Source organism: Papaver somniferum, unplaced genomic scaffold (assembly GCF_003573695.1).
Source record: "Papaver somniferum cultivar HN1 unplaced genomic scaffold, ASM357369v1 unplaced-scaffold_125, whole genome shotgun sequence".
NCBI classification, from domain to species: Eukaryota; Viridiplantae; Streptophyta; class Magnoliopsida; order Ranunculales; family Papaveraceae; genus Papaver; species Papaver somniferum.
Window position 1 is genome coordinate 1,200,540 of NW_020621603.1, and position 72,089 is coordinate 1,272,628.

The 72,089-nt window shown below is 38.5% G+C and overlaps 3 protein-coding genes and 1 pseudogene across 3 annotated transcripts; 1 reads left to right on the forward strand and 3 right to left on the reverse strand.

The window, feature by feature from the left end:
• Positions 1–34,178: 34,178 nt before the first annotated feature.
• Positions 34,179–34,706, reverse strand: LOC113331552. Its single transcript, XM_026578252.1, has one exon. It carries the CDS (start codon positions 34,704–34,706, stop codon positions 34,179–34,181), a length of 528 nt encoding a protein of 175 aa, XP_026434037.1.
• Positions 34,707–35,066: 360 nt separating this feature from the next.
• LOC113331553 lies at positions 35,067–35,927 on the reverse strand. The gene has a single exon (XM_026578253.1). The coding sequence runs from the start codon at positions 35,925–35,927 to the stop codon at positions 35,067–35,069; it is 861 nt and encodes a 286-aa protein (XP_026434038.1).
• A 2,772-nt stretch (positions 35,928–38,699) lies between these two features.
• LOC113331554 (YJU2 splicing factor homolog) lies at positions 38,700–39,194 on the forward strand. Its single transcript, XM_026578254.1, has one exon. The coding sequence runs from the start codon at positions 38,700–38,702 to the stop codon at positions 39,192–39,194; it is 495 nt and encodes a 164-aa protein (XP_026434039.1).
• A 1,117-nt stretch (positions 39,195–40,311) lies between these two features.
• On the reverse strand, positions 40,312–54,930 carry LOC113331555 (annotated as a pseudogene).
• Between the last annotated feature and the right edge of the window lie 17,159 nt (positions 54,931–72,089).

Here is a 72,089-nt window from a genome sequence, read left to right on the forward strand (position 1 = left end):
GGTTTTTGCATGAAAGTGCAAGGACGTCCTGCGATTTTGTCGCAATGACAAGAGGTGGCATAATAAGACCTTTAATTAGGAAGGCAAAATAAGACCACACATGAATGAGATTTTGAAAAGAATCAAAATTCACTTCGCATAAGATTGCGAAGTTATACATAATTAACCGCGAAATTGAGACATAAAATAAGATTTTTTTTATGAAATCTCTCATTTGGATTCAAATAACAGAGGCAAGTATGGGAATGTATGAAATTAGAAAATATTATTTGTCTCCATATAATAGATTTACTCAAAGATTCAAGAATTAATGATTATATTGATTAACTGTATTGCAAAGAAGAATTGTTTTAATGAATGCAGGTCAAAATGAAAGAAACACAAATATACAGAAAGAAGAAATAAATGTACAAGTATTACAAAGAATCAAAGAAAGAAATAAAGACTACTTCTTAGTTGATCCTTCATTATCTTCATCAGACTTGTTCCCTTCTTCGTCTGCGTCAGAATCTTCATCACCATCAGAACCTCCATCACTATCAGATTCTTGGTCGTCAGCTTCTCTATCAGAGATAATCAAACTGGGAGTATTCTGTGGGATTTCTTCAAAGAGACAAGGATAATCAGAATGTGGGATATTATGATCGTCACAAACCATTTGGATAGTTTGATTGCGAAAATGCATAGCATCATTCTTAAAATTCGTAACAGTGATCTTGATTTGATTCTTTAATCTAGAATACTTGTCGTTGCGAGAAGAAAGATTCTTTGCGAGTTCCTCCTTTTCAGCTTCGAGTTCTTCAATCTTTTCACGATATCTATTTTCAGATCTGCGAGCAAAAGACAATCAAATATTAACTTGATGAAAATTCATAAGAAACAAAAGATTAGTAAAGAAGAGCAGTTAGTAACCTTCTCTGTCAGAAATCATATCTCTAATCAAGGCTGTATGCTCAACTTGGAGACTAACATTTACACCTAAATCTTTTCTAGCATCATCTAAGATTTTCGCAGCCCAAACAAATTCATCCTCACTACTTATAAGAAGACGAGAACGAATTTGATTTTCCCTTTCGCAGAGTTCGATGTTCTTGCGGTTAGCTTCATCTCGTTCAAGTTGAACTTCAAGAAGAGCCTCTTGCAATTTCGCCAAAGCCTTGGTACCTTGATCAGAGATGCGATCCTTATCATCTATGAGACCGCTGATTTTGGTTCTTAACTCATTGATTTTCTCTTTAGAATAAAGAAGGAGATGCTTAAATCGGTTGGCTAAGCCTAAACTAGATCTATGGTCAATTTCTAAGAGGCGAAATTTAGATCTAAGCTCATTTAGAGAAAGAGATGAAATTCTATCATTTGAGAAGCTATCTAAGGAATTGTTAAGACGCTCAAGAAGGGTATCATTATCCAAGGCATTAGGAAATGAATGAAGAAGGGTAGCTTCATCAGAAAGACCATAAATGTCTGTAAAAAGGATCATTTAAATAAGATAAAACAACAGGATGAATGAATGAAGGGAAAAGAGAAAAGTAACATACCGTAAAGATGATTATTAGCTTGCTGAAGACTAGAGATTTTGTTCTTATACGAAGAAGAATCAATTTCTAATTGTCTATTTTTCTCGCGAAGACCTTTAACTTCAGCTTCTAATTCTTTATTTTTTGTGCGAAATTGAAGATTCTTCTTTTCAAGATTTTCGCGTCTTCTCTTTAGATCTGAGGCAACAACAAAAGAAGCTTTTCCAGCCTGCGAGAAAATATAAAAAATATTAATATAGAAAGAAATTTTGAGTTATGACAATGAAGAAGTAAAAGGATAAAAGTATACCAGACTATTGAGAGAATGCAAGAAGTCGGGAGTCACTGATCTAGAAACTCCACGAAGAGAGCTATCACCATCCAATAAGGGGACATCACAAAGGGTAGCGAGACCTTTGCAGATATTTGCGAATTGGCTATCTCTCATTCCTTGTAGAGAATCAGAAAAGAGGACAGAGAGCTTAGCCATAGAAGATTCAGGTGGAGAATCTTCACTTGCGTCAAGATCATTATTGTCCTCATCACCCTTGTCACTTTCGGAATTTTCGTGAGGAGGAATATTTGAAGGAGAAGAAGAACGAACTTTCCTTTTCTTTGAAGGATGACCTGTTGATTTTTCCCTGCGAAGAGCACCTTTACCTTTATCACCAATCTTCGCAACATCGACAGGTTCTTCTACTTCAGCAATAATCTTCACACACAGATATAAATAAGAAATGGAAGCAACAGTATACTATTTAAAATCATAAGAGAAAATTGAATAAAATTTAAAATCATAAGAGAAAATTTCTTACCTCATCTGTGTATGAGCGAAGAGCTAACAGAGTACTAGCTTTCCCAGTCCTGTTATAACTATCTTTCAGTTGTTGGATCTGCGGAATGTCGCAAGAGTTAGCGAACAGAATAATAAAAATCAATAAAGAAATATAAAGTGAGTTAAATGGGAAGAAACATACCTCTTTCTCCTTCTCGGGCCAAGAGAAAACCCAAGGTTGATAAGCAGCGAGATTCGCAGGAAGAACATTTGACCCAGCAATGTAGGGTCCTTTTAGCATTAAAGGAAAAACACACCATTTATCATCTTTGGATTGGCGAGGAGTTGTGTTCTTACCAGAATGCCAGTCAATGTCTTGCATGAGAATTTTAGCTTCATCAATGTTATCTTTCCTTTTTAAGCGAATACCCAAGCGAGTATTCTCTTTCTTCATGGAGATCAGTTCATAGTTCTCAAAGAAACTCGCTACTGTGTATTTCTCAGCAATTATCTCTAAGTCTGAGAATTTAGGATCCCTAAGTTCTTTGGAGTACAGAGATCCTCTACCAGCACCACGGTTAGCGAACTCTAGCATTAGAGGATGCAGTCCCCACTCAGTTGGAAAATAGCTCGCGAAAATCCCGAGTGAGCGAGAATTTCATAAAATAAAGGAAGATCTGGGTCATAAAGAGGAATAGGGAGACCTGCGATAATTTGACCTAGCAAAATTATGATTGATTGATCATCACAATACTGATCAGAGAAAAGTTTGACAGAAAGAATTGATTTGGCATTTTCACCAGGAATGGTAGAGAGTGTGAAACCTTTATCAGCAAGATTTTTTTGGACATCTTTTAAAATTCTTCTCATGTCTATGACCACTTGGAGCCATATTTGAATATAGAGTATGGGAATGAATAAAAAGTAAGAGGATTGAAAGGGGAAAAAATTACAGCAGCAGAACTTGCTGAAGAATAACAGAGTTGCAGAGATGAGAGAATAAAAATAGAAGAGAAAGTAAAAAAGAAAAGTGGAAAGAAGAGTAAGAAGAGTATATAAAGGATATTTTTTTACTCGAAGAAATAAAAACCATTAAGACGAAAAGACGTGAGCGGTTGAAAAGCAGCGGTTACATAGAACGTGTCAAGAAACAAATGGAAGAAAGAATACGTGTGATAAATCCAGAATATGAAAAGATGAACAGCTGCGGCATTTCTCATATCATTCTCTACTTTGCAGAGAAGATATGAGAAGAGGCAAGATGTAGGATCAAAATCTCGCAACGACAATATTTCAGCGAAATTATCAACAACACAATACAATAGCTTCGCAGAATAATTTCAGGAAGAATATAATAAATGATGTCAGCTAAGATCACGAGAAAGATGTGATAGTCCTGCGAAAATTATAGAGCTTGCGAAATTAATATTTATAAGGTTGCGAGAATGTCGCGGACCATACCCGAAAATAAAGGACATATTAGCTGTCAACCACTATGTATTTCCTTATAAATAGTCGTTCAAGTTGTAAAGAGGGGGAGAGATCTATTTTGAGTAAGAAACAAGTAAATAGGAGAGAGAAAGTTTAGAGCAGGGGTCATTCTTGATTTCTTTATCTTTTCTTGTAAGAACATTCAAAGATTGATCAATAAAATTAAGAGTGTAAATCTAAAAATGAGTTGATTAATAATGAAATCATATGAGGGGTGTAGTGTAGGATTTCCTTCAACTACATAATGGCGCTAGAAACAGGAAAGTATTGAAGGTTATTCTAGAAAAAGCTGAAAATTAATATTGAGATTTGTGAAAATTTAGAGTGATTGATTAATAATTTTTCATAATTTCTTGCAATATTGTTAACATTGAAGAAATGGCTAGAAGAAGAAATATATCCGAACAACCGACTATTGTTAGAAGAAGCAAGAGAATTGCTGGGAGAGAAAGAAGTGAAATGAGAGAATCTACTAGAATGAGAAGTAATAGAGAAAATCAAATTCAACCACCAATTCAACAAACACTAGTTCAAGGGAGGAATACAGATTATGATAGGGTGAGTATACACACTTGGCAATCAAATTCGGCAGAAGAAGTAGAAGAAGAGTATACACACTTGAGTAGGAAAAAAGTAAATAGGAGAGAGAAAGTCTAGAGAAGAGGTCGTTCTTGATTTCTTTATCTTTTCTTGTAAGAACATTCAAAGATTGATCAATAAAATTAAGAGTGTAAACCTAAAAATGAGTTGATTAATAATGAAATCATATGAGGGGTGTAGTGTAGGATTTCCTGCAACTACAATATGCAAACGAAGGAATACAGTAACTCGCTAGCAGGGGATTCGCGAGTGTTTCGACAAGCTTACCTCCCGTTCCAGACGGGGGATGAACCGCTGAAGTCGACTCGGGCCACGACTCCTATGTCATGTGCGAACCCGAGGGGCCGAGGCGATATCGTAATCGCCGTCCTTCTCTGCAAACAATTTAATATTTCAAATACTACCCTTCCTTAGGGTTAAAAAAAAATAAAAGAAAGTCCAATTGTCCAAAGTCCAAAAGAAAGTCCAAAAATAAAGTGCAAAAGAAAAAGAAAATTACAAAAATAAAAGATTCCTAATACAATCTAATAAAATTCTCTCTCTTTCTCTTTTTTTATTGTTCTTTTCGCTTCGTCTTTTGATTCCAAATATTTAAGTAATCACCAACAGCTTTGACAACTTCTTTTTGTTTCGCTCCAAATTCCAAAAATTTGTATTGAAAAGACAAATACCAAAGAAACGTAAAATAGAACAAAGTAAAAAATAAAATAATAATAATAAAAACCTAAAAAAAAAAATCTAAAAACTCTAGCCTAAAGACAAGTCCGCGTCGGCGGCGCCAAAAATTTGATGTGTCTTCAAGTTGTTGTAGTAAAAAGGTTCGTTGAGACTTGTGAAGGAAGATTTTTTTAGACTTAATTTTTATAAATAAAAAAAATATAACAAACTCGAATAAAAAGTGTTGTGAGAATTATGGAGAGACTGGGGCTAGGATTCCGCTATTTACCAATTCCAAAGTGATACTAATTATAATCATGCAATTTCACACGTTCAAATTGATTCTCAACTATTGCAAAAGTAGATTTTTAGAAACAACAAATGTTAATCCAAAGCATGAGACATCAAAACCCTAGGCTAAGCATGTTCCATCAAAAGAAAATACAATTGTTTAACAAAAACCATAAAATCTATTTTCAATCTAGGCAAATAATCATAAATAAAAATTGCACAAATTAAATAATTAAGAATTACCACTTTTTCATTGGAAAGATAGCATCCTCCGTCGCCCCAAGGATTGGGTTTAGCTCATCATTGTGGAAACGCGCTTAAAAGTTGATTAAGTGTTTACAAATGATGAATTGGAGAAAAACTATTAAAAATCGGGTGTTTGCAACGTTTTTAATTGTTGCAAAACACTGTTACATAAAACGATTAAAGCCAACAGTCGCTGTTAAGCTTCTACGACCCCCGCCACTGTGTCGTTATCACTGTTGATAAACGACTGTCTCCGCGAGTCTGTTCTTCGTGTTCTTGGTGTTCTTCATCATCGACAGCAGCAGAAACAGAGTGTGATCAACTCGTGATTTCTTGCTCCTGAGCTATCCTCTCAACCTCCAACTCTCGACACCCCACTCTCGACCTACCAGAAACCTATTTATACACCTACAACCCGTTGAATCTCGCTCAATTACTCCCAATATTCTCTCATATTCAGAAATATTTTCTTTCCTTTTTTTCTTCAATCACGTGTCTGCAGCTGGATTAATCTCCAAATATAAGTTATATACGCTCCAAACTGTTGCTCTAGTCATCATACACGTTCAGAACACGTTCAAATTCTCCAAAACTCATGCAATCCCAAGAAATGTTTCTCTCATGCACGTGCTGCCCTGTTTCGCTCCATGACATGATTAAGCCAAACGAATACCCATAACAGCTTCCTATGGTCATATCAAGTCTACCCACTAAGTTTCAGGGATTGAATCTCACTAAATCACGTCCAAACATCCGATTGAAAATCTTCAAGTTCTCTTCACCATTTTCCCTCCAAAACAAAATTTTGAATTTGTTAAAGAAAGTCACCCCTTATCCAGTGGTCGCCCCTTATCCGTTGATGGAGTCCGAATAACATATGTCCTCCGGGGTGCCTTTAACAACTTTTTGAGCCAAATTTTCCATCAATATTTATTTCCAAAAAATACCTACAAACACACAAAATACCATAATAAGGACGAAAACAAGTACTAACAATACGAAACATTGAGGACAAATTAGACACATAAATGCGTCTATCAGGTATGCGTACTTAAGTAACCGGATTTGAGTTTGTTTTGGTATTCAAACTCAGCAGAAACTCACGGACGTGAACTTTCCGCTAGTATGCGTACGGGTACGCATACTTAGTTAACCGGGTTGAGTTGGTTTTGATTTCCAAACTCAGCAGAAATTCACGGTCGTGAACTTCCGCCAGTATGCGTTCGGGTACGCATACTTACCCAGTCTCCATCAATCATTTAGTACACAAACAAGTATGCATGCATTTGGTTCCCCGTTTTGGACTTATACACTAATGTGCGAACACACTATATGCTTATATCCAAAGATGGTTACATATTCTAAACTCTTTATTTCAATCATTGAAAATTCTTAGAGGATGTTATATAGAGGTTATTCACACTCCATTTTTCATCAAAGCGATTTTCAAGAGATTGAAACAATCAACATGACTTTCGTCACTTGCAAAGATGAACTTGGCCAAAGCGAAAGTTTACCAACACATATTTCGAGAAATAGATAAGCGAGATAAACTCGACTCGAAATAGCAAATGTGTATAATCGAAGTCTATATAACAATACGACTTTTGTCTCAAGATAGGAGATACAGTAGATATATTTTTGAGTGATAGATAAGTTCGAGTCTCCACATACCTTTTAGTCGATGAAGATCCACCAGTTCCTTGAGTAGTTCTTCGTCTTTGCATGATGAACGCCGTGGAGTCTAGAGCTCAACTACACTTTCTATCCTAGTCCGAGACTTATCTATAAGTAGACTAGAAATCAAGACTTATAGTTTTGGAAACTAAACTTGACAAACAAGCTTGAGATAGCAACGCTTGCGAGTTCGACCGAGCAGTGCTCTAACAATCTCCCCATTTGTCAATTTTAGTGACAAAACTATCAACACATATGGAATACAAAATAAATAAACTTTGCAGCTTCTCTTCCACATGCATGATGTCTTTGGTTCTTCAACCTTACTCGAAATCTTCTTCACTTCCAAGTACTCCAATGATTCCAAAGATATTCAATGCATCATCATCGTTGTTGAAGATCCGTAGCCATAACAATGAGAAAACAAAATCTCCCAATCATTGTTACACAATGTCATAGTATTATTACACAACATCAAAGTTCAATTGTATCACAACTTCGACAACAATACTATGGTGATATGTATCACTCCCCCGTAGTCAATACATCATCTCACATGAAAACACTCCCCCTTACATAGTGATCCGAAAACCATATGTATTTGTAGCCTGAACTACATATTAATTCTCCCCCCTTTTGTCAATAAAATTGGCAAAGGCAGGAAAACTAGTGGGATCCTAATAAAATTTCCATAAAGACACTTCATGACCAAAACAAAACACATATCAACTTTTTAGATGCAATCATATAGCCGAAACTAAATGCATTCATCAAGGGGTTTATAAAGATACAAGATAACCCCTATAATATTCCACAGACGCACTCCCAACAAAGATTTGGCAATTAAGAACTCTCCCCCATAAAATGTCATTCCCGAAAGAACAACAAGAGCTACCTTACTTTCACAAGAAAAAAAGGATTTCTTTGGACATTACAAATCACATGAAACATGAATTTGTATCCAAAGTACTCAATTAAAATAATCACAAGAGAACCCATGATTAATTTAATCGGAAATGCTCAACATAAGAAAACTTACGGAGCCGCACAATATATACATAAAATATGGATCATGGAAGATCAATATTGCGGAATAAACAAAGATTTATTCTATCCTTCATCATTATTTTCACAATGACATACAATAGATTTAATCTTTGTAAACAAAAGTTCATCCTATCTTCCATCAATATTTGCATAATGACATATAAGGCTTAACTTTTGTTTGTCAAAAGTTCATTCAATCTTTTATCAATACTTGCATATTGACATACGACAGACTTAACTTTTGACCATGTATGGGACAATCATAGTTCACGGATGCAAACACACATATCCCATAAAAATTTGCAATATATAAAACCATAAAGATTAATACTGCAAAAATCATCTTCTAAACAAACTTTAGACTTTAAACAAACAAATCTAAAAACATTGAAGATGAAAATTGTTGGACATAGCTATGTGTAATCACAATAATGGCTATTCCAAACTCTAGTTATTCTTCCTAAAAACACAAGAATAAAATTCTCATAAGAAGATTTCCTAGACAAGATAAAAACAGAATCTAAAGCCTAAATAAAAACGATAAAACACGAAAAACTAATCATCATCTTCATCATCGGAGACCATAAGAGTGGCTTGAATCTTATCCATGTCATCATTGATTTCTGGGAACTTAGTAGCAATCACAAGTAATTGTTCTTTCACACACCTTACCTTGGCACTAATTTTATCAACACCTTTAAGAATTTGATAAAGAAGATTCATGGAGGAAGTATCACATGGTCATCAAGGTTGTCACATCTTTGTCTCTTGCAAGCATTCTCCTTCATAGTTTGAAGGTACATGGACGAACAAGCTTGGGAGTTCCAATGGAGTTGTCAATCGGAGCAATGGAGAAGGTGCGACAAATTTGCTCAATCAAGCATGGATAACCTAACTTCTTGTTGGGAGATGTCATTGACAACATTTGATAAATGATAAACCCATAAATGTCAAGACTTTGAGTTCCCAACTCAAGGAAATAGACCAACTCCGCAAACTCACGACTCCAACGAGAATTTTCAATCGTGGAGGGACAAAGGTTAAATATACCAAGTTTTCCAAAGGACATCAAAGGAAGACTAAGACTATTGGTAGGAAAGTTTCCCATATTCCAATCAATACTCTTGCCACAAAGACCATGTGAGATGGTTTCATATGTTGGTCTTTCATCACTTGGTCTACGGAGGCGAAAATTACCCAAAGAAATTTTGGTAATCCTTGAAATTAACTCTCTATTAACAAGAATCCTTTTTTCTATTTATCATGGTTTTGAATTCCATGTCATCAAGATTAACGTCATGGATGTTAGCATAGAAGATTCTTGTGAGAGTATCAAAACCTTCACCATGACCATTAAAGATGTTACCATGATTGAATTTTTCAAAACAAATCAAATCCTCTTTATGCCCACTAGTAAAAACCAACTTCTTTTCTAAAATAAACCCATTAGAAGAAATTCTTTCAAAAAACTTCCCACAAAAATCATTGACAAATCTAATCCTAATGGAATTTTGATCTATTGGTAAGTTCATGCTAGAAGAAGATGAAGAACCTAAGTTTTTTGAACCTTCTTTTGAAACCTTGAAATTCTTAATGAGATCTTAAAAATCAAGAGATTAGTGGAAGAGATGACTTACTTGATATGCTTCTTGAAAAACCCTTATACCTTTTGATCTTCAAGGATGTTTAATGGAGAAACCACAAAAACCCTGAAAACGTTCACGAACGCGGACAAGGTGGGGGAAGAAGAAGGTACGCGTACCGCTTCTTTTATATACCCAAGAATGGGCTTGAACCCATTCATGAACAACGACCTACAAAAGGAATGTAGGATATCTTAGGTGTTCAAACACCAAGATTATGCAACTCGCGAAAGCACATAATCGTGTGAAAAGACGATGCAGTAGAAAGCTATTTGGAATTATCCTGAGGAGGATAAAATAAAACATTAACCCAAGTACAAACAAATCAAACCGTTTCTTGCCCCATCTCAAGACATATACAAATGGGGTAGTGCCAAGCAAGTTACCAAGTGGCAAGATGTGCAGAGAGACCCTCATGCACCATATCCGGTTGATATTTGTGAACTGTACCAGTGGTATAATCATAGTAATGATGATAATCAGGGTTAATAGAGGTTTTTAACTTTCTTTTCATATGACCAGAAAGGAGATACCTTAAACCTGTATCAACAACACGAGAGCCCGTTTTATTGAACTCACTTGTGTTGACAACATGTTTAGTTCGTACATCATGATTGCATGATTTTATGTATACCGAACTTTTATCAGAGCGATTCTTATCTTTAGCTGAATTAACCTTTTTTAAGAATCTAAAAACTTTATCAAATGCTCTAAACAGATCTTTGTCAATTGATCCATCACGATAGTATTCCTCAAGGATAAAGAACGTTTTAGTGAGATTCCATATCTTTGAGCATAAAGAAGGTTTTCTCAATCTTCATTTCTTAAAGGATCTTTTAATTTTTCCTCTAGATTGTTTCTCATCATCTAAGTTTTCCAAGATCTTTGATGGGATGAGATTATCATGAGAAGCCAAACGACTAGACCATAATAATCTCTGAACAATCTTTAAGGAATTCTGGTGTGGGTTATAGATGCCAAGAGCAAGTTTCCCAAAGAAATTTCCCATGAGGAGAGACTTTAGGGATCAGTCAAACACAAATTTATTAGGTTTATAGTGTTTTCCTGCTATGATACCAATTGCAAAAGTGGGGGTCTAACAACCTCACCGAATATTTCACTTAGCAATCTGTATGGACTAACTCCAATATACATTCAAGAGAATCAACTAGACAGTTAGACTCAATCTTAAGAAAAGTATATCATGGAATTATATATCAATTTCTCGATATAATACTTACTCAAGAAAATAGCAATCTCCAGGTCTTAATTGAATACAAGAGAAATCACTTGAACGATACCAAATACCAATGTTCAAGGATCAATCAATTTCAATCAACAACCAAAGGTTGGATTTATTAATTGATCGATACAACGCACAACCTGTGATATTTCAATTATATAACAAAATATAATGCGGAAAAGAAATAACACAGACACCAGAAGTTTTGTTAACGAGGAAATCTCAAATGCAGAAAAACCCCGGGACTAGTCCATATTGAACACACACTGTATTAAGCCGCTACAGACACTAGCCTACTACAAACTAACTTCGGTTTGGACTGTAGTTGAACCCCAATCAATCTCACACTGATCTAAGGTACATTTGCACTCCTTACGTCTCTGATTCCAACATGATACTACGCACTTGATTCCCTTAGCTGATCTCACCCACAACTAAGTGTTGCTACGACCCAAAGTCGAAGACTTTAATAAACAAATATGTATCACACAGAAAAGTCTACAAGAATAGATAAATATGTATCCCACAGAAATACCTACGAGTTTTGTCCCTTATTTTGATAAATCAAGGTGAACATGAACCAATTGATATACCAGACTTATATTCCCGAAGAACAGCCTAGAAATATCAATCACCTCACAATAGTCTTAATCGACTAGCGAAACAAGATATTGTGGAATCACAAACGATGAGACGAAGATGTTTGCGACTACTTTTTTATCTTGCCTATCAGAGAAATTAATCTCGAGCCTATTTTACAATTGTACTAAATACGATAGAAACAACAAGATCGGATCACACAACTACAGAGAAAATAGTTGGGTCTGGCTTCACAATCCCAATGAAGTCTTCAAGTCGTTAACCTACAGGGTCTCGATAGAAACCTAAGGTTAAAGGAGAATATACTCTAGCTTATACAAATAGTATCACACATAAGGTGTGGGGATTAGGTTTCCCAGTTGCTAGAGTTCTCCTTTATATAGTCTTCAAATCAAGGTTTGCAATCAATCTACCTTGGTAACAAAGCATTCAATATTCACCGTTAGATGAAAACCTGATTAGATTCAAGATAATAGCTTTCAACCGTTAGATCAAATCTTAGCTTGTTATACACAAATGAAATGCACGTTCATTTAGGTTTGTGTAACCGTACCTAAACGTGTACACCTAGTTGGTTCAACAGTAGTTAACCAAATGGTTAGCCATATGAGCACTTTCATATCAACCTTATTCATCTTCACCTTAACTAGTCCAAATGACTCAACTGAACTAGTTCGAGAGTTATTCAATTGCTTAGATCTTATAAAAGTATACAAGACATAATAGAAGCAAAATTGGTTTTGATTCACTTGAATCGATTCATGAACATTATAACCACGGTTTGCAAATTGCATTCCTTATTATATAAATGCTTTAGTTCATGAATAAACCAATTTTAGAAAGTAACACACTTAAGTATGCGTACTTAAGTAACCGGATTTGTGTTTGTTTTGGTATTCAAACTCAGCAGAAATTCACGGACGTGAACTTTCCGCTTGTATGCGTACGAGTACGCATACTTAGGTAACCGGATTGAGTTGGTTTTGATTTCCAAACTCAGCGGAATTTCACGACCCAGTATCCATCAACCATTTAGTACACACACAAGTATGCATATATTTGGTTCCCGGTTTTGGACTTATACACTAATGTGTGAACACATTATATGCTTATATTCAAAAAATGGTTACATATTATAAACTCTTTATTTCAATCATTGAAACATTCTTAGAGGATGTTATATAGAGGTTATTCACACTCCATTTTTCATCAAAGCGATTTTCAAGAGATTGAAACAATCAACATGGATTTCGTCACTTGTAAAGATGAACCTGGCCAAAGCGAAAGCTTACCAACACATATTTCGAGAAATAGATAAGCGAGATAAACTCGGCTTGAAATAGCAAATGTGTATAATCAAAGCCTATATAGCAATACGACTTTTGTCTCAAGATAGGAGATAGAGTAGATAGACTTTTGAGTGATAGATAAGTTCAAGTCTCCACATACCTTTTAGTCGATGAATATCCACCAGTTCCTTGAGTAGTTCTTCGTATTTGCATGATGAACATCGTGGAGTCTACAGCTCAGCTACACTTTCTATCCTAGTTCGAGACTTAGCTATAAGTAGACTAGAAATCAAGACTTATAGTTTTGGAAACTAAACTTGACAAACAAGCTTGAGATATCAACGCTTGCGAGTTCGACTGAGCAGTGCTCTAACTACACTTTCTATCCTAGTTCGGTGATGACCACTGGTATTTGCATGTTTGATTTGACTCAATTGTTAAATTAGGGTTTATGATTGAAATTAATTTGGGAGTTTTCTTTTCTTTAAATAACTATGGGTTTATAATTGAAATTAATTGAATTAAAATGAAGTATGACTATGTTTAATTGAGTTTTGGTTGAAGGTTTGAATTAAATTGGGTTATTGGGATAATTCAGGTGAAATGGATATGGATGATGTAGTGGTACTGATGTTGGTGGTAATAATACTAGTGGTATCAATGGTTTGTCAATGATGGAAATCATGTTAAATCAACACTTAAAAACATCTCATGGACGAAACCAGTATTTAGGGACTTCTGTTCCTCATGCCATTTTTTTTCTTCTAACAACAACAACATCTCTCTCGCTCTATCTCTCTCTGTATCTCCCTCTCTTCAAAAAAGAAGAAAAAAGAGTTCATGGTATTTGTTCCATCACTTCAATCTCTTCTTTTTGTTAATTTTTCAATCTTATTCCATCAATCACTTCAATATTTTCATGGGTTTTTCTTTTTATAAAGAAATTTTCTTTCAAATTTTCAAAAATGTTCTTCATTTTATTGACCTCTATTTTATGTTCAGTACTGAAAACCCATAATTATTTTGATTGATTAATTTTTACAGGTTTGATTTTCGAATATAAATAAAGATTGAAGCAAGCGTATCAGTGATTAACAAAGGGGGAAAGGATCAACAGATGGATTTAGAACCTGGATTTCGGTTTCATCCGGCTGATGAAGAACTAATTACTAACTATTTTTCTCATAAAGTTTTTGATACTAATTTCAATGCTAGAGCTATTGGTGAAGTTGATTTAAATAAGTGCGAGCATGTTCTTCCCCATTTTTGGATGTAGCAACAGAGACTGCGATTTGAAGAAGACGAAGGTCAGAGTTGGGGATGTAATAGGAATATATTATTATTTTCGAGGGCCACGAAAAATTAATGATATTATTACTTCTACACGTCATCACTTAATGGAGTCAACGCGGGTCAACGTTAGTCTTTAGACCAAAGGAAAAGGATGGACAAATGTTAGACCAAACCCAGGTTTTGGTCAAAAACTGACTACCAAAAACCAAATAACCCTTACCAATATCCTTTGGAACGGTTACATCGCCTTCTGTAACTTCTAGAGGATCATATCCATTAACCACATAAACCCATGATTAAAGACCACGCGCTTGAAGAAAGGCACACATAACAATTTTCTACCATAAGTAATTTGAGCCATCGAAAACTGGTGGTACGTTTACAGAGATATCACTTCTGTCCGTATTCAGATAGCTAAAAACACAGACTTATGAGGTCTTAACGTGTTTGCCTGCTCTGATACCAATTGAAAAGGCGGGGGTATAACAACCACACCCAATATTTCGTTCGGAAATTTGAATAGACAAACTCGAATATACTTTCAAGAGAATAAACTACACAGTCAGACTCAATCAAGAGAAAAGTATATCAAAGAGTTTTATATCTTTATCTCTCAATTCAATCTTCAATCAACAAATAGGAATTTGCGAGCCCGATTGAATGTAAGAGAAATAACTTGAACGGTACCAAAGACCAATGTTCAAGGATCAATCAACAACCAAAGGTTGGATTTCCCAATTGATCGATTCAACGCACAACCTGTGATATTTCAATTATATAACAAAATATAATGCGAAAAAGAAATAACACAGACACCAGAATTTTATTAACGAGGAAAACCGCAAATGCAGAAAAACCCCGGGACCTAGTCCAGTTTTGAACGCCACACTGTATTAAGCCGCTACAGACACTAGCCTACGACCAATGAACATCGGAATGGACTGTAGTTGAACCCTAATCAATCTCACACTGATTCAAGGTACATTTGCGATCCTTACGTCTCTAATCCCAGCGGGATACTACACACTTGATTCCCTTAGATGATCTCACCCACAACCAAGAGTTGCTACGACCCAAAGTCGAAGACTTGATAAACAAATCTTTCTCACGTAGAAAAGTCTATTTAAATAGATAAATCTGTCTTCCTACAGAAATACCTACGGGTTTTGTTCCGTATTTTGATAAATAAAGGTGCACAGGAACCAATTGATAAACTGGACTTATATTCCCGAAGAAAATCCTAATATTATCAATCTCCTCACAATAATATTAATCGTATGGTATCGAAACAAGATATGGTGGAATCACAAACGATGAGACGAAGATATTTGTGACTACTTTTTATCTTGGCTATCGGAGATCAATCTCGAGAAAATCTTAGAGAAGATAGTACTCAATACGATAGAACATGGCAAGATCAGAACACGCAGCAACAGAGAAATAGTTGGGTCTGGCTTCACAATCCCAATAAAATCTTCAAGTCGTTAACCTACAGGGTTTCGTGAAAAACCTAAGGTTAAAGGAGAATCGACTCTAGCTTATACAACTAGTATCACACAGGAGGTGTGCGGATTAGGTTTCCCAGTTGTTAGAATTCTCCTTTATATAATTTTCAAATCAGGGTTTGTAATCTAAGTTACCTTGGTAACAAAGCATTCAGTATTCACCGTTAGATGAAAACCTGATTAGATTCAAGCTAATATCTTTCAACCGTTAGATCGAACTTAGATTATTATACACAATTGAAATGTACCCTCATTTAGGTTTATGTAACTGTACCTAAACGTGTACACCATGTTGGCTCAACAGTAGTTAACCGAGGTTAGCTATATGAACATTCTCATATCAACCTTATTCATCTTAACCATAACTAGTTCAAATGACTCAAATGAAACTAGTTAAAGAGTTTTTCAATTGTTATATTCTCATAGAAGTATACAAGAACACAATTTAAGCAAGATCGGTTTATTCACTCGAATCAATTCATGAACATTATAGACATGGTTTGCAAAGAATGCATTCCTTAATATATAAATGTATTAGTTCATGAACGAACCGATTTTAGAACTTTAGTCACTCAAGTATGCAAACGGGTACGCATACTTAAGTAGCCGGTCTGAGTTTGGGTTCACCAGTATGCAAACGGGTACTCATACCTTAGTACACTTCCAAAACCCACCAGAAATTCCCGGACCTATACCTTACGCAAGTATGCACACCGGTATGTGTACTTGGTACACGGAGCTTCACAACTACAAGTACGCATACGAGTATGCATACTATAGTTCCGGCCATGGATCACATACATGCAAGAATGCAAACTATGTTCATAGTCCAATAGTTATAAACTCTATTTCAATCATTGAAACTTTCTTAGAGGATGACAATAGCCGTTTTCACACACTATTAACATCAAAGCAATTTTCAAGTTATTGAAATAATCATAACGAAACATTCCAAGCCTACACCAAATGATTGTATCACAGAAACCAATGTAAGATGTTACTCGACAATTTTCACATGGTCATCTTTTGACTTTCGTCAAGAATATAAGATGAACTTCGTTGAAGCGAAATCTTACCAACACATATTCCGAGAAATATGTAAGCGAGTTAATCTCAGCTTGAAATCTCAAATGTGTATAAGCGAAAACCATAGTAATACGACTTATGTCTCAATATAGGATATAGAGTAGCAATAGACTTTCCAAGTGATAGATGAGTTTTAGTCTCCATATACCTTTTGTTGATGAAGTTCCACAAGCTCTTGTTAATAGTTCTTCGTCTTCAATTGATGATCGCCGTGAACTCTAATGCTCAACTACACAATCTATCCTAGTCTGAGACATTACTATAAGTAGACAAGAAATCAAGACTTATAGTTTTGATCACTAACATTGACAAACAAGCTTGAGATAGCAACGGTTGCGAGTTCGACCGAGCAGTGCTCTAACAACAAAAACTGCAACTAATAACCATAGCCTCTTATCTGTAGTGGTTAAATGATTTAAATGCTAGCAATGATCAAGATTACACATAGTTCACGGAATGAACCTATTCCCACTTGGTTGGAGTTAGCATAGATCAAACTTTGTTCGTTACTTTGCAGTGAAGCAGCAGGTGATCGGTGGTTTCATATGAATTTTGAAATATAACACAAACATCTTCACATCAAATCCCTTTTCTGGAAAGTAAACCACTTGTTTTGAGTTTAGCATGTACTGCACACCACATAGAGAAATGTACTTCGGGCGAAATGTTTGGTTTCCAGATAAAAAATGAGAGAAATTTGCAACTCCAACATCCTCATTCTATTTGATGTACAAAAAAAAAAAAAGATTCTATCAACAGTTAAATACCATCTTATCGTATCATTAAGAATATCTAGAGTATGAGGTATATTTCAAACAACTTGCAATATTCAAGCAAACTGATTAGTTGCACAATCTGACAACGCTTTATTCAAATCAAACTGCTAGTAGTATGCCGAGCCAATGAAGAGAATCTATTTCTTTCCAATTTGAAAATATAGGCAAAAAAATGATTAAGACTTATCACCTGTCTGTTTATCATGCCGGGAAGATATTTGCTTACCAGAGTGAATAACAAGGAATTTACGTTTATCAAATGTCTTGTACCAAATGAATTATCGACTTTTCTGGGGAATTGTTTATTGTTCAAAACTTTTTATAGATGACGAGGTACTACAAATGTGTTTTTGGTACCGAATCTCCAATACCATTTTGACAACAAGGGGATGTTCATTAACTTAAGATCCAAAATTCCCTGACCTCCTTTATCTGTGGATGCACAAACTGTCTTCCAATTGATCAAATTAGAATTTTTTGTCCCCACCTTATGCTCCCCAAAAAAATTCTAACTTATTTCAAGAATAAGGATAACAAAATTAGGTGCCTTAAAAAGAGAAAAATAATATAAAGGAAGAGTCGTAAGAATGCATCTGACAATAACTAATTTACCACCCTTGGAAAGAAAACCTTATTCCCTGACCAACAACTTAGCGTCAAATTTTTCTATTACAGGATCTTAAAAGAAGTTTTGTGTTAGACTTTGATCCTAAAGGCATTCAAAAGTACGTACATGGAATGAAGCTAGTAGCACAACCCAACTTTGATACCCAAGTGTTTAACTCTGGAATGTTGCCAATAGGAATAAGTATAGTCTTAGAAGTGTTTATTTTTAAACCTGCAATAAGCTCTAAGAATTTCGGGATAGAAAACAAAATAATGAAGTTATTATTTGCAATTATCTAGAAAAAACACGGTATCATTTGCATAGTGCAATTGACTTACCTCCATTTCGTTTTGAATGCATGAGAAACCTAGGCATGCCGCTCTGTCCAAGTATAAGGATAAACCTTCCATAGTTGTATTAAACAGATAAGAGGAAGTGAGATCTGAAAAGGAGAGGGTAACTAGTACATTACCAACTTTTCGTTCGGAAACCTATATGGACATTCCTTGTAGAATCTATACGTACAATTAGGAAACTGTATTTAAGATTGTTTTAACAAGGTAAACCTAGTATATTCCCGCACCGTTCACGAATTGAATTCCATTAAGAACAAGTCTTGTAATCTATATATCAAGATACAAATTCATAAAGAACGAGTCTTGTTAGTACTTTACAATTGAGTTAATACTATCTAGGTTTAAACACGTATAACCTGTGATATTTTAATTATAAAGATAAAATAATATAATGCGGGAAAAGAAATAACACATACACCAGAGATTTTTGTTAACGAGGAAAACTACATTTTTCTGGAAAAACCCAGGGACCTAGTCCAGATTGAAAACACACTGATTTAAGTTGTTTCACCAATTACCTACTACCAGATTTATGACTAGATGTAATATCTACTTCAGTTATATTCGTGCACCTATAAAACTCCTAGCAGAATACCGATTCTCTTTATGGATTACTCTTGTAAATATTCTAGAAGAATATTAATTCTCTTTAGAAAATACTCATGAAAATCTTCTAGCAGAACGTTAATTCTCTTTAGAAGATGCTCCTCAAAAATTAGGGTTAATCGTTCCGTAACCTAATTGGTTCTTCCTCACAAGATCACCTAGAAATATTCTAGAGATATCTTGATCTATCAAACCTAGGGTTTATGAAAAACGCTTAAAAGGAGGTTCCGTAACTATCAAAGAAGATAGCTTCCATGTGGTTTACGATACCCAAATAAAGTGTTTTGAAATCTCACGGATAATTTGTGTGCTTACATGAAACCTCTATTTATGGTGAATGATCAAGGCTAGTTTGCTTGGAAACAAAACTACATTGTCTAGGAAAGGAAACACCAAGTATTTGACTAAAAAAGCTCTTTATTCATGTAGCGCTCGTTTTAGTTTATGAAGTGTTGCCAAAAGTTTATGCATAATTTCATATTCACGAACTGCCTTAGCAACACATAATAAGTGTTGCTTTAATAAATTACTCATAACTTCTTCGTTGTAAATCAGAGTTGGTAATTCTTGAGTCGTTGAATTTGTATTCTCATTTATTACAGCATGAGGACCTTTCCAGGGACAAAGATCATTCTCAATATTTTGTATATTTACCTCGAGTCCATACATAAATGTATATTTACCATCATCGGAATTGTTCCATAAATTGAGCATTTGTTTCGATAGATAGAGAGGTAAAGTAAACATGAGAATCAAGTGTTTGTTACTAACCTTTAATGAAGTCCTCCAAGATGTATTCATGTAGTCTTCAATCTCTATTATTTAAGGATAGCTTTGATTCTACATTCTACTTTTTAAACTTTAACTAGTCTGAAACTGACTTTAGGAGATTAAATCAATAATGTGTTTTATCATATAAATTTGGCAACTAACTTGACATACCAACACTAGTGGGTTCAACCGAGCAACGCTCTAACAAGATCCCGTTGTTCCTCCATAAAACTGTTGAAGGACCCAAAAGAAGAATCATTTATCAACACTGAAAAGGAGGTTGTGAAATAACAAAATTTAACCCATTTGCACAATTTATGACCAATTCTAGTCGATCTTCATATGATACTAGGCTTACCAGAATCTAATCTTGAACCAACCAGCTCATTTGTAATCAAAATCCCATTGGTAATCCGTCTTCCTTCAACATAAGCACATTGTATCGGAGATATTAGCTTTCTCATAACAAACTTCAGTCTAAAAGCTAATACCTTAGAAATAATCTTGTAAGCACTTGTTAACAAGCAGATGGATCTACCTTCTTTCACAGTTTCTATATAAAAAAATATAGATATCAAGGAAATAAAGGTAGAGCTGTGTCTTGTATCTATCATGCCATTGGTACATAATTCTTTGACAGTCTTCATAATATCACCTTTTAGAAATCCTCAGAATTAGTAAAAGAACATAATTGGAAATCTATGCGGGCCTGAAGTTTTGTCTTGACCTAAATTCTTAACTGCAGTATACACTTCATCTTTATTAATTATCTCATCCAAAGGAGCAGATTCGGTTAAAGTAATCCGATCAAAGTTTATATCGTCCAAAATAGGCCTAAGAACAATTTCCACTATGTAAAGGGTGTTATAAAAATTGACAAAGTGATCCTGCAACTTAGACTTGTCAGAAGTTAGAAGACCATCAATATAGAGTTGTCATGTTCTATTATACCTCCTTCTAGTAGTGGCAATTTTAGTGGCAATTTTCATGAAATATATATGCTGTATTTTGTCACCTTTAAGTGGATGATCTATAAGCTGATGCTAAGAGACGAAATTAGTGAAGTCTTTCATGCTTTTAGTGACCTTGGTATATCCCTTTTTCTCTTCACATTTTAGGGTGGTATTGGAATCATTTTTTTAACTTACATTACAACATAGGATTTGGAGACTCATTTAAACACTAACTGGCCCATCTGTCTTTCGTTTCTTCTACTTTGAAATTTAAAATTACTGAATTGTCTAACATACTTAGGCCTAAGCATATTTTATTTGGAATAATACCAGAGAAGCATCTGGAAGTAGCATCATCACGTAATTCCTTAAGAACATGTTCAAATCCTATTATATAGGTTGGAGTACTGGAACTTGAGCTAATACGATCCAAAATACTCTTATCAATACGCACAATAAATGTATCTTCAAATCCCATCAAAAAAACGGTCAGAACTACACCCTAGTTCTCTTATTTTCAATTGACAAAATCTATCATCCATAACAAGTGTCTGAACATAAAAATCTTTTTCGATTACTTTAGCCTTTGAAGATGAGATTAGTCTTCAAAACTGGGCCCTTCAGAAGTAACTTTCGAGAAATACATTTGTTTTGAATGATTAGGCATTGACTCAGGTGATATCCATAGTCTGACACCCAAACTAAAAGTCTATTTTTTTTTTGTTCTTTTGAGTAGAAAGGTTGAGCTTATATTAAAGAAAAATCAGTCCATGACCGAGAGCTACATCAAAGGATATGAAAGTGAAAGTAATGTATTCTACAGTCAATGATAACCTTCCAATGAGAAACTAAGTCTCGAAATGAATCAAATTTAAACCAATTCTCCACTGATCCCCATTTATATGTAGTTGCTTTAATCTCATTATTGATACTACCTGTGGATCTTGGTTGTTTACCTGTCATTGTTTTCCTGTTCCTTTCCTTCCATATTTCCCAACAAATGGCAAAGATTAGAAGAGGCCAAATTTTCCTCCCTCTTCTGAATTTCCATGCTTCTAGCTGAGCTTTGATATCTATTGCTTGTACCCACGTATGTTATATCCATTTATGAAGTAATTCCAAATTTGAGTTACAATGCAACAATATATAGCTTACAGATTCATCTGTTAAAGAGCATAATGAGCATACAGTGTTGTTGATGTTGCATCCTCTCCTTACCAAATTATATGTAGTAGGAATAGCATTCTGAGCAGCTGACCATATAAAAATCTGCACCTTTGGAGGCACATTCTTGATCCAAATACATGAAAGAGGAACATCTGATGATTGTGTATCCGTTCTTTGTATAAGCCAATTGTAGCAAAATTTTGTTGAGAATCCATTGGGGCCAATGCAAGATAACTTATCTTCCTCTTTTGAAAAAACTTGGTGGTTCTCCTAATAGGTGTAATAATTCTGTAACTTATGTGATCTCTATAGCATTTTAGTTCCTTTTTAACTGACAGTTCCAAGATCCATTGGACACCATCTCTCCGATATTGGCATTTTTATTTTGAGCCAACTTGAATATCCTAGGAAATCAATCTTTAAGTGTATTATCAGTTTTCCACTTGTCCCACCAGAATATGAGAGATCTGCCATTTCCAATATGTGTGACTGTTAAATCTTCAGTGATACCCTTCTGTTTCTGAATTGATTTCCATAATCCTCTTCCTTGTGGTAATGCTGAATCTTCGGCCCATAATTCCTTGTCATCTCCCTGCAATTTTCTTTGCACCACTCTCCTCCATAGTTGCTTCTTTTCATGTGCATATCTCCAAATCCGTTTAGATAGTAGTGCGCTGTTTGTAGTTCTTAGGCTTCTGATTCCAACTCCTCCTAGTTTCTTTGGTTTGCTCATTTTGTCCCAACCAACCCAAGCAATCTTCCTTTTATCTGCAGAAGAACCCCATAAAAAATATCTCATAATTTGTGTCAGTTTCTTCTCCACCTTGACTGGCATATGAAATATAGAAAGGAAGTATATTGGAAGACTAGAGAGTGTTGATTTTATAAATGTTATTCTACCAGCTTTGGTGAAAAATCTCCTCTTCTACAAGGCCAACTTCTTTTGAAATTTTTCTATTACAAATGGAAGAGTTTCTGCTAGTAGCTCCCACTGGCAGACCTAAATATTTTAAGGGAAGTGACTCAATATTGCAACTAAGAATGTCAGCCATCTCTTGAGTCTTGTGTTCTGCCCCCACACTGAAAATTGATGTTTTTGATAAATTAACTTGCAGACTGGTCATGGATTCAAAGATCTGCAGTATAATGAGTAAATTTTCAGCTTCTTCTTCTTTTTGCATCTAGAAACACTAATGTGTCATCCGCATACCGTGATTGAGATATTCTTAACCCATTTATTGAAAATCCAGAGATCATATTAAGTTCTACTGCTTTATTCATCAACTTAGTAAATATTTCTGCCACCAATATGAATAAAAATGGAGAGAGTGAATCTCCTTGTCTCAGTCCCTTTTGGGGTTTGAATTTTTCAGTTGAAGCTCCATTTATAAGTACTGAGTGTTGTGCTGAGTTAATGCACCAATAAATCCAACTTATCCATTTCTCCCCAAAACCAGAAGCTTCAAGTACATGCACCAATGAAAAAGTCTATTGTTTTCATTAATGACCATGTTGGCACGGATATTTGACTGTTAAAATGTTAGGAGACAGAAGTGTTTTAGTAAGATCTGATAGGATTTTTCGGAACAGTTAGCAGATAGATGCTAACTGGTGAAGGAAGTAAATAATTAACGTTGATGAGAGGTGCTAGAAAATGGGAATTGAATAAAGGGAGATTTTGAAAGGAATGAGTAAAATGGGAGGTAAAAGAGGAAGCTTAGATGTAACCAGGTAAGATCACTGAGAGATCCTGGTAAGGATATACTGAAACTCGAGTTAGTAAAATCAGCTGGTGGAGATAGATAGATTTCTTTGATATCCATCTCTGAACCTCACTAATTTCCATAACAACGAAAGATACTAAGTCAGAGGTAATAAAAGGAGAGATAGGCTTTTTCCTCCAAACTTCTTTTATCTTTATAGGCTTTTGTTTTGGCCTCTTTAATCTCCGTCTTCTATCATGTTCGAGTTTAGATGGAGTCCGACACCAAGCGTAGTCTTCTTAAGTTAAGAAGGCGTCCTGCCAAATTTGGAAAATGTCAAATTTTAGGTGCCAAATTTGATATGTAATTTGGCTTTTTTAGACTTTAGTAGCGTGGATACCAGAATCAGAAATGCTTCTACTTCTCCGAAAGTAGAAGTCAGAAGCAAAATTATTTTTTTCACAAAAAATTAATTTTTCGACTTTTTAAAATTGTTTGGAAATTTTTCAAGTCGAAAAGCTACTTCGGATGTTCTATCAAAACAAGCTATAGCTGTGAACACATAAATCACGAAGGCATCCACGTGTCCACAAACAATGTTCGCGTTCATAAATGAAAACGTTATACACAATATGACGGTTATAAATAGCATAAACACGATGACTCATCGACTCAGAGTCTTCAGACTTGTCATTGTCTAATCGAGATTAAGTTAGATCAATCATCCCACAGGGTTACGAAGCATGACCGATCCATATATAAGTAATAAAATGTAAATACGATGCTGAAATGTAAATAACACAGAGATTTACGTGGTTCAGCACTAAGGCCTGCATCCACGGGGTGTTGAGTTTCACTATGCGTTGATGGGTTACATATGAAGTCGAATGACTTTAAGTGAAATACGATAATGGAGGAAATGAAAATCATACTTACTCTTTTTATTTCTCTCTCCTAGTTCTCTCTTCACTCTTACAGATTGGTCTCCCCCTTCTCTCTCAGAGGAGGAGGATATTTATAGGGAAAATATGCGGGGTCTCTTGTCAGAGACCGTTGAAATCTTATCTTCTTGTTCTCTGTGCCAATCCCGCTGGTGTCTTCGTTCCGAACCGATGCCCCCAGCGACTGTTGTTGATACCGCTGGATCGATGCCTTCTCTTCCTTAGATATCTTGACACGTACCCTATGGTTAGGGCATTTAATGTGGGTGGTTGGGTCGTCTGCCTGCGACAGTCAGCTGTCTGCAGGTCCCATCACACCCATGTCAGTATGTTTAACCCCTACCGTCGATCTTTGAGTTATCTTTGAGATTGGGTAAAGTAACGTTTAGGGCATCTTTTCCTACTTCTCGATGGTTCGTAGTTTCAGTGCCCCTTGGTATAGTGGTCCGCATGCCTTCTACGTGTAAATCTTTGGACACGTGTCGAGAGATGGACTATGTGCATATAATTTGCCCCTTTTCTTATAATGTGGGGTTTAGTCAAGGTTAGAAGATAACTGTCGTCATAGTCCTCCCATCTCTCTTCAATAACTTCCCCTGGATTTTAGGGCACGTTCCCCACGCCCTTGCAATAACTTATTCTCGATTCGTGGGTTGGTCTCAATATTCCTGGTGCTATAAATGGTGGGAGAGAGTTAATTTTGAAATAACTCCACATTCTCTTTCACTCTCTCTTTCTTCTGTCAGTCTTCAACTCTCTGACTCTTCATCCTCTTCTTCTATTATTTTCTTTTGTTCTTTAGTACTTTACTGCTGGTGCTGCAAGGAGCAGGATATCCTAGGATTTTTCAGAGCTTTGTCCGCTTGTCTCTACCTTCCTTACTCGCCTCTGTAAGCTTGAATCACAGGTACGGGGTTTTGTCCTCTTCTTTCAGTTGCGTTTTTTTTTTTTTGCTTTTCTGCTACTGTATTATTGGTTTAGTGATGAAGAACAATTATACGAAAGTATATATACTTGCCCCTGTTCTTCATCACTAAACCTATAAACTTCTTGCTCTGTGGATTTACTTCTTTCGTTTGCAACCTACCTAGGGTTCTCCGCTAGATACTCTCTTTTAGGGTTTTCAACTGATGTTCATGATGAGTTCACAAAACTTGAAAAGTTGCACTTTTTGATCCTTATAGTTTCTTTTGTTGACTCTTCGTGTTGTTTTCATGCCTTCTACGTGTAGATATGGCTGATCATCACTGGGCTCCCTACCAGACTCCGCCACCGAGCCCTCATGGTACTCCTCCTAGGGACCCAGATATATCTCCGCCCGAAGGAGGTCCATCTAGGTCTTCGCACCCAGATCTTCGTGCCCAGAGGACCTCTTCTGCCCCAAGTTCTAGAACTTCTTCTGTTAAGAAGGGGGATCAAGCGAGGGGCCCTCAAGGGTCAAGGAACGATGTTAGCCGTCCCGCGGATACCCAACGGGCTGGGTCCGCAGCGGTGCCACCTACTTATCATCATCTGATTGAGCCGCCACTGAATATCCAACCTCTTCGCTTGTTCCTGACACGATGCCTCCCCCCTCCGGTCGTTCCGATGAGAGGGAAGATCATTAAAGGCGGCGCTTCAAAGATTGGTTCAACCAGGAATCCGTCATCTAAGAGAAAAGCTTCGGACTTAAGTCCCCCGAAGGGGTCTTCTCCAGATCAAGATGAAGATTCCGTGGCCCTTCGCTTGATACAGAGCCTTTTCGTTGCCAGAAAGAAGGTAACTTTCAAGCACATAGATCTCGAGGCTTTTAAAGAGAAACACGAACTCGAACACTTTGATATTAGATTTTATGCTCCTAATGATGATCTTACCTTTGAGATGATATCAAGCTATAAGTACAATGAGTATCAACTGCTTACTACGGTGGGGGCCTTCGAGGCCGGGTTGATGTTGCCTTTGTATAAATCTGGCGATTCTTTTTATTACGATGCCTTGGATAATCGTGAGGGTACTACTTCCTCTACACACTGTCGTTCCGTGGTGCAGCTGACCGGGAATTATCTTCGTGCACTCAAGGAATGTTATCTCCATAGCAAGGGGAAAACAACGATGACCTGTTATGTTCCTAACCCAACTGAGCGGGGATGGTATACTCCTGGGAACTTTAATAGCTGCTTCAGAGATTATGTTAATGGGAGGAATCGCAAGCCTTGGAGTGTTGGTCTTCGTACTATTACGACACCTAGTTGTGGTGTTCGACTTTTAAGCGAAGTGTGTGGTACCAAGCTGAAATACGTTCCTGGTACCGAAAAGTCAAGCCAACGGAGGCTTTTTCCCAATCGTAAGAGGATTCAACGTGATCATGATTATGAGTGACATGCTACCGTTATTGAGGTTATTGGTCCTTGGGCTTGCGGTTGGATACCTGGTCCACGTGATTGGCGTCCCGTTTTTGGTAGCAAGGCTCGTGAAACTCCTCCCTCTCGCTATGGTGATTTCTGTCCGTGGAGATTAAACTTTGAGGGGATGAACTTTGAATATGCGTGCGACGTTGTTGATATGGATGAGGAGGAGAGTTCTGATCTTCCTCCGAAGAGTTCCGCTGCCGTCCAGGTATGGTTTATTGTTAGTCCATGTATTTGCCCCTTTTCTGTTGAATTTGACATTTTAGTCAAAATGAGGAGAAAAACTCATCAGACTCACTACATATTGGTTTTTAGGCAACGAAGAAGAAAAAGCTTGGACCCGTTCAATCCTCTACCTCTGCTGCTGAAGAGCCGGAAATGCCTGATGAGGTGAATAGTCCAGTGAACGAAGACTTTATTGAGGATGACTTGTCCGATGATGAATAACGTACCGATACTTCCCCCCATGAGCACGAAGAGTCCAAGCATGATGGTGATGGTTCTGCTGAGAAAGACGTTATTCCTGATGATGGTGTTAAGGAACATGAAGATGCCGTTGGGGGAGGTGTGCAGCCAGAAGTTTCCCCTGGTGGAGGCCTTGGTACTCCCCCCACTCTTAGCCACGGGAATGATGGAGCGGGTCCTCAACTTTCGATGCCTGTATCTACCCAAGAGTTTTCTTTTGGAAAGATTTACTCTTTGGGTGGGCCGGTTGATATGGGCGCTGCCACGGATTTGGCAGAGGATTTCTCTCTTCTTTCTCCCAACGATGATTGGGATGTTCTTGGCGACGGGATGAGTGGTGACCCCATCGGTACGGGTGACAAGACTATTGGGGAGGAGAACCGTTCTGTTGGTGAAGATGCAGAAGCTCTTGCTGTCAAGGAGAAGGAGGTTCAAAAAACTTCTGTAGTGACGGGTAATCCTGATACAGGAAAAGGAGTTGTCGTCGAAGGTACTATCATCAATTCATCCTCAGAGGAATTTCCTTAGTTGCAGACGCCTGAAGGTGACGATGTGATCCTTGATTGGATGATGAAGAGAAAGCTGATGTTCGTGCCCCACCCTGCACCGCTGGTTCCTGGTGAGAAAAAATCTTATGCCTTTACTCGTCAGATGATGCAGATAACTCCCGAAGGGAAAGTTGCAGAAATGTGGGACAAAGATTTAAGGGGTTCTTCTTCTAAACTCCTGGTTGATCCTCCTTCATCGGTTGTTGAGATGATGGCCATTGCTGATGGCTATCAATATGGTTTTCCTCAACAACGGGTACTCGAGGCATGTTCTTTAGATCTCTGATTGATCACTCTTTCGTGAGCGTAAAATCTGACTTCTACTTTGCTCCGTCAGATGATGAGGAGTGAGCATTGCAACCATACTCTGTACCAGTTTTTCAAGGCCAAGGCCCTTAAGCTTGAGACCAAGCTTCGTCACCGGGAAGAGGAGTTGAGCACCGCTGAGTCTCTCATCTCTGCTAAGGATAAAGAGATTCAGGATTTGAAGGACAGATTGAAAGAGAAACTGGGTGCTATGGAAGAGAAGCTTCGAACGGACTTAGCTCTTGTTCGCAGCGAGTTGGAGGAAGCTCGCAAGGGCTATTCTTCAGTTAAAGGTTCGTGTTCTCTTCGTTATCTTACCTTCGTCTTCTTCTTAGTCTTCTTGGTGTTCTGTCTGAGTCCCACCCTATCTCCAGCGGGTGACGCCGAAGAGTTGATTTGGCTTCGGAAGGAGAGTGTCCGGCTTTCCTCTCATATCAAGGGGTTAGTGGAGAAGATCAAGAGTGAAGCCACCAGGTGGAATGCTAGGGCCAAAGAGCATAACAAGCTGCTAGCTGGATTAAGGGCCAGGAAAGCCCAGTTTATTGATATGCAGAATAGTTTTCGTGAGGCCACTGAACATGCCTCTAGCTTGGCGGCTAGGGTAGAGCAGTTATAGAGGGAGCTACATCAAGCTCGTTCTTCTCATGGTCCTGAGGTTACTAATTATATACAACAGCTCGTTCAAGAGAGAGACGATGCTAGGGCCGAAGCCCATGCTCTTAGCAATGCTTTGACTGCTTCTCGTGCTGACGTTGCCCGTAGGGTCGAGTCTGAGAGGAATCTCGAGATGAACATGTATAGGATTAATAAAGGGATATAGAAAATGAATGATGAAGTTAACCACCTTCGTCACCAGGACTTTATGAAGCAGGTAGAGTTAGATGAGAGTCAATATGCTCTCTCAAATCTTCAGTTGGATTATAAGAAAATATCCGATGAGTTCGATTTTCTCGCTGAAGGCCGCGACGCTGTTGTTTATGATTTAGAGGCAGCTTCGGCTAGAGTCGAAGGTATATGTTTATTTTTTTGGTGTGTAAATTCGTATCTTTATTTCCTTATACGCTGCGTTTATTCCTTGTGTAGAGCTCGATGGACAACTTCTTGCTACAAATGCAAAGCTTAAAGAGGCTCAATCTTCCCTAATGCAGCAGGATATCCAGACATCGTATTATAAAGGTTTAGCTGGTTCTCGTGACGAAGCGGCGACGGAGGCAGCTAAGGAAGTGGCTCGGTTGACTGCTTTATTGTCCCAATCTGAGCTTCGGGCTACTATTATCGGTCACAAGGCTCGTTGTCAGTTGGCCGAGGAGGTCAACAAGGTCTTGACACGGGTCGAGCAAGACCTATGACTTTCTCCTCTGGCCCTTCTTCGGGTGAGAGCGTTCCTTCGTCTCAGAAGAAGAATCCCACTGATCATGCTGAGTCATCTAGGGGAAAATAGGTTTCTTTATTTGGGAAGTTGATCTTTGTTGATTATTTGGCTTCGGGCCATTTTTTGGATATAATATTGTTTTCTTGTGTTTTGCCCGATCTTGTAATCAACTTTCATGAAATAGATCAAGGCTTTTTGGTACATTTACAATTTTCTTACTACCTTCAACATTTGGTCAGTTAATATATTAGATGCTTAATAAGATTTCAAATGATAAAAGTGTTTGGTTGCGATGCCAAAGGTGTGCACCTTCGTGATCATCTTGGGACCTATACCCCGCTGGCTAATCCTGGGCCAGAGGATTCCCAGACGGTGGGGGTCGAGGCAGCGTTCCCGGGTATGTGGTGAGTTATTGAAATATTTATAAACACCCATTTCGCTGAACCGCTACCTTAGAGTTGGTTGGGTATCTCTTTCTGCTGGATGTCTCCCCCATGGTTTTACACTTATAAACACTTATAGGGGGTCCTGAGAGATTGTAAGTGAATGCTTTCCCCAGTGGATAGATTTTTCAAAAAGTAGAATCGTTTTGATTGATAGATTGAGGGCTGCTACTCCTCGTTCAGAGATGGAAACATGTCGAGCGAGTACGCTGCTTTATTCTTCTGGTACTCTTCACGCAGGTGCAGGGCTGCGCTGCATTATGGGTAGTATGGTTTGAGATATTTAGCATTCCAAGGGTGTCTGAGGATTTCTCCTTTGAGGTTAAGCAGGTAGTATGCCCCGTTTCCTGCGATGTCGTGTATAACAAATGGTCCTCCCCACGTTGGTGCTAGTTTACCCCACTTCTTTTCTCGCTGGTATTGGGATATAGTTCTCAGCACATACTGCCCTTCTACAAAATTTCTAAGCTTAACCTTTCTATTGTACTCCCTTGCTAACTTTTGTTGGTAGTTTTCCATCCTTTGTAACGCTGCTTCCCTTCTTTCCTCCAAGTCATCTAGCCTTTCCAACATCATATCCGTGGTGAGGTTCTTTTCCCATGCCTCGGTATTCGTTGTTGGCATAAGGATTTCCGTTGGTATGACCGCTTCGGCCCCGTAGGTAAGGAGGAACGGAGATTCACCGGTGGAGGACCGACGCGTGGTTCGATATGCCCATAAGACGTTGTGTAGTTGTTCGCACCAGCGTTTTTTAAGTTCGTCCAATTGCTTCTTGAGGATGAAGGCGATAGTTTTATTTGTGGCTTCGGCCTGTCCGTTGATCTGGGGATAGATCGGTGTTGATTTGTTCTTCCTGATTTTGAAAGTATCGAAAAGCATGTCTATGTTTTTTCCTTGTAATTGCTTGCCATTGTCGGATACAATTTCCGCTGGGATACCGAACCTGCAGATGATATTTTGGAAGATGAAAGTGAATACGTCTGAGTCACGGATTCTAGCCAGAGCCTTGGCCTCGACCCACTTGATGAAGTAGTCCGTGGCTACGATTAAGAATCGTCTTTTCCCTGACCCTTCGATCAGGGGTCCGACAATGTCTATTCCCCATTTGGAGAAGGGCCAGGGGCTATCTACAAAATTTAACTTTGTTGCGGGAGCATGGATCCTTCCGGAAAACCGTTGACATTCTTCACATCTTCTGGCCATCCTAGATGCATCTCTTATCATATGCGGCCAGTAATGCCCCTGCATTTTTGCCTTGTCCGATAACGATCTCATTACGCTATGATTCCCTGCATCGCCATAATGTATTTATTTTAGAATGAGGTGACCCTCTTGTATTGGCACGCATCATAGTAATGTCCCGAGGAAAGATTTTTTATATAAGATCCCATCGCGGAGGTCGTATCTCCCTGCCTTGGCTTGTATCTTCCTGGCTAGTTTCAGGTCTGCAGGTAGAGTACCTTCTTGAAGGTAAAGATGAATCTCATATCTCCAATCTTTTTCCTTGGTAAAATCCTCATCCTCATTTGCTTTTGTTACGATGTCATCTTCCATGAAATCGTCGACAATATCCTCCCCTACATCATCCTCAGCAATGTCCTCCCCAACGTTGTCCTTGCGGTGTGTGGCGAGGGATTGCTGAGGGATGATGGAAGGTTCGTACACCCTGGATACTTTGATAGATTTCACGCTCTCATCTTTTAACATAGATGAAATATATGCCAAGGCATAGGCATGCCTGAGTTCCTTTCTGCATAGGTGCTGAAATTTGATGTTCGGTATCTGGGCTGCCAGTGTCTGGACTAACGCCATATACTTTGAAAGGGTTTCGTCGTAGACATTGTATTCTAGCCCGATTTTCCGTATGACCAGCTGTGAGTCACTTTTCAAGCGTACCTCGGTTAAGCCCATTTCTATTATTAAACGAAGAGCGTGTACCACAACCTCGTATTCGACGATGTTGTTGGTGTGCCCCTTGAACTCTAGTCTCAGCGCATGGACAATCCTTTCTCCGGTGAGGGTGGTGATTACGATGCCTATGCCAGCACCTTCCCGATTTCTGGACCCGTCTACGAAGACTTCCCATTGCCTTTGGTTTGTAGGTTCCAGAATATCGACATGGTCTTTTCCATCTTCGATTTCTGGCATGCCTTGGACTTCCTCGTCATTGTCTAGAGGTAAGTCCGCTAGGAAATCTGCCAAAACTTGAGATTTTTGGGAATGTTGAATCTCATGGATTATGTTGAATTGGTCGAGATGTGTGTTCCATTTTGCTATCCTCCCAACTTTCCCAGTGCTTTTGAGAATAGCCTCTAACGGTGCTTTGCAGGGGACACGAACATAATGAGTCAAAAAATAGGTCCTCAACTTCTGAGTTGCCCATACTAGTGCCAAAATGATCTGATCGATCTTCGTGTAATTCCGTTCCGTCGGGTTAAGTGTCTTGCTGACACAGTAAATTGGCTGCTCAATCTTCGTATTGGTTTTAACTAGCACTGCGCTGACCGCATCATCGGTTGCAGTTATATAAAGGGCCAATACTTCGTCAGGATCCGGCTTCTGGAGAATGGGGATTGTTGCCAAGTACTCCTTAATTTGTTGGAAAGATATCTCACATTCAGGGGTCCACTCGAATTTGCATCCCTTCTTGAGGATGTTGAAAAAGGGTTTGGATCTATCTGATGATCTTGAGATAAACCTCCCTAGCGCTGCTAGGGATCCATTGAGTTTGTGGACTTCTTTCAAGTTCTTCGGGGATGGATTTCTTCGATGGCTTGGATTTTGGCAGGATCGACCTCGATGCCCCTTTTAGTTACTAGGTATCCAATGAATTTCCCTTAAGTAACACCAAACGTACACTTCTCCAGGTTTACTTTCATGTTGTGCTTCCTCATAGCCTCAAAGATATCTCTCAAATCCTGGTGATGATCCGCGCGCAACTTACTTTTGACCAGCATATCATCTACGTAGACCTCCAGCGTATTCCCTATCCACGGTTTGAAGATATCGTCGACCATCCTCTGATATGTTGCCCCCGCATTTCTCAGTCCGAAGGGAATTCTTGTGTAACAATAGAGGCCGTGAGGGGTGTAGAATGTTGTGTATTGTTGGTCTTCTTCCACCAGGAAAACCTGATTGTATCCTGAGTAACCGTCCATGAAGGACAGTTCTTCGTATCCTTCCACAGCTTCGACCAGTTGGTCGATGCTAGGGAGTGGATAACTGTCCTTAGAGCAGGCCTTTTTGAGGTTGGTGAAGTCGATGCAAATTCTCACCCTCCGTTTTTCTTTGGCACGATGACCATGTTCGAAATCCACGTGGGGTATTTCACCTCCTTGATGAATCCTGATTTTAGCAACTTGCTGAGTTCCTTCTCAATGGGCTGATGATACTCTGGAGCTATCTTGCGTACCTTCTGTCTGAAAGGAGCCGTGCCTGGTTTTATATGGATCTCATGTTGAATTATCTTCGGATCTATTCCCGGCATGTCTTCTAATTTCCACGCGAAGACATCCGCGTACTCTATGAGTAGTTTGGTTAGGGCTAGCTCTCTTTCCTTGCTCATTAAAGTTCCTATCTTGATCATTTTCGGATCTTTCTCTGTCCCTATGTTGATTTCCTTAGCGGGTTCCAAAGATGTAAATGTAGGCTTCGGTTCCCCTAGGAGAGGGACGTTCTTTAATTGCTATTTGGTAGGCTCCTATGTCGTCTTTTCCACTGAGGTACTTGCCTCAGCGCATTGGACGTCGCCCCCCTTCGTCAAGCTTTTTTCTGCGATTCATTCGAGGTACAAATTAATGGCTTTTTCTTTGGCAGCTTACTTGTTCCGGCTTCTGCCGGATTTCCGTTGCTCATCTAGCTCGTTATTGAGCTGGTTTTGCATAGCTTGGCATTCCCGAGCAGTGACCTGGTCACCCTTGATCTCCATTATCCCTTCGGGTGATGGGAATCGAAGACACTGGTGATAAGTTGATGCTATCCCCTTGAGCTTGTGTACCCATCTTCGTCCGATGATAGCATTGTAGGGGGAAGGAGCGTCTACCACGCTGAAGCGGGTGTCTATCTTCATCGGTCCTGCATTTATTTGTAGAACAATGTCCCCCAATGGTTTCGTAGGAGCCCCGTTGAATACATAAATGGTGTGGTACGAAGATATCAGCTGCTCGTCGTTTAGCTCCATTCGTTTGAACGTATCATAGAACAAGACGTTGACTGAACTTCCTCCGTCAATGAGGATCTTCTTGATGTTGCACCCTGCTATGGGAAGTGTGAGGATCAAAGGATCATTGTGATCCTCCATGTCTTCCTCCACATCATCTGCCTCGAAAGTGATCGGTGCATCCATCCATTGCTCGTGATCATCTATCTCTACCCCATAGATCTTGTACAGCTCGCAGTAGTCTTCGAATTACTTTCTCAGCCTTTTTCCAATCTGCGCTGTTAACGATGGTCCAGCGGCTTCCGAACACGAAATGGTGTTTAGTGTTCGATTGCTTTCAGGCAGTTGAACTTGTTTGCTTCGTTTCGACCTGTCATCTGCTTCTTCCTTCCTTATGTATTGCTTCAGTTCTCCGTTGTCGATAAGCTTTTGGACCATTATCTTCAAGTTCTTGTACTTCTCGGTTGGGTGCCCATTGAAAAAGTGGTAGTCGCAGTATTCCTTCGATTTTTCGGATCTTGGGGGTTGCTTTCCTTTTGACCATGGTCATTCCAAGTTTTCTCGACCCTTAATTTCTTTTAAGATTCGAGCGTAACTTGTGTTTAGCTTCGTGTAGACTTGATCTTCGAATCTTCGATCATCGTTTCGAGGACCTTCTCTTCTTTCTCTCCTATCTTCGTATGAGCGTTCGATTGAACTTCTTTTCGATCCGCTGGCCTGCTCTGTGGAGTTAATTCGATGAGATTTTTGATCATGGGCCCTCGGATTTTCTCGTTGGATTTCTTCCAACCTGGCGTGTTTTTCGATGATTACTCGAAGATCCTCTTCCGTTGTGGGTATGCTCCCATGAATCTCGACAAACAACGGGCTCATCCTGTCTAAACCCCACTTGTAGAAGTTAATGCTGACCACTGGGTCCATATTCCCTATAGCCTGGCATATCTTATGCCATCTATCCGTGTATTCCCTGGTCGTCTCTTTGTATCTGATGGCTAATGAGAATAACTTGTCCATCCCAGCGTGGACAGCCTTGTTATACATGTAAGTTCTTAAAAACTTTTCGGTGAGTTGCTCATACGATCCGATGGAGTTGGGAGGTAGGTTATCAAACCAGGAAAGAGTCGATCCCTTCAAGCTTGAAGGTAAATATCTACAGAGGACCACGTCGTCCTGATCCCATCGGGCCAACATACGGTTGTAATACCGAAGATGGGCCGCGGGATCGCTGGATCCATCGTAGCATTCAAATGCTAGGATCGGACATTTCTTGGGGATTTCATCTTTGGCTAAGCTTGGGACTGGAGGAGTAGTATTAGCTTCTCTCATGACTTCCTCTAATCTTCCACCTCCTTGCCTGGCCTTCAGCTGCTTGATCTCTGCCATCATTTCAGCGCGAAGATCTTCCATCGCACGGTGATGGCCGGCTATTGCTGCGGATTGCCCTGGTCTTCGATCATTACTATCGAAGTAATCCGAGTCTTCGAGAACATATTCTTGGTCTGACGATCGGTTTCCCCTGATGTGTCCTCGGTTCAAGGGCTCGGGATTGGCTTAGTTTTTTACGACCATTCTTCGATCGTGATTTGGCTCTGGTGCTTTTGAATTAGCTTCGTCATGTTGGTTCGCCCTCTTATCTTTGAGCTCCTGGTTTTCTCTATCCAGTAATGCCACTTCTTCTGCGTATGTTCTCTGATTCTTCTTTAGTTCTTCGAGCTCTGCCATCAATTGGGAGGAATGATTCGATCCTTGGTTTGGTGTCCCGACCTGTCCCTTCCCTCCAACCGCCATGGTTCGACCTTCGTCATTTGTATGGATTTGGGGGGAAGGGGGATCGGTAGCCCTCATCAGTGGCTCTCCTTGTGTTACAATGGGTTGATTCATCGTTAGCAATGGCTGAGTGGTTGGAATGGTCTGGTTTTGATCATTTGTCTGCGGTATTCCGAAGGCTGCCAGGTGCATTGTTGATTCTGTGAACCCTTCACGTTGCTCATGAACGTGTGATCCCGTTTCTAGATTGGTCTTATTAGCCTGTGCCGCAAGGGCTCCGCTGCCACTGCTATCGTGTTGGCGTTCATTGGTGAGGTGATCTCAGCTGTGTCCACCTTCTAAGTCGCTGTCTTTGCCTTCTCACCCTTCTGCTTACTGTGGGTCACAACTGGTGTGGTCCTCAGCGTTTCTTTTGATGGGGCCTTTCCTTTTCCTACCTCTTTGACTTTTTCCATGTCAGATTCCTGCAAAAGACGATAAGCAGTCGAGGGAAAAGGGGATCACAACGGTTTTGTTAGCATAGTTAAACTTAAGTGCGGGCGATCACGACACCGAAGGTACGAAAACGATATTCCAGCTATTACTCCCCTCTTCAGAGGTATTGGATTTTCTTGATTCCTTCGATCCATCGTGAAGCTCTAAGAAAAACACGAGGGAGTTTTAAATGTGTTCTAACATCCTAATACGACAGATCTGCGGTTTTAAACGATAATGGTTGGCAGATCTGTTTTTTTTTAAACAGCAAAGGTACCAGATCTGCGGTTTCAACACTCAAAGTCGACAGATTCGGTATTTTAAAAGGACAGATGGCAGATCTGTTACCTTAAAACAGAGAAGACAAATCCTAGGAAACAGATCTGCTGTTTTTACAAGTCGGTAAACGAAGTTTGTAGAAGAATCAGCGTAAAACTCTTATGGAAAAATCAGTGTAAAATTCTTATAGAAGAATCAACGTAAAACTCTTATAGAATTGCTAAGGCCTTCAAAGGCGGCCATAACGAAGTTAGAATAAACCGTCTGAGATACTATTTCACGAGGAATAGTGTCAAAGGCTCAAAAATCACAGGAAAGATAAATCTTTTACCGGGACAGTCCCTGTTTCTAGCGCCAGATTGTGAACACATAAATCACGAAGGCATCCACGTGTCCACAAACAATGTTCGCGTTCATAAATGAAAGACGTTATACACAATATGACGGTTATAAATAGCATAAACACGATGATTCATCGACTCAGAGTCTTCGGACTCGTCATTGTCTAGTCGAGATTAAGTTAGATTAATCATCCCACAGGGTTACGAAGCATGACCGATCCAGATATAAGTAATAAAATGTAAATACGATGCTGAAACGTAAATAACACAGAGATTTACGTGGTTCAGTACTAAGGCCTACATCCACGGGGTGTTGAGTTTCACTATGCGTTGAAGGGTTACATATCAAGTCGAATGACTTTAAGTGAAATACGATAATGGAGGAAATGGAAATCATACTTACTCTTCCTATTTCTCTCTCCTAGTTCTCTCTTCACTCTTACAGATTGGTCGTCCCCTTCTCTCTCAGAGGAGGAGGGTATTTATAGGGAAAATATGCGGGGTTTCTTGTCAGAGACCGTTGAAATCTTATCTTCTTGTTCTCTGTGCCAATCCCGCTGGTGTCTTCGTTCCAAACCGATGCCCCCAGCGACTGTTGTTGATACCGTTGGATCGATGCCTTCTCTTCCTTGGATATCTTGACGCGTACCTTATGGTTAGGGCATTTAATGTGGGTGGTTGGGTCGGCTGCGTGCGACAGTCAGTTGTCTGCAGGTCCCATCACACCCATGTCAGTATGTTCAACCCCTACCGTCGATCTTTGAGTTATCCTTGAGATTGGGTAAAGTAACGTTTAGGGCATCTTTCCCTACTTCTCGGTGGTTCGTAGTTTCAGTGCCTCTTGGTATAGTGGTCCGCATGCCTTCCACGTGTAGATCTTTGGACACGTGTCGAGAGATGGACTATGTGCATACAATAGCAACCCACACTATGCCAGCTTTCTGATGCATAAATACTTTTATAGCCATGACCGCAGATGCTCTTACAAATCGAACTACGGAGACCAGACGATGACGATGGTTTTCTGATTATTATTATTTTCCCTTGCATGCGGGTGGTGGCTCTGGGTCGTTGTTTCGCTGAGTGCCTCTATTCCACACATTCGGTACCTTGTTCCATGCGGTACGCCTTTGTTTTGTTTCAAATTTCAATTTACTTCCCCTTTTCAGACTGCCTGGTTTCCTCAAAAGGCTCCTAACAAGAAACCAAAACGCTATAAATACAATCTCTTTGTCTCTGCTGTTATCGATTCAGAAAACCTTCGTTCATCGTCTTTTCTTCTTCTTTTTTTTCTGAGAAGAAGTGAGTGGGAGAAACGATGGTGCTCAATACGTACTTTCCACCAGATTTTGATCCCACAAAACTACCTCAGACGAGTAGATATTGTAAGAAAGTACAACGGGTAATAATGAAGCTTCCAATGAGTATTTGGTGCAAAAATTGTGGGAATCACATCAACAGAGGAACCAAGTTTAATTCCCGTAAAGAAGATGTAGCCGCCGGTGAGACGGATTTAGGGATTCAGATTTCTAGGTTCTACTTCAAGTGCAACAGATGCGATGCTGAATTGGTTATGAAGAGTGATCCAAACCATTCAGATTATATTTTTGAGTTTGGAGCAACCACAAATTTCCAGCCTCTCCGTTCTGAGGATGAGGTGGTGCTGAAAAGAACTCCAGAATTCAAGAGATCAGTACACAGCCCATTGGACATCATCGATGCTCTTGAAAAGTGGAGGCATGATGCTGCTCAGAAGGAAAACGAAAAGCCATTGGCGGCGCAGGAGAAAAAGTTCATATTATATCTCTGCTAATGATAATATATCAGTCATGTAAAAGCCGTGAGTTTTTCCTTTAGTACTAATCGAATTCTGATAGGTTTATGCTGATGGTGTGCTTCATAGTTGGAACCCTTTTTTGTATTGCAATGGTGAGTTTTCATAGAAAAAATTAGCAATGGATTATATTTTCTTTTTGCTGCATTACTTGCAGAGCCGTGAAATTGCATAGCCATAAAATTTGGATAAAACTGAATAATCTAGCATTCATTTCTTGGTTGTGCTTACATTTCCAATTTTGAAATCCTGCTGAAACTACTTTTGATGTCTGAGACAATGTTGCGGATCTGCCAAGATAATCCACCAGCACCTACAATAGATCTAGCATCTAGTTCAAATACAACTTGTTGAAGACTGAGGGTCCTTGTCTGACAAAGCTAGACATTCCCTTTGTTCAGCACTCAAAAATCCAGCTGCATATATGCATCATGAACTCCTGTGCTCACCTGCAGCATTTTTTAGGATTAGTCCCAGCCACAAGGTTTACCGGGGTCTGTAGTTGGAATCAGTCTGGAGTCATTATTTAATTCTGTTGATTTTGATCCCTGCAGTGTTTCAATTCTGAATCCTCCTTATCATGCTGACATCTTTCCTTCCAAGATTTACCATGACCGCTTTGCCATTCTAATCACCACAAATAACATTTTGATTTTTGCTGAACCAGCTTCTAATTCATTCTGCAACAGTTTGCCCTGCATTTGTTCCCAAAATTTGGTTGGCCATACTGCCCTCTAGAGAGGACAATCATATTAGACCATTGTTAGTTGTTTCTTCTGCATTTACACAAATGTCTAGTTTGAAGACAGAACATCCAACAAGTGTGAACTTAGATTTTAGGCCCCAAGTACTTGGTGCCCTGTGCCCTCACAAGGCAGCCCCAAAATTTTGCGGTTCCACCATCATACAGTGCTGCAGAACTCATCCTCAATCCAATTGAAAGGTCAGAAAACTGGAGTTTTTGCTGATCAACGCGAGAACCGCAAACTCGTATCATCATTAATCAAGATTAGCAAAGTCTATTACACATAAACTGAAGACATATGAAGGTATCTATCTAATTTGTCTTTCTATTTTTCTAGGCGAACAGGAGCATCATTGATTCACGGTCTATTCTCAGTTCATCTTATTGATGAGTTCATTAATATTATCTGCACGATTTCCAGCATCACCACCATCACTGTATCGTGTTTTCTTTAGCAGCTTACCTCCTTCTGGCCTAGTCAGTTTGAATGGCCATAGGAAGTTCACTACTTCCTTAAAATGTGAACCGACAGTAGCAATCTCGTGTACAATTTCTTCGAATACATAGAATACCATACTGCCCTAGTGCCTGCAAGATGCAAATGGATTAGTTGCATACAAAAACCCTCGTGTGAGTAAGACATGGATGCATGGGAAAAATGAGACATTATATGTTCCCAGTAATATCACGGTGGCTCCTGTTTGACAGATTAAGCATGACTACACAATTCTATTCTAATTTTTTTGCAATTTGTACCTGCTCGATGAGGTTATTATCTGTTAGCGGTGTTTTCTGCTTGTCAATCTTTCCATAGCCTTTCTTGCAAATCAAATCTTTTACTGTCTGGAAGTTAGGAGACCTGCAAGAGTCAAGTACATTTAGTAACCCAGTTAAACCATTGATGAAGAAGATAAGAAGTATTTATTTATTAATACAGATAACGCTCACAGTTTCCAGATACAAGGGTTGTCATCTGGTACAATGATAATGTTTAAAGCAAAAAGAACTCCGGGAATACGACTCTGGCAACAGGCCCAACATTTGAAAGTTAATTGTAGACAAAGAAACTCTTTTCCAGTGTTATAGGTGACAATTTATCTTCTACTGCTTAATATCAGTAAGGATCTATATCAAATTATACTTCCACTATTCAAAGTTAATAAAAGTAAAACCAGATTATGACATATCATATCAATACTTCTTTCCTTACCCATAAGTGACATATGGTTCAATCCTCTTCAGAATATCCATAACTCCTTCATTTGCCTTGACGAAGACAGTACTGTTGATTGATCTCTACTTTAAAGAATGTAAAGCCTAGTTAGCAATTCGCAGAATGATTCGCGAATCATTCTCAAATTTTTACGTTTCGGTCGGGACAGAACTATGCGCACGAACTACCTCAGCTACGAACCTAATTCGTGTATTTGATGGGCTGGCCGGATTATACGCGAACGTTCCGTATTTTCTGAAAATCCGGCATATCAGTTCGGCCACAGATTAAATCTTATGAACTGAGATTTAAATTTTGATGTTCTTATGTTGTCAAATTCCAGAACCTAAAAATCGAAGCTATAGACTGGGATGAAATCCTACTGAACCAGTATAACAAAACTGAAAAGCAAGATATCCATTTGGAAATTCAAAAGGAGAAATTTTACATTTGTTTTGAAGATTAAGAGGAAGAAACAAAAATCATTAGTTGTATCAAGATAGTAGAAACACACAGCTAAGTCCAATGCCTTTCATCACGGAGATCTTAATTTTTAAACATTCATGCTTAGTTTTGCTGGTGGAGATGTAACAGAGAGAGAGAATTGTGAACGAGCGGCGTGGGGAAGACAAATGGTGTTTCATTACCATTAGTATATTGTAGGTGTTGCGCCCGTGCGCTGCACGGGCTGAAATATTCTGTAGAAAGTGAAACTAAAGATTGGTAATGTTATAAAATAGGTAATCAACAAAATAAAAAATGGAAACAGTAAAATTAATCCAAAATAATAAGATCTTACATTAAAAGGATTTATTGTAATCCTACTTATTCTTGAAAGTGGCATTATATTTTTTTTCCCTTGAAGATAAAAAAATAACTGAACATACCAAAACTATATCAACTAAACGCCTCATTACCACTATTGCATTTGCAGCTGCATTTATGGTTCCTGGTGGTAGTATGCCTGATAGAGTTCTGAAAAAACTGTCGATGCAGCATGGGTTCCGTGACCACTGGTATCACGTACAGATCTAAAACGTCATGTCTTGAGACTTGACAGCCCTACAACTTCTTTATTCCCTTGTAGAAGCCAAGCACCAATTGGATTCCTGTTAATGTAGAGTCTGTTTTGAAGTTTTTATTGGATAAGTGTTTCCCGATTGCACTTAACAATTATAACATAGACACACTTTCCCTCAAATCTCTTGCGTATATATGCCTTAAATCACAAAAAAGCCTTCTAAAGCATTCACATAAAAGCCTTCTAAAAGCCAAAAATATGCCATCAACACGGATGGATTAAAGCAAATACTAAGAAGACATAAGAGAAGCGAGCCGGTTTTAGGAACCAATGTGTACTTTAACAGCTTAAGCATACCCAATACAAAAATGAATATTAAGAAATTACCTATTTCTGACATAGAACATTACCTATTTCTGTGAAATTTTTTGTTTCCATTTGGATTTAATCTTGTAAAGTTGTTCTTACTGCTCATGAACATAAATGATCGTCCGTCTTTCCCCGAAAGAATACTATACACTGCAAGCTTACCATACCGGGTATAAGGTTGTGCAGCTGTTGTCCTACTAACTACATATCACAATTATCGTAAGCTTAGTTTATCAAACCATGATAATAATGGATGTGATTAAAAATTTTGTGGCTAGTTTTTTCGACATTTTTGTCACGCGACAGTAGAATCATGGAAGAAGATGATGACGTTAATACATTACCAGTCTATTATGCAAAGTCTTGATTCATTACACTTCCATTATGCCATGCACACACATTAACACATTAAGATAATGAAAAAACGTTGGCACATCGGAATTAATCAAACAAACAAAAACTCTATAGACACCGTTATCTATATAGTAACAAAGAATCAATCTACTGCCATGATAACAAAGAATCGACACTAAACAAAGATTTAATTGAAACCATAATAAGATAAATACTAAACTTGGTTCATATTACCTTGGTCTCGATGGAATTTCTTCCTTCTAGATAAACCCAACCATGAATCAACATTAATCTCTGTAACAAACAAAACAAAAGAGTTACCTAATCATATTAGGGTTCTGAAATCAGAGAAGTGAGAAAGAGAACAGGGTTACGAAATAGGGAATAGAGTTTGCGAAAGAGAATCAGGAAAACAAAGACGGTCAGGGATGGAAAATAGTTAGGATTTTAATACCACAAAAATTTACCTGTTCAATTTTTCTTGGAGGGTTGTCCTTTTTGAGTTTATTATTGATTCATGACAACTAAGTTAAAGTTTTCAACACATGAAATCTTCTTTAGGAAATTTTGCAGAGGATAAGAAAACCATCTACAGTTTGACGAACAAACACCTTGCTAATCACCAAATCATGAAATCGATCCAATATAATACACCATTTAGAAACTTATAAAACTTGCGTTTTTACATCCATATTTAGCCATAATCTCATGAAGATTAATAGTTCCAACCAAGTTATTATCAAAATAACATCTCGGATTCGCAACATTCTCTCCAGCAGCCTTAATCCAAGCAAAATCAATCACAAAATCAAAATTGTCACATTTTTTTCACAACCCAATCATCTAAATACTCATAATCATTCTTAAAAAAACACACTTGAAAATCCCAAAAAAAATTACGTTAAAAATTATATCCTCTTAATTCTTAAGATATCCAAGATGCAACTGTAGTTTCTTAGGATACCTTTGAACCAAACACTCAATTTTATCAAGTACAATGGATAGCTAGATAAGCAAATATACCTTTCACAAAGATTTCCCACTATCAAAATCTGATTCGATTAATAACCCACACCTACAATATCAAAATCAGTGAAAGGTTAATTCTTGACAAATAAGCAAACATATAAGACCATGTCATCTAAATACTCATAATCATTCTTAAAAAAACACACTTGAAAATCCAAAAAAAAACTACCTACGTTAAAAATTATATCCTCTTATTCCTTAAGATATCCAAGATGCAACTGTAGTTTCTTAGGATACCTTTGAACCAAACACTCAATTTTATCAATTCCAAAAATAATAAGTACAATGGATATCTAGATAAGCAAATATACCTTTCACAAAGATTTCCCACTATCATCTGATTCGATCTCATAACCCACACCTACAATATCAAAATCAGTGAAAGGTTAATTCTTGACAAATAAGCAAACATATAAAACCATGATTATGTTAAAATTCAAACAAACTTATATCCAAAAAATCAAAAAAAAAAAAAGATAAAGAGTAAACCTAACATTGAAAAATAATTACACATGATGACAAATCGTATTCGATATAACCAAAGTTCATACTGAGGAAATCGTGTCTGATGAAATCGTACCTGTTAACAAATTAAGAAAACCATCACGAGACTGGAGCTCCGTAGAAAACATGCCGAGTGATTTTTGGTGTGGTGTGAAGATTAGGGCTAGGAAACAAAAAGAAATCAGTAAAAGGAAAAACAACAAACATCATTGAAACAATAAAAAAAAAGAAAAAAACTAAAAGAGAGCAGCAACCGGAAAAGTTTACGGGGACAAATACAAAGAAACAGATGAAGTGAGAACAAAACAACAGGGTTAGGAAGAAAAAACGGAGGTTATTAGGGTTCGTTCTGATACATTCTTAGGTTTCAAGTGGTGTGGTAAATAGGGAATATTGGTGGTGTGAAATAACAAAAGATTCTTATTGGCTGAAATATACCCCAGTGGGGCCAGAAGCTCTCAGAAGAGAGCTTTTTTCAGCTTTTAACCACAGTAGAGGAAATTCACCTGAAATCATACTATTAATGTAAAGGTGCCCTAAATCTAACGGCCAATGTTTAAAGTAGATTCTAGCTGCGGACCAACTTCTCTTCCCATTTTGTACATAGAAAACTTGTCATATATACACATTTTATACATCCAATTGGATATAATACTTGGTATAGTTGTGTTGTGTATTTACATATGTATATGTGCCGAATTTTCAGCACCGAACTCACATTTGTAAAGCTAATTATATACGTACGTATGCCGTTCCGAATTACTGCCGTATCACGAACCGTTGACGGGATTTAACATTTATAAATCCGTATAAGACAACGCCATCTCCATGCATTCCGTAAGACATCGCCATCTCAAGGAAGCACCATCTTGGTCGTTCAAGACAGCGCCATCTCCATGCATTCCGTAACTTAGCCGGCTAGCAACATTCGCCGCTCCGAGGACCAAGTCGTAGTACCACCTCTGCCAATTAGCTGCCAAAGTTGCAGTGCTGAGGCCAGCACCCCACGGCCAACCCAAATTTATGCGAAACCGCCGATGCAAGGATCGCAGATTCTTCGTACCTCTTGAAGAAGGTTAGCAAAATCTCCCTGACAATCTCTTCATGACTTGTTGTTTTGATTTTATCCTCATCTGTCACCATCTCATGCTTACCCCGCAGCAATGCTACTGTTCCGAGCTAAGCAGGGGACTTAATGTTGATGGTGGTTTTTAACTTAGGGTTAAAATCGTAAAACCTTGCATCTGATGTGACGTCACTCTGCAAGGAAACAAAACCACGTTTGCTATCCTCTCCACTGGCATATTCATTGAGCCGCTCAATATACTTACATGAAATTTATCCAGACGGGCGAATCCCAGATGTTCTGTAAATTTCGGCGCCTCGCGTATATTCACTTAATATAAGTTCCTCTGAATGCCTTCTATGCTATGTTCTCCAGCTGAACTCTTAATGTTGATATGGCATGACGATTCGTGTTCACTCGCAGCAGAGTAGCACGAATCTCCAAGTATCAAGAATAAGATCTCTGCATAAGTTATTCAATCAGAAAAGCACGCTGCTCTCTGGCAACGAACTTAAAAGAGCTCTGTGTCGACACATAGAATTCAGTCAATCGTCCTGACTAACTTGCAGAAGTTAGGGTTTCGCGCCTCGCACAATATACCATACCTTGCTTGTCAAAATTAAGCCTAAACAAACTAACAAGGGGTTAGTCATGGGAGAGTTCGAGAGATTTTAATGTATTTAGGTTTTCTCCTGTTAGTCCTGAGGGAGTTTGAGGGAGTCTCTCCAAATCTCCGTTAGTCGTGGGGGAGTTTATAGGAGTCTCCTAAACTCTCTAGAAAACACCTGTTAGTCGCTTGAGAGTTTAAAAAAAGCTCTTGAACTCCCTGTTAGTCATAAAACCCTACAGTACTAGGGAGTTGGTTGCTTTGGGGAGTTCGAAGGAGTTTTTAGTGTATTTTGGTCTCACAACAAATCTCTCAAAAGAGTAGAGATTTGGGAAGGAGTTTGGTGCGTAGAAAACCATAGGAGAAAGAAGAGGAAACGTTTTTTTTCCAGGTATGTTTTTTTTCTTCTTTGATCTCCATGATTGTTTATAATAATTTGATTTGTGTACTATTTTGATTGTTTTTCATATCTTTGATCTCCATGATTGTTTATTTTGATTGTGTGTATAGCTTTTTTTTGTGGGTACTCTCTCTCTGTCAAAACCCTAATTTGTGGTTCAAAAGATCTTGGTAAGAAATTGCATGATTTTATTATACTGATATATTTAAATTCAACCGTTGGAATATGATGAAATTTGAGTATGTCGTAGTTTACCTTGTTATAGAAGTACAGTAAAATTTTCACGTGGATCAGGTCACGTTTTCTACTGCAAAGCTTGCACAATATATGACTATGGTCTGCTGAGTTTAAATCCCGAATAGGGGACTGATTCCTATTTATCTCATTCTCTGCTTATCGGACAAAGCTGAAATTTTAGTATGATGTTTGTATATATGAAGGTTACCTACTTTAGAAATTTCATGAAGTTCTAATCACTTTAGGTACACCAAAGTGTGAGAAATCCGGAACTGAATTCTGTATGCACGTATTGAAAGTAGTCGGGTTCTGAGTAATGTATCTTTTTAATGAACCGTTGGAATGTTATGATTTTTGAGTGTGTTGTGGAATATTGAGTTTTAAGTGTACCATAAAAATTTCAAGAGGATCAGGTAAGTATTAGTACTGCAAAGATTGGACAATCTGAAACTGTGCTTCGGTGAAACATAATTCCTTTACAGCTATCTTCATAATTTGTTATGTCATCATGCATTAATTGGCTTGCTACTTTGCATGGGTGTCATTGAGAATCACTATCACTTGTTAAGTCCTCTTATTTAGACACATACTTCTCTTCTATTCTATATGCCAAAGTTCAATACAGTGGCGTACTTCATTCCGTATTGGCGTGTTTTAGCCAATTCATACGATGCTTTTGTTGCAAGGAGTTGCTAAGGGATTTTCTTTGCTTAAAAATTTGGCTAAGTAGCTCTGCGTGTTAGTACTGTGTAATCTAGTCTCACATTTTTTTATCATGTTTACATTAGACTGTTTGGTGTTATTACTATCCTTGCTTTGTTAAGTTCTAGTATTAGTCTAAGTACTAATGTAGCTAACATGTCACACCATAGAATGGAAAAATCCATCCAACCTGCTGAAAACAACAAGAAGGAAAAGAATGTTAGGAAGAATAAGAATACGGAACCGGAAACGGAAGTGACTACGAATTACAAACAATGGACAACTCGAGAGACTGAGAAATTATTGGAACTGTTGGTAGAAGCTACACTTGAGAAGAAGAAGAAAGACACTAGTGGATGTTTTACTAAGAGAATAGTGGAAGAGGAGATACTTCCAAAACTTAACCAAGCATGTGGTTGTGACAAATATTTTGAGAACTATAAAGGGAAACATAGATAGCTGAAGACTAGATTTGGTCAATACCAGGATTTGTTTAAATCTTGTACTTCTGGATTCGGTTGGGATGATGCTAACAAGATGATTACTGGATCCGACGAGATGTGGAACAATTACTTTGAGGTATGTGTGTGTTACTTACTGAAAACTAAATTTGATATTTTTTTTCTTCTATTTTGTGCAGAGTTCTAATTCATGCTTTATCGGAATCGACATGGAATTACATCTCAAAATGTGTTAGCGGTTTGCAACTTCGACTTGGAGTTCATATACGTGCTCAGTGGATGAGAAGGGTCTGCTCATGATTCGAAAATACTTAATGACACAATGACAAAAATAAATGGACTGAAAATACAGCAAGGTAATTTTACTTTTATCTAATGTGAAGTTTTGAGTTTTTTGGTTAAGTTATATTCGGGTTCTACTTGACGAAGTTTTCTTTTTGTGTTTTATTCAGGTAAATATTACTTGGGGGATGGTGGGTTTGCAAACCGACGATATTTTTTAACACCATTTCGTGGCCAACGTTATCATTTGAAAGAATTTTCTGGTACGGGTAATCATGCGAAAAAGGCTGAAGAATTATTTAACATGCGTCATGCTTCTTTGAGGAATGTAGTTGAAATATTGTTCGGTGTTGTGAAGTCTCGTTTCTTGATCTTTAAGTCTCAACCTCCATTTCCGTATCAGGTGCAAGCGGAGATAATGACAGCTTGTGCAGGCCTACACAACTTCTTACGAAAAGAATGCCGTTCAGATGAGTTTCCGGTCGAGGAAGAGGAAGATAGCCATCCATCAACGCTTGTAAATGACGATGAAATTTTGACACAACAAACTCAAGAACAACAACGTCAAGAAGCTAATGCATGGAGAAATAGTATAGTGGATGATATGTGGGAAAATGTTCGTGAACAAAGGGAGTTAGAATTGTATGGAGACCGTTAAATTGAAGGGAAAAAAAATTATCTCGTTGCACAAAATAACATACTATTGATACAGAGATATGATCATTTTCATTTATTTTTTTCTTTTGATTAAAGATCAATGTTATTTGCAAATAAGGGTTTATTGTTTCTTAAAAGAGAATGAGTTAGAGTGAACTCTCTCAAACTCCCCCAAACTCCCTCTAATAAACTCTCTCAAACTCCCTACACTCCCCCAAACTCCCTGAACTCAAAAACACAAAACTCTCTCAAACTCCCTACACTCTCTCAAACTCTCTCAAAATCCCTGAGATTTAAAATACACTCAACTCCCCCAAAATCACTTGAGGACTAACCCCCTGTAAGTAATTAATCTGCCATGGATTAACATGTGCAGAACCTCGCTCAGAATAAGAGAAAACAGGGAGCCGCAGCAGCAAAAAGAGGCGTGGCCATGCCCGAGGCCATCTAGCGCCATTGGCCACTCCCCGACCATATTTCCTCGACCAATCAGGTCTCTTTAAACTCGCCATACTCTCACCAGAAGTATAGTCGCGCCCTATGTTTGGCCGGCCCCCTTTTGGGCCAATCAAGTTGCTCTGAACTTGCCACTATACATTAAAGACCAAACGCACCCTGTCGCGCCACCATGCTAAATTGACAAGCCAAACGCTCCCTACCACAACAACATATTGGTCGGCATGCTAACATGCCACTCTACCGCGGTAGCATGCCAACATGCCACTCTACCGCGACAACTTCGCAACATGCCAACTTCCCCAACATGCTACCTCGCAAACATGCCACTTCGTGGAAACCTGCCATAAATAGCCACCCACGGCAAATTCTTCCACGGAGCCTTGTCCACACCAAGCCCTAATTCTTCCACGACGAATTCTTCCATGGAGACTTGGCAACGCCAAGCCCTAATTCTTCCACGGCGAATTCTTCCACGGAGCCAAACCCTAACTTTGGCCACGGAGCCAATTTTTAGCTTTGGCCATGCCGCAACACCACTGGCATGCCACCGTGCCAGAGACACTGGCATGCCACCGTGCCAGAGCCACTGGCATGCCACCATGAACTACTATTGGCGCCACTTCGACTAGCCAAAACGAGCCTAGCATCACATATGCTATTTACCTACGGCAAGCCTCTCAATTCTAAACTTGCCACACGTACCAAAGTGCTACATGTTTTCCACGAAAACACTCGAGACATCAAAACATGTCACAAACTGGGGGATACTCATCAGGGTATTGGTTTGGCGGTTTACAGCATGCGGCGTGCAATACGCCCGTTACAGAAAGTGTCATAAAGCGGGGCGGTTAGTAATGGCAAGAAATAATGGTGTAAACGTATCCTTCATTATGGGAACATAAATTCACGGCGTTACCCGTTACTCCCTTCTTCCACCACTCAATATTTTCCACTTCCCACGAGACCAGGGTACGTTTTGTTGCAACTTGTATAAATAGGTCTCACCTATTTTCCACCAACAACAAGTTTCGGTCGGGAGAACAATACCACATACATAAATCATCTGATAGCTTTCTCACTCTGCTAGACAGTTCTACTTTCTGATACAAGTCGCAAAACTCCCACACTTCCAGAATCAACTATTCTGGTCTCAACACTTTCTTCGCTTCCCTCCCTAAGACCAACCCTTCTCCTTCACTTTGTGACCGAAGCAAGCCTGGAACGTCCATTTCTTGATTTAGGCCAGGATTGTACAGATTGATCTCTTGAATCAAAAGTACTCCCGTGCAGTACATTGTTTAGGGTTTAGATTCGTTTATCACCCACACACCCAAAATTACCAAAATCAGCAAAAACGGTTTTCACCCACAAACAATTGGCGACCACAGTGGGAGATTAATCTCTCGGTTACAACATCAATTTCCAATTTCCAATACCGTTCTTCAACACGATCTCAAGATGGTAGAACTCAGGTTCGGATCAGCAACAAACCTTGAGAACACTAGCGTTGAAATCATCCCTGATACTAACACTCCATCCAATGGCATTAATACGCCACCCTCCAACACCAGCAGTGCGGAAAATGTTCCTTCAGGTGTTACACCACCGATCGCCAGAGTCGTTGCCGCCTCTCCCACCGTTTCTACATGTCTGACACCTCCAACCGTCACTAGAGTCGCTGTTACTCCATTACTGGACGAGAGACTGGAGGATACGGGGGAAGCCAACCTCCCCTTACTACTGTTGATTTGATGGAAAGACAAAAAGTTCTCGTAGGGCTCAGACAGACATGGCCACAACTCAGAAGGACATGGCTATTTTCCTCAAGACACTAACGAGCGGCTGCTACAAGAGTCACGTCAACCCCAGATCGAGCTGACAAGGAATACTTTTAACATCCGGCACAAGCAATTTAGCAGGACGCGCCTTTATAGATGAAGAGGCTCGCGTTGATCCTGAACGCCCAGTAGAAAAGAATCATCAATCCAATTTCATCACACGTGAAGATCAAGAACGACCTCTCCAAAATCGGGGAAAAGAAAATCAGCAACCCTCATGAGTTCACAGAGACCCTCTTCCCGTCAGGAGCTGCATGATTTCTGGGGACTTCACCCACAAAATCGTGCAGTCTATGATGAAACATTTATGTGAGATTATGTATTTCTCCAAGGCGCAACGTCAAAACATATTTGCATCCCTCAACCGTACTGGATCAGGAAAGCAGCTGTTTCCAGCTAGGGAAGCCGTTCCCGAACCCCAACCTCTCCTGGAAAGCACGATTGATAGATGGAACTGGGGACTCCTTACCACTGTTCACTTGAAGGATGTCGAGTTTGACAGCACGCTGATTGGCGCGACCTCCGAATTCAACATTGTAACCGTCAAGGCTTTGAGAGTTGCAAGGGAAAATCAAACAGAAGAAGCGTATTCTTTCCCATGAGGAGAAAAACGCTACTTGCCGACCAACACTATTTGTGACGTCTTCCCATATTTCATATCGTACCAAGTCGTTTTCCGAAGTCAAGGGTTAATGGCGCCCTCACTGGAGTTTTCTCTAGGAGTCGCTTCAACGGTTTTCTCCAGGAGCTGCTTCAACGTTCTCTCCAGAAGTCTCTCCGCTTCAACGTTCTCCAGCAGCGGCTCCACTTCAACGTTCTCCAGCAGCGACTCCACTTCAACGTTCTCCAGCAACTGCTCCGCTTTAACGTTCTCTCCAGAAGTCTCTCCGCTTCAACGTCCTCTCCAAAAGCCGAAGCCGCTTCAACGCCACTTATTCCTGCCAAAGATCGTGCCGTATCCTCCACACTCCTTCCTTCCAAGGTTCTTTCCCGTAGCCACCACACTCCTCCCTGTCAAGGATGGTGATCACATCCAGCCAAGGATCGCAGTTGTGGCCACTTTTTGATCCATCTCGCCAAACCTCGTGGTCGTGGACAATTTACTCGCTTACGCATCCAGCCAATCCCTTTGCTTCCATGGACGCCCATGCAATTCCAGCCAACCTATTTTGGTTCCCACACGATGTGGTCTCTTCTGATCACATCTGCTGCCAAGAACTGTTGCTGCTCTTTTGTCGATACCATCCAGAGCTTCACCATGGCAACAACCGCTACAAGGGTAATCCGTACTTCTCCGTGTTTTAGTTTCACATGGAAGAAGTAATAGAGTCGCCAGTACGGATGCAAGATGGTGATATCCTTATCATGTTCAACTCACCGACCACACCAGATATAACACATGTAAACCACACTTGGGGACGAGGCTCTACACATGATCCTTTCACTGTCAAAGCTCAGAAGACTCGGTCAACCAAAAGTCATAGCCACGACAAGGTCATCCACCCTTCAAAGGTGTAGCGTAAGAATATCATCACCTCTCTATCTAGAAGGCGCCTGCAACACTTTACGAGGCCGCGGCGGATCCCAAGCCTACTCAGAGAAAACAACTTCAGTAACCAAAGAGAAGTGCGACTGGGGACTTCTCATCACGGTCCATCCCCGACAATAATCAAGCATTCATGAGATAACTCCAGAGACGCGGCCGAAACATTTTTCTTGAAGAAACAAAGGGAGCCACGATTAACGACGTGACTCTCTCACTTCTACTTCTTCGTTACCGAGAATGTTTCGTCCATGTGATATTCAAAGCATCCCAGCATCACATCCAGGAGACTATGATAAGATTGTATCAAATCCCATAGGCGTGGATTCAAGGGGATGCAATTAAAGTAGGCTACACCTGGGGACTGAAGCCTCCTTCATGTTTAGACGCTTAAACGCAGTCACCACCTTACCAGTGAATGCAGCAGAAGGACATCTTCCACGAGAAAATAGGCTCAGGATAATCACACATGGGGACCACCAGAATGGGGTGCCTTCACTGCCCTCAACCAGGTTATTCCCGATTTCAGCATCATCGCTGTCGAAATTTTACGAGCCGCAAGAATTTCTCAACATGAAGTCGTACATGCGCATCAAAGACCCCAAAAGTACGTCAAAGAGATACATTCACATATACGGCCACGTCATCGGATCTAACAGAAGTATAACTGGGGACTGCTCACCGCATCCCGTTCCATGCAATAGTCCAAGATTCAGAAGATGGTGCAAAGGATGTCGCTTGGAATGAAATCCTTAAAGACTTGATAGCAGCATATCAGCAACGGAACGCTCTCAGCTCGTCTACTTCACCCAATGGCTCCAGAAGATTTAGACCATGCAAGCATCCACAGCATATCATCATCGCAATCAGAAAGTCCAGGCATCAAATAACCTAAAATCAAGGATGGACCAACAACGCAACCACAATCTCCAGGATTGGCCCTGACATGATCATTGCCGAGCATGTGTTTCATCCATCTATCCCAAGATCGCAATGGAGTTTGGTAAATTTTTAAATCCACTGGAGAGGTTAGATACTCATTCTTCTGGAGTCAGAGCCTTATTACATATTCTGGAAAAGATCGGCGGTACTGTTGGGTGGATACATGCGAGATCATCTACCTTGAGTTCTCCTGGCTTGCCTTGCCGTTGATTATAATTATTGGAGATTGATTTGTTTCCATTAATGCTCTCTCTACCACCGCTGCCAAATGACGAAGAGGATCCAGACACTGTATATGAAAGCACGAAGCAGAACGAACAACAAAAACAGAAGAGGGTCGATACCCCTTTTCATACGAACACGGTTTCTAGAGTTTGAACATAATAAGGATTCCTTATTGCTCCATGAACGAGAATAGATGACTAGGCACACCACACTCATGCTCCATAGCCGGACAAGTAGTGTGCCAATATCTCCGCTCCATGACCGAACCAGCAGCGCGCCAGCACGAGGGACACCAGTCGCTCAACCTACAAACACTCCATGGCTCCATCACTCCGTGGTCAAGCCAACTCTCCATGACTTTGGTCAAAGCCAACTCTCCATGACTCCGGCACTCTATGGTTAAGTTAGCGCCAACGCTCCATCATTCCGTGATCCAGCCAGCGAGCCTTCCAAGTGTCATATCCACCATTCCACGAATCAGGAGCCAGCCGTGCCATCTCTACTTCTCCGTGACCTAAGCCAGCCAAGTGCCATCCACCGCTCCACATACCTAGCCAACATCACCGCTCCACGGACCTAGCCAACAGCACCGCTCCACGGACCTAGACAACAGCGCTGCTACGCGGATATAACCAGCAGCACCATTCCATGGATGTAGCCAAGCAAGCAGCGCCGTCCATCATTTATCCATCATTCAAAGCCAACGCTCCATTGGCCTTTCCAAGCGAGCCATTACATTGGCCCTTCCAAGCTAGTCATGCCATTGGCCCTTCCAAGCTAGTCATGCCATTGGCCTTTCCAAGCTAGCCTCACCATTGTCCCTTCCAAGCTAGTCATGCCATTGTCCCTTCCAAGCTAGTCATGCCATTGGCCCTTCCAAGCTAGCCTCGCCATCGGCCCTTCCAAGCTAGCCTCGCCATCGACCCTTCCAAGATAGACACGCCATCCACCTTTCCGTAGCCATTCAAAACAGCGTCATCTTGGCCGTTCAAAGCAGCGCCATCTCCACCAGTCAAGGAAGCACCATCTTGGCCGTTTAAGACAGCGGCATCTCCATGCATTCCGTAACTTAGCCGGCTAGCAACATTCGCCGCTACGAGGACCAAGTCGCAGTACCACCTCTGCCAATTAGCAGCCAAAGTTGCAGTGCTGAGGCCAACACCCCACGGCCAAACCAAATTTATGCGAAACCGCCGACGCAAGGATCGCAGATTCTTCGTACCTCCTGACAAAGGTTAGCCAAATCTCCCTGAAAATCTCTTCATGACTTGTTGTTTCGATTTTATCCTCATATGTCACCATCTCATGCTTACCGCGCAACAATGCGTTTGTTCTGAGCTAAGCAGGGGACTTAATGTTGATGGTGGTTTTTAGCTTAGGGTTGTTAAAATCGTAAAACCTTGCATCTGATGTGACGTCACTCTGCAAGAAAACAGAGCCACGTGTGATATCCTCTCCACTGGCATATTCATTGAGCCGCTCAATATACTTACATGAAATTTATCCAGACTGGCGAATCCTAGATGTTCTGTAAATTTCGGCGCCTCGCGTATATTCACTTAATATAAGTTCCTCTGAATGCCTTCTATGCTATGTTCTCCAGCTGAACTCTTAATGTTGATATGGCATGATGATTCGTGTTCACTCGCAGTAGAGTAGCACGAATCTCCAAGTATCAAGAATAAGATCTCTGCATAAGGTATTCAATTAGAAAAGCATGCTGCTCTCTGGAAACGAACTTAAAAGAGCTCTGTGTCGACACATAGAATTCAGTCAATCGTCCTGACTAACTTGCAGAAGTTAGGGTTTCGCGCCTCGCGCAATATACCAAACCTTGCTTGTCAAAATTAAGCCTAAGCAAACTAAGTAATTAATCCGCCATGGATTAGCAGGTGCAGAACCTCGCTCAGAATAAGAAAAAATAGGGAGCCGCAGCAGAAAAAAGAGGCGTGGCCATGCCCGAGGCCAGCTAGCGCCATTGGCCACACCCGGACCCTATTTCCTCGACCAATCAGGTCGCTTTAAACTCGCCATACTCTCACCAGAAGTATAGTCGCGCCCTATGCTTGGCCGATCCCCTTTTGGGCCAATCAAGTTGCTATGAACTTGCCACCATACATTAAAGACCAAACACACCCTGCCGCGCCACCATGCTAAACTGACAAGACAAACGCGCCCTACCAAAACCACATATTGGTCGGCATGCTAACATGCCACTCTACCGCGGTAGCATGCCAACATGCCACTCTACCGCGGCAACTTCGCAACATGCTACCTCGCAAACATGCCACTTCGTGGCAACCTGCCATAAATAGCCACCCACGGCGAATTCTTCCACGGAGCCTTGGCCACGCCAAGCCCTAATTCTTCCACGGCGAATTCTTTCATGGAGCCTTGGCCACGCCAAGCCCTAATTCTTCCACGACGAATTCTTCCACGGCGCCAAACCCTAACTTTGGCCATGCCGCAACACCACTGGCATGCCACCGTGCCGCAACACCACTGGCATGCCACCGTGCCGCAACCACTGGCATGCCACCATGCACTACTATTGGCACCACTTCGACTAGCCAAAACGAGCCTAACATCACATATGCTGTTTACCTACGCCAAGCCTCTCAATTCTAAACTTGCCATACGTAGCAAAGTGCTACATGTTTTCCACGAAAACACTCGAGACATCAAAACATGTCACAAACTGGGGGATACTCATCACGATATTGGTATGACGGTTTACATCATGCGGCGTGCAATACGCACGTTACAAAAAGTGTCATAAAGCGGGGCGGTTAGTAATGGCAAGAAATAATGGTGTAAACGTATCCTTCATTATGGGAACATAAATTCCCGACGTTACCCATTACTCCCTGCTTCCACCACTCAATCGTTTCCACTTCCCACGAGACCAGGATACGTTTTGTTGCAACTTGTATAAATAGGTCTCACCTATTTTCCACCAACAACAAGTTTTGGTCGGGAGAACAATACCACATCCAGAAATCATCTGATAGCTTTCTCACTCAGCTAGCCAGTTCAACTTTCTGATACAAGTCGCAAAACACCCACACTTCCAGAATCAACTATTCTGGTCTCAACACTTTCTTCGCTTCCCTCCCTAAGACCAACCCTTCTCCTTCACTTTGTGACCGAAGCAAGCCTGAAACGGCCATTTCTTGGTTTAGGCCAGGATTGTACAGATTGATCTCTCGAATCAAAAGTACACCCGTGCAGTACATTGTTTAGGGTTTAGATTCGTTTCTCACCCACACACCCAAAATTACCAAATCAGCAAAAACGATTTTCACCCACAAACAAAAGGTATGCACCCACATACCAACAAAGGATTCGTTCACCCTTATCAACAACACTATATAAAAAATTGCAGAATACCAAATTGAGAACTAGCCGATGCATAATTTCATCATTAGGGAACATGCATAAATCTCATATATTCTGAACGAATAAAACTCACACCTTATATAACTAGATTATCAAGAACTAACACATGTCTTAAGTAGTTTGCTTACTAGGAATGGTCGCAGGACCTAACCAACAGTCAGTCTTATCCTGATATTCCGTTACTTTTGCAACCACATAACAACACTAGAGGAATTCATTCCATACTTCCATAAACTACAATACAGTTCACTTACGTTCCATAAATTGCAATTGAGTTCACTTACATCCAACCGAAAATGATAGATCGTATGCCGTCAAATGGAGAACTCACATCCATCCACACCCTTGTCCACACCACTAAATGAAATATCCAACACTAATTCGCTGTTGGCAAATATATAATACATTTGGAGGTCTATCTCAGAACCTGTTGGAAAATCAGTTACGATTTTCATATGAATGGGAAATTCTGGTAATACCTGTAAGAGTTGGGTTTTGATAGGTATGGGCCTATTAACGATATAGTCCAAGGAGTTGGGGTAGTTTTCTTTTATCTTTAGAAGAGAAATCTCCCAATCGTGAAAGGAAACAACCTTTCAGACAAAACCCTTGATGGGAACTCCACGAAGAATCATGATGGTTCATCGAAAAGGTATGATTAGCATCTTGCATTATAAGGTTAGAAATATCCATCAGAAAACTAGTAATCATCCTTTTGCATTCAATAGAAATCTTCCGAGTTTGTGTCAATTAAGGGAGTTCATCACTTCAAGTTTCTGGTTCGCCGTTTTTCGAAATTTGGAGTGATACTATATCGAGAAGAAAGTCGTTGTATCCTGGAGACAGACATCGATAGTCCGTAAACACCAGTGCGGGATGAATCTGTCATAAGACTAAAAGATATTAATCCTTGCCTCGACTTTGGTTTGTCTAATTGGGTTTGCATCCTTCTGCTCTGTTCTTATTCTTATTGCAGTTCATACACAAGATTGCCAACAATCCTAAGACGGATTTTTATAATTGTGTATACTGTAACTTTGGTTTCGGTGATGGAAACGTTGATTTGTGCAGTACGTTGTTAAATCAAACAAACCTAAATTGGCGTTACATGATCTGGATACAAGTCCAAGGGATTTGATTGCGTAGTAGTTTGATTAACCTGATTGTCAGAGGCTTTCTTAACTAATCATTTAAATCTGATTTGTCTTTAGTGCATGAGTTATGTATCTAGGCGACAGACTATACAAATAGTACGCTACACATTTTCTGGCCTTTCTCATTGTAAGAATACTTGGCAGACGCTATACAAAGCGTTTCCAGTTATTTCTCCTTCGTCAACAGGACTTCGGATCTCCCTTGTTTCTTTTTGTACTTTGTTTATTAACAGAATCCATGTCTTCTTGGTTTCTTGCTTTGGTTTCTGTTTGCTAACAAAACTATTTTTGAAGTTTTAATGCAGTTAACGATGGAGAAAATGACGGCAGTCGTATCAGAAGTATTCTCGTGAATAGTGGATCATAGCGAAGTTACTAGTCATATTTGTGCCGATAAGAACACTTTCTCTTCTTGTGGAAGTATGGACAACGAAAATGGAATTACTCCTCATGGGTAAGTTGACGGCTTGATTCAGGGCCGGCTTATGAGGTAGGCAGTATAGGCGGGTGCCTAGAGCCCCAAATTATCAGGGGCCCCAATTTTTTAATTTTTTTCTTCTCGCTATGGTTAGTTTGTAACATTTATAACTGTCAATAAAGCGTTTAATCACTTTACAGATAATTGTAACAGTTATAATTGTTAGTAAATACCATGTAGCATCTATAAGCGTTGCTGATTTCTTAATTTTTTGATATCAGTAAGCAACTTTTGGGGAACTTTTTGACAAAATACAAGCTGATTACCTAAATCTAATTAAAATTCTGAAAAAAATTAAGCGGCCTTCGGCCGCATCGCCTGGTTCCAAATTGTCACTTAATTTATCTCGCCCTATAAAATAATTCTAGTTTTATCTCTAAATTAGTGACCTATAAAAAAGCCTCGTAGTTTTAGTTCGCCTACGGTACCCAAATCCTATAAGACGGCCCTGGCTTGATTGGTTGCTGGCTAAGAGTATTGGAACATGAATCCAGTTTGGATTGGGCAACCTCTTAATTGTAGGAGAAGGGTACAAAATCAACAAAGATGATCCAATAAATCCGAGGAATCATTATTCAATTTGAGACGCGTCCTTTTCACTTGGATAGTGGGTCTCAGGATGATAATCGTTCCCATGGTATCTTGTGTCGAAAGGTTGACTGCGGAAGATGACCGAAACATCCATTCGGTTACGGTTATTATTTTGAACGATACTAATATCGCATTAAATCATTTGGGTCCATCGATGATCTATGATCTCACTGGAGCGAATGAATGGTCACAATGGAGGGACTGGAATCACACCAGTTCATACACAACATATCTAAGCGGCAGTATTAATTGCTTGATGAGTAATTAAGAGTTAGTCGATAAACAAACTAGTTGTTTAGGCACCTCTTTGAGTTAATTCAAATTAAATGAATCGGCAAAAGGTGCAAGGCTAAGCAGAACATGTTTCTGTACGTGACTTTCAAAACTTATTTTTTGGAATTTGAATGTTAGCTTCCGTGAACGTCACGTGTTGTGATGATGAGGCATATTGAAACTTTATTTAAATGTTTCAAAATTTGAGCCCACTTGCTCTGGTGTTGGACAAAGTTTAGCCAAGGGGAATAACGATCATTGAATGGTTTAATTAAACCCGTAGATCCATGACGATGGTGTTGATGGACGTTAAACCCGTAGATCAACAGCATCTGTGGTTTAATTCATGGAATTTAAAGGTCACTGATCAAATGAAGGCCAAAGACCAAAAACAGTGAAACTACAACGCCAATCGACCACCGGTAAAAGAAGTAAATTTTCCTTCTGGTATGTGCACTCGTTTGGGGTGCATTGACATACTTGATTTATACAGTTATAATAATGGTAAGTGTCTTTCCATTAGAACGGTTGCAATATGGGGAGACAGATCAGATCACTTAACAAAGAGATAAATAAGTCTTTGCTTATTTTCTTTGAGTAACTTCTTCGTTGTTACCGTGATAATTACAACTGTTAAGTTAATTTCATTTGTTGATATGCTCAAGTGTGTCCGTATGGTCATTGGTCAAAACGTTTGTATATGTTCTACAAACCGGTTTTTCTGAGTTTGTCAAAGTGTGTGGGCGGCCATTTTCTGTCATAGTGTAGAGACCTCTGTGGACATGAAAATTGGATAAGAGAATGGAAATACATCTTCATTCCAGTCTTAGTGGAGATATGGGAATGAACGGTAGATTTCTAGTCAAAATTTTTGGTTTTTGTAATGAATGACTTCTAGTTCTAATGGGATGACGATAATGTAGTCTTGCCATGTGTAAGAAAACACTGGTTGACATCGTACCATGGAAGCGGTGAGTTTCCTTTCACTCCTTGTCGGTTGATATGTAAGGAAGGAATATTAGGATATCTAATTTGTAGAAAATATCGTATAGTCCTAGAAATAATATATTAGGATTAGTTTGGTGTAGTTGACTCAGTCAACTGTCTTTTTGGTCTTTTTAAAAAAAATATATTATAGTTTGGTCCTAAGGTGATGTCATGGATGATGTAAATGTCGTCTTGTAGTAGCAGAAATACCCTTATATTATTATTTGGTCCTAGAAAATAATGGTTTGGTCCTAAGATGATGTCACACCTTTGCGTTTTTCTCTCTCTTAATAAAAATAAATGAATAAAAACTTAAAATTTAAATATCTTTTGAACCATATATCCAAAAATGATAAATTTTATATATTCAGAAAGCCCTCGACGATAGCTTTCCAACGAGTACCATTGTCGCTATGTTTCAGAGCTTTTAATTTTTGTCTTATTTTTTAGCTATAAAATAAACTATTATACGAGTTCATTCTACAAAATGAACTACTTTAATGAACTATTATACGAGTTCATTCTACAAAATCAACTACTTTAATGAACTATCATGCTAGTTGGCTCATTCCAAAAAGTGAACTCTTTGGATTAAATAACATACGAGTTCATTCTACAAAATGAACTACCATACGACTTCATTCTACAAAATGAAGTGGTATAATGAACTATTATTACGAGTTCATTATACAATATGAACACCTATCACGGGTTCATTCTACAATATGAACTACCGTTTACGAGTTTATTTTATAAAATGAACTACCATAATGAACAACTATTACGAGTTCATTCTACAATATGAACTACCATTTTTAATTACTATTACAAGTTCGTTTTACAACATGAATTATCAATCCTACAATATGAACAACTATTATGAGTTCATTCGAAATTAAGAACATCTATCACGAGTTCATTCTTCAATATGAACTATAATACTGAACTACCATTGCGACTTCATTCTTCAAATTGAACAATTACTATGAGTTTATTCTAGGAAATAAATTGCTAGTGTATACGAGTTCATTCTACGAAATGAACTGCTAGAACTAGAATGAACTACCATGTTATAAAATAGTGTTCATTCTCGTAATGAACTAGTATTATACCGAAAAAAAATTAAAAGCTCTGAAACATAGCGACAATGGTACTCGTTGGAAAGCTATCGTCGAGGGCTTTCCGAATATATAAAATTTATTAATTTTTGACATATATTTTGAGAGATATTTAATTTTTAAACTTTTAAATATTAAGGTTAGAAGGAGAGAGAAATTAGTAGAGAAAATAAACAAGAGAGAGAAACCATTCACGTGATGGAAAAATAAGAGAGGGAAGGGGTATTTTAGATATTTTAATAATTATGAACCAAATGGAAAAGGTGATTTCTGAAAGGACCAAATAGACATGGGACCACCTAAAAAAGGACCAAACCATATTTTCCCATCTAATTTTTGGTCCATTGATTAATTTGGACGTTGAAGAAAACAATCGGTCATGCCAGAGATTTTAGGGCGATTGGTCATGCGACGTTGACTCAGTCAATCTCAAAAAATTTCATCTTCTTCTATCAAATCCTATTCTTTTTTCTTGATTCCTTCATCCTCTCTGTTAATTATGTTTTTCCTTTAATCCTTATCTTCTTATCGATCTATTTTTCCTAAGTAGTAACCCTTGTTTTCTTTTTCATGTTTATGATTTTCAAAACCCTAATTTTCTGATGGTCTAGTCTTATTAATTCAATCTTCTCAATTTTCTCCTTTTATCTTTAATTTCGAATTATTTTGTTTATTGTTTTTGTGTCTAGACACTGTGTTCTTCTGTTGATTAAACTTGATTTCTTCTATTTCTAACTCTTTTCTTTTCTGATTAGGTTATGAGATGAGGTAGGCGGCAACATAGGGTTTGTATTTTCACCATCATGAGAATAGACAAAGTGATAACTGACCATTTTGAATTATAGAGGCTTCTTCCGGGTATGGTTCTGTTCTTCTATCAAAGCTGCTTTATTGGGTTATTTGAAATCTCTTTGAAGATTGTTACTGGAGATGCTATTCTTAGCATTATGAGATCCTACTTCATGTAGGGATTTGTTTTTATGGATTTGGTTTCTCAGTTCTGAACTTAATCTACTTCTTGGATGCATTATTAAGCTTTTTACTATACTTGGAAGGTGTTTAGGCTTTTGATTGCATGTTCTTTAGATTTATAGAGCCTGTTGGTTGCCTATTTATTTTGTAAAATTCTTGTTACACTTGGTATGTTTGGCTATTAGAGAACCGGGTTCTGTTTTTTCAGTAGATGGTATGTCGGTCAGTGGGGTGAAGTTAGGGTTTAAGAGTAAGTTAATCTCAGAATTCTCAGATAAAGATTAATACAATTGGGTTGGAATTCTGAATTATATTGTCTTTTGGTCAGCTTCGTGTACCTCAGCTTCTCTTACAGTATTTTCTAGTTCTGGTGTTTTGTTTAACTCTTCCATATAACTTACCTATACATCTAATGTGATTGATAATCAATCTTCAGAGATTTTGGAGATGTTATGCTTAGCATTATGAGATGCTACTTCATGTAGGTTTTTTTACGGATTTGGTTTCTCAATTCTGAACTTAGTATACTTCTTGGATGAATTATTAAGGTTTATTATACTTAGAAGGTGTTTAGGCTTATGATTGCCTGTTTATTTTGAATAATTATAAGGAATTCTTGTTTCACTTGGTATGTTTGGCTATTAGAGATTTAGGTTCTGTTTTTTCAGTAGATGGTATGTCGATCTGTGGAGTGAAGTTATGGTTATTGGGTAAGCTAATCACTGATTTCTTAGGAAAAGACTAATAGAATTGGACTGGAAGTTTTGAATTCTAATGTCTTCTGGTCAGCTTTGTGTACCACAGCTTCTCAAACAGTTTTTCTACTTCTGGTATTATATTTATCTCTTCCACAGAACTTAGCTATACTTCAGATGTGATTTCCACAGAACTTACCTATATTTTAGAGGTGATTGTTAATCAATCTTCGAAGATTTTAGAATCAAGCAGTCAAGAGTTAATCATTCTTCTGGTGTTTTGCCTATCGCACTATTGCCTCCTGAGCCTCTTATCACTAAAGAAGAATTTGAAAATGAAGTAAATCTCATGATGGTGGAATCTTTGGACCCTATGGATGCTGAGCCTGCTTCTGCTCATAACCTTGTAAGTTACTTTGAACTGTTTTTTGTTTCCGTCTTTATTTTGAAAAAGATCATAAAAACTCTGCTTGCTTTGCATCTTACTTTAATTTAGAACCATGAAATTTATTTGTTGGAACATGAATGGCTGATGCTCGGATAAAAAATGGTCGCATCTGTTGAACATTTACAGAAAATTTAAACCTAATGTAATATGCATTTTAGAAACTATGGTAGATACTGAAACAGTTAATAAGTTCAATTATCATCTTCCTTATGATTCGTGGTATGTGGTGCCTGCTGTTGGTAAATCTGGGGGTTTAGCTTTAGGTTATTTTGCAAAATCAAATATTGAAGTGATAGGTTCTGCCTTTAACATGATACATATTGTATGTGACATAACTCCAGTTATCAAAAATTGCTTAGTTTCTTTCATCTATGGTTCTTTGAGTGCTCTGGGTATGAGTAATCAATGGAATTATTTAAATCATATGTATGAAGATAGTAATAGACCTTGGATTTTATTAGGTGATTTCAACTTTATTTTGCATGCTTCGGAAAAACAGGGTGGTAATCCTGATAATTCCATTGCTCCGGATTTTGTTAGAAATAGTTTGACGCAATTAAAAATGAATGAAATTTTTTCTTTTGGTAATCCATTCACATGGTGTAATCGTAGGTTCAAGAATCCGTCTGAATTAATTTTTGAAAAACTAGATATGGGCTTTATGAATGATAAATGGGTCTCTATTCTGCCTCATACTAGAGTTACTAACCTAGGAAGGGTTTTTTATGATCATAGTCATATTTTATTAAAGTGTTTTCATCAAGAACCAGGTCTTCATATTCCGTATAAATTTTATAAATGCTGGCAGCTGATACCCGACTTAAAAATGTTCTTATTAATTTTTGGAGTAAAGGAGTTAATGGTTCGCCAAGTTTTATTGTTCTGGGTAAGCTCAAAAATCTTAAGCAAGATCTCAGCAATTGGAACTTAAATTCTTATGGTCATATAAAAACTACTATAACTAAGCTAAATTCTGAAATTGAGAAGCTTCAGTCTATGCATTATACTCCTCAGATAGGTTCTTATATTTTGAATTACTCCAAACAGTTGGATTTCTGGTATGAGATTGAAAACTCCTTTTATAAACAAAAATCGAGAATTGACTACTTTACTCAATATGATAAGAATACGAATTTCTTTCATAACACTGTTAAACTTAGAAATATGTATAATACAATACATTCTCTAAGAGATGGTCAGGGTAATTGGTTGGAGAGCAGAGAGCAAGTTGTTTCTCTTCTTAAGAATTATTTTAAATGTATTTATACTTATTCATTGCCTAGTAATGCTGATATTGAAGAAGTCCTCAAAGAAGTTCAGCCAATTATAACTGAAGATATGAATGCAAATTTAGTAGAAATTCCTTCTATAGAAGAAATTCTATCTACTGTTAACAACATGGCTCCTTGGAAGTCTCCGGGTCCTAATGGTTTTCCGGGTGGTTTTTCAGAGATAATTGGGAGGAAGTTTCAGATGAGGTGATAAACCATGTTCAATCTTTCTTTCGCAATAAGTTTCTTCTCAAGCAGTTAAGTCACTCTTTCATTACGCTTATACCTAAGGTAAACAATCCTTCCTCTCCTAATGATTTTCGACCTATTAGTTTAAATAATACTGTTTATAAAATTATTTCAAATTTTTTAACAAATAGATTAAAACCTCTTCTTGATTCCCTAATTTCTCCTTTTCAATCTGCATTCATTGCAAATAGGCAAATTCAGGATATATCATTATTAGTCATGAAATCTTGCATTCTTTTAAAACTAGGAAGAGACAAAATAATAAAAATGGTTTTATGGCCATAAAATTAGATCTATCGAAAGCTTTCGATAGATTAGAATGGCCTTTCATACTTTCTGTTTTTAAAAAAACTTGGTTTTCCGAATGCTTGGTGCCAAATGATTTTTCAATGCATAAGTATAGTTTCGTATTCAGTTTTAGTTAATGGTTCGCCTGGAGAGGTTTTTTATCCTACTAGAGAGATTAGGCAGGGAGATTGCCTATCTCCTTACATCTTTATCATTTGTATGGAAACTTTATCTCAGCTTTTGTTGAAAGGTGAAAATGATAAAGTTATCCAAGGTTTTAAACTGAGGAAAAATAGTCCGCCGATTTCTCACCTTTTTTCGCAGATGACTGCATGCTTTTTTCAAAAGCTTCTTTATATTTTGCTAGAAATCTCATGGAGATTATTAACACTTTTGCGAAGGCCTCGGGTCAATCCATTAACTTGGAAAAATCTGGATTTTTTACTAGCAGTAAAATGCATCATAAACATGTTAAGTTGCTTTCAAAAACTCTGGGTATTAAATTTCTGAGTAGCTTTGAAAAGTATCTTGACACTCCCTTATTTGTAAAAAGAGATAAAACAAAGACTTTTCAGTTTCTTATTGATAAATTCTATGCTAGATTGAGTAATTGTAAAAGAACAAACCTTAATGGTGCTGGTAGAACTGTTGTGACTAAACATGTTCTCTCTAGTTTAGATGTTTATTATATGACTTGCTTTCCTTTCCCTAAGAAAATCAGATCTAAAATCGATTTGATTCAGAGATTTTTTTGGTGGTCGAAGAAAAACCCAAGACGAGCTGCTTATTTTCGTTCTTGGAATGATATTGGTAGATCAAAACTTTATGGTGGTCTTGGTATTAGAAATTCGCATGCTACTAACAGAGTGTTTATTGCAAAGTTGGGCTGGACAATTTGTAGAAACCCAAACCATTTAGTCTCTAGATTTCTTAAAGATAAATATTTTTGTAACCAAAACTTGTTGGAAATAGATAAAGCAGCTGATAATTCTTCTTGGATTTGGAAAGGTATAGTTAAGGGTTTGGTCTTCTTAAAGGATAATATTGTGAGTAAGATTAATGATGGATCTTCTACAAAAATATGGTCTTAAGTTTGGTTACCTTGTAGTAATTCTCCTCCGGTTTCGATTAGTCCTAATTTTAATGATTACACTTTTGTTAGTGAACTTATAGATGTTCAGAATCACAGCTGGAATATTAGTCTTCTAAATTCTTTGTTTGCTCCTGATGATGTTATTAAGATAAGGTCTCTCAGATTAAATATTAATGAAAAAGATAATATTATGTGGGCTCATGCAAATAATGGTGATTTCACTGTTAAGACAGCTTACAAGGTTTATACAAATGAGTCTATTTCAGTGGAGGAAGCTTCTTTCTGGAGGAAAGTTTGGTCTTTGGATTGTCTTCCAAACATCAAATTCTTCATGTGGAAAGTTTTTGCTCAGATGTTACCAGTTAATTCTACTCTTATGCTTTATAATCCTGCTATTGATGACTGTTGCCCATTATGTACAAATGATGTTGAATCTGTGATGCATTTGTTTTTCCTGTGTCCTATATCTTCTCATATATGGTTTGCTCTTTCTCTGCAACATTTAGTTGTTACAAATTGTGATTGGGTTGAAGATATTTTTCTGAAATGGTTTGAAAAAATATTGGGTGTTTCTCCTTATGCTGTTAGCTGGCCAAGCGGTGCTATAGTAATGTGGTGTATATGGAAAATCAGATGTGACGTAGTATTTAGAAATGTTTCGATAAATCTTGACAGAGTAATTATGGATGCTAAAAGACTCATAAATACTTATATTGGTCCTCCTATGACTAAAAATTCTAGAAGATTAGATGTTAAAACTTCACTTCAGGATGTTGATCATATTATGTTTATTGATGGTTCTTTCAAGGATTTTAATATGGGTGTTGGTATCATTATCTGTGATACTGCAGGTAGAGTAAAACAGTCTAGAGCGGACTTTGGTTGGATTCCAAGTGTTGTTGGTGCTGAGACAACTGCCCTAAGTTTGACTATCTCCTGGGCATTGGAGATGAATCTTTCAAAAGTCCTGTTTGTAAGTGATTGCCTGCAATTGGTGGATTTTGTTAGTGAAGGAAAAAGTGCAGTAGATTGGCGATGCAATGATCTTTTAAAGGAGTGTGGGATTTCCATTTCGAGAATTAATAGTTTCAAAGTTGTATATATTAAGCGTCTTAAGAACAAACTAGCAGACCGGCTTGCACGTCGGGTTAGAAAGTTCAGTTTGAAAGATATTTGGGTTTCTCTTCCTCTTTTTTTAGATAGTTTGTTGAGGAAAGAACCTTTAACTGATGTTTGTAAACTTATTTTAAGTTAATGTAATGGTGTGTTTCTCAGCAAAAAAAAAATAAAAAAATAAAAAATAAAAAATAATTTGGACGCTTACACAGTAGAAATTTGACTGCTCCCCAATTCAGTTGGATGGTGATTCTATAACATTTGGTATTTAATGATAAAATGTGGGGTTTGTTGATTTTTAAAAGAAAATTCAGTATATTTAGAAGCAAGATCTCTATTGAATTTGGGCTAGTTAAAGCCGAAGAGGTGTAACTGTACTATACGGATTTGAAGAGTCCTTCTCCTTCCTTTTATTTTTGGAATTAAGTGTGGACATAAATCAGTGAGATTTATGTCATGATGGTAGTCTGGTTGAGCATATACACCAAAACCAGTAAAACAGAATTAGATTTTAATCTATTGACCGTTTGAGTTATCAAAAATACTGGAATTGTCTGTTTAAAGATCGACACCATTGATGCATACAGTATTTAGAAGAAAAAAAATGATGATCAATTTCTCTTTAAGTTAATAAGATATTAATTAATATATAAGTTAATAACAATTAATTTATCGGTTAATTAATATTTCGTTTAATTGATAAATTTTGGTGGTCCCAACATCATTAATTTATAGAGTTTCTACGGTAGTATGGGTTTGTTTCATAATATGAGTCTTGCTTATTTGAGTTTTAGTTTGTTTGAGTTTGATGATAATGGTGCTTTCAATTGTGTTGAGCTATTTCCCTGAATATTTCAGTGCTTGCAAAGATGTATAGTGTTGTGGACTATTTCTAGCAAAGATGATTGTGATAATCTTACTGGAGTTTTGTTTTGCTGGTGACTGTTTGATGAAATGTCTCAAAGAAAAATGTTCTCAGAATGTGTTAACATGATGCTGTTTAGTGTTTTTAGTGATGGGTTATATTTGTATTTTTAATTAGGTTCATCTCTGTGATGATAATTGGTACTGTTTTTGGCCTGGTAGTTTTGGTGGAGTTAAGTTGGCATCACAGGGGTGGGGGACAAAATGGGGATTGATATGGAGTTGATTGCATTTAGTAATGGGTTTGTATGAGTTGTAGGTTAATCTTTCTGACAATAGTTGGTGGTATTGTTTATGGCCTGGTAAATTGGCGATGTAGTTAAGATAGAAATAGTCTTGGTAGGTTAGCAAAGTATTGCTAACTCGACGGAATTAGCTATCTCAGTTCTTGATATGTGTGCTTGTATTAATAACTTGCTAGCCATTTTCAAGTTTCCAACTCAACTAACTTGTTTATATTTTCTATAGGGCTGTAAATGGTCGTGCTTGGATCAAGTTCAGTTTCGTTATCGAGCTGCAAGATGGCAGGTGCATCTCCAGCCTCTCAATCCCCTGCAGTTGAGTCTACTAAAGTGACAACTTATGAAACACCTCAAGTTGATGCTACACACAAACACATCAGGCTACACAGGACCCTGCATCTGAAAGTGAACCAAAGAAGAAGGGGAAAGTAAGATCGAAAGTATGGAATGATTTTGTAAGGCTCAATGACAAACAATCACAATGTAAGCACTGCAAGAAGAAGTTGCAAGCCGATAGTCGAGGAAATGGAACCTCCAGCATGAAGACACGTTTAGGCACATGTCTTGAGAATCCAAACAAGAAGCTGAAGGGTCAACAAAGTTTAGTGTTTCCACCACCAAGACCAGGGTAGACATCCCAACTGGTTGTTGTTAGCTATGACAAGGATATGTGTAGAAGGAGATTGGCTGAGTTTGTCATAATATATGAACTTCCATTTAGAATTGTAGAAGGAGAAGGGTTTATAAGATACAGTGAACAGTTGGAACCTAGATTCAAGGTGCCAAGTAGGATGACCATATACAGAGATCTATTAACAATCTAAAAAGATGAGAAAGAAAAGTTGAAGAAATATTTCAAGGAAAGTAAACAAAGAGTATCTCTCACAACTGATACATGGACCTCTCCAAACAACTTCAACTATATGTGTGTGACTGTGCACTTCATTGATATTCATTGGAAGCTCCAAAAGAGAATCATCCTGTTTTGCCAGATCAAGGGTCATACTGGAGTGGATATCGGGAAAACACTTGAGAAATGTTTGCTGGATTGGGGGCTAGAAGATCTTTTTGGTGTGACTTTGGACAATGTCAGTGCAAATACTATGGCTATCGAGTATCTTCAAACCAACGTCATCAATTGGACAGGAGCAACAGTTAGAGCTGAATACATGCAGGTTAGATTGCTTTTCTTCTTCAGTAGTTTAATTGTTTCATTTAGACTTAGCTTTTGAGATTGTGATAGACTGTAGATTTTGAGAAATTTGAAATGTTATCGTTTTTTCTGTATGTCCAATATTTACTTCAGTTTTCACTTGGGTTTCAGTATGTATATGCTCAACCATTTCTATACATAGGATTTCATTGGATTACCAGTGTCATCAATTGAATAGTAAATCTATGTATTACAACTTTTTTGATGAGTAGTTTGTTGAAGGCTGTGACTCTAAACCTGTCAAACAAAAATGATTTTTAAATTCTTGATATGTTTGTTTATGGGCATTAGCTTTTTGTTTACATTTTCATTGGAAGAACCTATGATAGTTTATAAGTGTTTGGATACATACTGAAATGTCGTATGTTCTGTTAATTGTGAAGCTGATGACGATATTATCCATCAATGGATCTATTTGAGGCATTTTTGTATTGAGGTTTTAGTTTTTTGACTTAGAAAGTTCTGGTTTATGAAGTGAAGATAACAGCCAACCAAGAAAGTTGTTAATTGTATTCTCTTTTGTTTTTAGACTGATTCATATGTTGTGCAAATTAAAGGTGTTAATCATCTATCTATGTTTGTTGTTGTATAAATTAATGATGCATATGATGGTGAGAGTTAGTGAAACAACCTGTTTTCCTCTATCTACATCTGTAGGATTTCTATAACTATGAAACCAGTAGCATTGCTTGTACACTTTGTTGTTGCTCAGTTTAGAACAATTTACTGAGTTTTCCTTGTTTCATTCTTTTATCAGGTAAGGTGTGCTGCGCATGTTCTTGCGCTTGTTGTTAAAGATGTTGTGTTGTTGTATCATAAGTCAATTATCAGGATCAGATCAGTTATCAAGTATGTCACTGGGTCTCCCTCTAGGTTGGCCAAATTCAAAGAATGTGCTTCTCTTGAGAAGATTGATTGTAAGAAGATGGTTTTCTTAGATGTGAAGACCCGGTGGAATGCTACATATCTGATGCTTGAAGCTGCCATTCCATATGAGAAGGTCTTCAAGAGGTTAGAAAGAGAAGACAAGAGCTTTCGAGATAAGTACATTTTTAAAGAATCTGAATGTGAAGCTTTACCTAATCCAGATGATGTCACTGTTGTAATTGTTGATGAAGATTATTTTCTTAGTTCTAGTGAATCTGAAAGTGAAGGAGATGTAACTAAAAAGAGGAATACGAAGAAAAAAAACAAACCCCGTCATCATGCTCCATATGCTGCAGACTGGTCATATGCTAGGAGTCTTGTAAAATGTTTAAAAATATTCTTTGATGCTACTGTTAAGTTCTCTGCATCAACACAGGTTACTACACATGAGTCTTTATGGCAGTTGGCTTTGATTCGTGAACAGTTGGTTCATCTTAGAGCCGTAGGAAACCGAGATGCTCATATTTCTAGGATGGCAGAAGTAATGTTCAAAAAGTACAACTCATATTGGGGGATTATGAAGATATGAACTTTGTTCTTTTTTTTGCCAAAATTCTTGATCCACGAGAGAAAGAGTCTGGTTTGAAGTTTGATCTTGAGTGTTTGTATGAGAAAGAAGATTTCAGGGTTGGGACTATTTTGAAAGCTGTGAAACAAGATATGGGAAGACTTTATGAAGAGTACAACACCATGTATTCAAATGTTAATGCAGATGAAGGTGACATCAGCTTTTGAACTTTAGTTATATGCTTTTGTTCTACTGTTAGATATTCTAAATTTCG

What these genes read in the sequence shown, in the direction of transcription:
- LOC113331552 (XM_026578252.1), bottom strand. Translation starts at nt 34,706, where the DNA reads ATGGATGCACCGATCACTTTCGAGGCAGATGATGTGGAGGAAGACATG.
- LOC113331553 (XM_026578253.1), bottom strand. Translation starts at nt 35,927, where the DNA reads ATGGAAGATCTTCGCGCTGAAATGATGGCAGAGATCAAGCAGCTGAAG.
- LOC113331554 (XM_026578254.1), top strand. Translation starts at nt 38,700, where the DNA reads ATGGTGCTCAATACGTACTTTCCACCAGATTTTGATCCCACAAAACTA.